This window comes from Danio rerio, chromosome 20 (assembly GCF_052040795.2).
Source record: "Danio rerio strain M-AB ecotype USA chromosome 20, GRCz13ab, whole genome shotgun sequence".
In the NCBI taxonomy this organism is placed as follows: Eukaryota; Metazoa; Chordata; class Actinopteri; order Cypriniformes; family Danionidae; genus Danio; species Danio rerio.
In genome coordinates, this window is record NC_141040.1 from 51083953 (window position 1) to 51156041 (window position 72089).

Consider the following 72089-nt stretch of genomic DNA (forward strand, 5'->3'; position numbering starts at 1 on the left):
TATGCCTGTTTAAATAAATGCTGTAGTGACGCAACATATGACACACTGACCTCAAACTTTGTAAGAGTATTGTGGAAAAAAAAAACACTTGTTTGCCTCTGGAACACAAAACCAGTTATAAGTGGTAATTTTTTTTGGAAATGGAGATAAAACATTCATTCATTTTCCTTCAGCTTAGTTCCTGATTATCAGGGGTCGCCACAGTGGAATGAACCACCAACTTATCCAGCATATGTTTTACACACTGGATGCCTTTCCAGCCTTAACCTATCACTGGGAAATGAGATCGAACATTCATTCATTCCTTTTCCTTCAGCCTAATACATTTTTTCATCATGGGTCACCAGAGCGGAAGGAACCGCCAACTTATCCAGCACGTTTTACACAGCGACTGCCCTTCTGGCTGCAACTCAGTACTGGGAAACACCCATAGCTGCAACTCACATTCACACTGATGCACTACGGCCAATTCAGTTTATTCAATTCACCAATAGCGTATGTCTTTGAACTGTGGGTGAAACCGGAGCACCCAGAGGAAACTCACATCAACACGGGGAGAACATGCAAACTCCACAAAGAAATCCCAGCCGCGACTAGAACCAGCGACCTTCTTGCTGTGAGGGGACAGTGCTAACAACTGAGCCTCCTTGCCACCCGAGATTAAATAAGACTGAATAAATCAATTGTCCATTGATGTATACTTTGTTAGGATAAGACATTATTTGGAGATACAATATTTGAAATTTTGGTATCTGAGAGAAAAACACTGAACAGTGTTTGAATTCAAAATACTTTAATAGTGTTTAAATTTAAAGGAATTAAGTTCTTAGCAATGCATTTTACTAATCATGCATATTTACGCTAGGGGATTTACAAAATGTCTTCGTAGAAGATTATATTGTTTGATATTTGTTTATTGGCATAAAAGAAAAATCATTTGTAATGCTGTATAACAGTGTTTTTTTCCACTGGTTTCAACTGGTTTGAATAAAAAACAGACTACTTTTGTGGTCCAGCGTCACATATGTAATTTAACCTGTTATCCCATTTTTCCATCTGTTCTCTTGTCCCATCACTCCCCTCTGTGTGTGTTTCAGTTTTCGGGGTTCAGTCCTGTGTGTTCCGTGCTGGAGTTTGTCTTTTGCCGCATGTTTCATTTCGTTGCTTCTTCAGTTCGTAGCACTAGTTTCTAAGTCCTTCTTAATGCATGAAAGTCCAGCATGTCTTCGATTCCTACTGAGTTCATTTAATAGTTTTTCATTTTTTAAGCATTACACCTCTGCGCATGTCCCTCACAGGCCACCGTAGAGAGACTTACGAAGGAAAAGATGCCTAGAAACCGAGGAAGATGGTGGTTTTCATGGCGAGGAAGAACAAGCAGTTCCAAGCAGGTACTTAAACTTGTTCACATCATCATAACGTTGGTTTTAAATTACGCACTGGATGATTTTTGACCGTGAGGTTTTCTAATTTAAAGTTCATTCTGTTTGCAGGATTCAAGCTCAGGAGGGTCAGCCTGTGCTGCAGGAGACGAGAACATCAAAAATAGGTTCAGATCTCAATTATGTATCATTTATTTTCCTACAGCTTAGTCCCTTTATTCATCAGAGGTTGCCACAGCGGAATGAGTCGCTAACTATTCCAGCATATGTTTTACACAATGAATGCTCTTCTAGCTGCAACCCAGCACTGGAAAACATCCATACACACTCATTCACTCTCAAACCCTACAGCCAATTAAGTTTATTCAATACACCTATAGCGCATGTGTTTGGACTGTAGGGGAAACCGAAACCCGGAGGAAACCCATGCTAAATCGCGGAGAACATGCAAACTCCACACAGAAATGCTAACTGACCCAGCCGAAACTTGAACCAGCAACCTTTTTGCTGTGAGGCAACAGTGCTAACCACTGAGCCACCGTGTTGTCCCAATTATGCATTAAATTATTGTAAATTATAGTCTGTAATCCTTCTTAACTTTGACTGAATGCTTGTTTACAGGAGAAAAGAAGAGTCCTCCTCTAGTGATGAAGATTTATCTGCTAAACAAACACCTGCCCCTGTGACCATAGACTCCGCCCCTTTAGGAGGCGGCGTGACCTATCAGAAAACTCTCCGCCTCTCTTCTGAACAACTTGTGAGTGTACTGATTTTAAAAAAAACCTTAAACTAACATTATAAATAGACCTCAGGTGAAAAATGTGACCCTGGGCCACAAAACCATTTTTATGTTGCACGGGTATAGTTTTGACAATAGCCAATAACCAACTGTAAATATATCAAACCTTTATTTCTGATTATTAATATACACTGCACTTTTACATTTTTTTAAACTCTCAGATTTTTGAATAGTGATATCTAAATAAACACACATACATTCACCGGTCACTTTATTAGGTACACCTAGTACCGGTTTGGACCCCCTTTTGCCTTCAGAACTGCCTTAATTCTTCATGGCATAGATTCAACAAGATACTGGAAATATTACTCAGAGATTATGATCTATATTGACATGATAACATCATGCAGTTGCTGCAGATTTGTCAGCTGCACATCCATGATGCGAATCTCTCATTCCACCACATCCCAAAGGTGCTCTATTGGATTTAGATCTGGTGACTGTGGAGGCCATTTGAGTACAGTGAATATCGTCATGTTGAAGAAACCAGTCTGAGATGATTCACGCTTTATGACATGGTGTGTTATCCTGCTTGAGGTAGCAATCAGATGATGGGTACTCTGTGGCGATAAAAGGATGGACATGGTCAACAACAACACTCAGGCTGTGACGTTGATGCGATGCTCAATTGGTACTAATGGGACCAAAATGTGCCAAGAAAATTTCAGCAGTTTCTGAAATACTCAGACCAGCCCGTCTGGCACCAACAACCAGGCCACGTACAAAGTGACTTAAATCAACTTTCTTCCCCATTCTGATGCTCGGTTTAAACTGCAGCAGATCGTCTTGATCATACATGCCTAAATGCATTGAGTTGCTGCCGTTTGATTGGCTGATTAGAAATTTGCGTTAACAAGCAGTTGGACAGGTGTTTTTTAAGAGCCTAGTATTTAGGTGGCTCAAACATAGGCATAAAACATATACAATCATATTTATCACGTTCAGCAGTATGTTACGTAATTTCAAAGGTTTTTCTGTTCAGTGACACTTTCTGTTTAATGAGTTTTATGCCACTGTATGGAGATATGGGGAGACTTAAAAATTAATTAGGCAGAAATTATATAAAATAACAGTATTACACCTCCCTTCTGCTGGTGTAGAATAACTCTGGCATAGATTAGGAGTCAAATGTCTTTTTTTCTTTGTTTGCTGACATAAAAACAAACACGATTGTCTACAGGGGGCTGAAGCACACAGGGTTATACACTTCCAAAATTGCATTTATAAAAAAAAAACATCAAAAAACACCACTTTTTTAGTGACTGACTTCATTAGAACACAGACAACTTTTAAAACAAACTTGTGAAATGATATCAGTTGATTTTGGAGTTACACCTCTGTATATGTATATGGGAAGCTTTTCAATTTGGGTAGGAAAATCCAGGCGGAAACCCCCAAAATAGCTGCAGAGTATTAAGCGAATTGCGTTGCCACACATTTCAAATGACTGTAAGCCTTGCATCTACAGTTGAAACCAGAAGTTTACAAACACAGCATGAAAAAGCACATAACCATTTTTAAAAAAGCCAGACGTTAATGTGACTAAACTTTTTCTCTTTTAGGTAAGTTAGGATTAACAGATGTGTTTCTGTTCTGCTTAATAGCAAAATAATGAGAGAGATATTTTTAGAGAAATTGCAATAACTTGAAAGTCAAGTTTACATAAAATAAGATTATTCTTATTAGATTAGATCAGACACCATCTGAGCTGAAAAAGCTCAGATGGTGTCAAGGTTTTAGAAGCTTCTGATTGGCTAATTGACAACATTTGAGTTAACTGGAGGCACAACTTTGGAAAAGTATTTAAGGAAAACCTCAAACACACTGCTTCCTTTTGTGACAACATGGGAAAATCAACAAGGCAGAATCAACAAAAAAGCCAGATTACAATTTGCTAAATTGCACTGGGAAAAAGACAAATTTTTGGAGACATGTCCTGTGGTCTGATGGAACTAAGATTGAACTGTTTGGCCATAATGACCAGTGTTACATTTGGAGAACAAAGGGGAAAGCTTACAAGACTAGGAACACCATCCCAACTGTGAAGTATGGGGGCGGCAGCATCATGTTGTAGGGCTGTTATGCTGCAGGTGGAACTGGTCCACTTCACAGCATAGATGGCATCATGAAGAAAGAATATTCTGTAGAAATACTGAAGCAACATCTCAAGATATCGGCCCGGAAAATTAAAACTTGGCCACAAATGGATCTTTTAAACAGACCATGACCCTAAGCATACTGCCAAAAAAGTAAAATGTGCTATAAGAACAACAGAGTGAAGATTTTGGAGTGGCCATCACAAAGCCCTGATCTCAATCCTACTGAAAATTTGTGGGGAGAGTTGAAAAAGCTTGTGCGTGCAAGACAGCCAACAAATCTGACTCGGTTACACCAATTCTGTCAGGAGGAATGGGCCAAAATTCCTTCAAACTATTGTGAGAAGCTTGTGGAAGGACACCCAAAACATTTGACCAAAGTTAAACAGTTTAAAAGCAAAGCTAAAAAAATACCAAGAAAATGTGTGTAAACTTTGGACTGTCTAGAAATTATGAAAAATTCTCTAAAAAGATTCTCTTATTATTCTGGCATTTAGCAAATATAAATAATTCAGGTAATCCTAACGGACCTAAAATAGTAAACGTTTAGTATGATCAGTGGCGCAAAAAGGGGGTATGCAGTGTATGCGGTGCATAGGGGCGCCACACATGGGGGGGCGCCATTGTGCCAAAACTATTTTTGAAATTATGCATGTTATTATACATATTAAACAAAATAAATACATATTTTTTGTTGAAAAAAATGTTTATCCTGCATTTTATATGAATATACAATTGTATTTAATTGAATACAAAATTATACCACTCCTCCCTCTTCGTTGACCTTTTGATTGATCCGTTGCTCGGTTACAGTCACATGTTCAAAACGGAGAGAAGAGTAAAGAGACGTGGAGCGCAAAATAGAAAACAAAAAGAGAACAAACAATGCCTTAAAATGAAAACTGCCATGACAAAATGGATGATAAGGGATTGGTAAGCTTAACCCACACTATTATTACCATACTTTTAATCAACTTCTAATGTTTTTGGGAGTGACGGGCTGCCATATAATAAATTATTCATTATCCCCACTCAGTCTCTGCATGGGCTTTTACTTAACATAAATGCAATGACAATTAGTTTTGTTTATGCTAATTTAACATAATATTAGTTGTATTTAAAACAAACAAAACATGTTTACATATTATTAAGTGTGTTTGTCTGTTCACACACTCGAATCTCAAAGTATGCGCTTTCACGCATCTTCAAATCGCGTGTAAAGAAGCCGTCTTTATCACTATGGAGCGCGTCCGTCACTCAGCACCGTTATACTGATTCAGAGGCTGCATAAGGGCGGCAATAGACGCATAAAGCTTTACTGGAAAAGACGTGAATGCGGCCGTTTTTACATCAATTTCATCGTGCTGTCAATCCAAAATAATGTGAAAGCTTAATTCTCTTAAACAGTTCTTGCAATTATATCACATGAGATCGACTCTGTGTAGCTGCTACTTTCACTTTTCATAGAAACATTACAAATGTGGGAGAAATACGGGAAATACACACACAGAAGAGCAGATAGAATGGTAAAATATGGTAGAATTCCTTTTGCAAAAACGGGAGGGTTTATTGGTATGAATTGCATTCGTTGGCACACACGTTTTAATTCAAATTAATTTAAAACAATAACATGCAGTCACACATTTAAAGTAAAGTTAAAGTTTGTGTAAAAGTTTTATCAAAATAAACTGTCAAATCATACTTACAGTTGAGCTCAAAAGTTATAAGAGTAACTTAGAGTAATATAATTATAAAAGTAATAACAAAATGTGTGTTTAAAAAATATTATGGCCAGACAGAATCTGCTAAAATATTTTTGCTATTTCTGCTGGGACTTTTGTAAAAAATCTGCGGAATGACTTTAGGATTATCATAACTAAAAACAGATAAAAACTATATATATATATATATATATATATATATATATATATATATATATATATATATATATATATATATATATATATATGGAATAAAAATTATATCTTCAATTTTATTTAATATTTACAATGCAAATCAAATTAGATCCACTTATTTGGTAAACAAAGCAAGTCTCTCATATATCTTTTAGTGTTTCTACTAAAAGGCAGAAAATACTACTTTACCAACTGTAAATAAATCATATGAACATTTTAATATTACTATTATTATATTACAATAATATTAGTGAAATGAATTTAAAAACTGAGTAAATATAAATGTACACACATTTACACAATTAAATACATAGACTCAATGATGGGCTAAAAATCTGTAGAAAACTGCTGATTTCTGCGCACGCAGATTCCGTGTGGGCCTACTGAATATGTTTCAGACAAAATAGAAAAATAATATTTTGATTAAAAAATTCCCCTATATAAATTTTATATATTTGATTATAATGATTCTTAACCCTGGTTTAAACTGACACATGAACAAATATTCAGAATTTTCACATTTTTTGGAACTGAGATGTTTACTAATCCTATAAAGATCCATTTTTATACCATATACATGTTTTTATAAATGTATTAAATATCATATTGATACATTAGGCATTTTGGTAACCTTTTGGATTTGCAGTTTCAGTCAATTGTTCATGCGAAGACAGACCTTACACCCCTCACATATGCATGTGAGAAGTGATTACATTTTAAGTTTTTTAGCCTCCTAAATCTATCATTTTGTTTTGACAAATGTACAAAAAGTACAAAAACAAGACATGTCAAGGTGCTATAATCATTTGGTGCGGAAAACAGAACTAAGAAGAAATTTGGGTTGGGATGAGATGTAATTCTTTGTGACTTTACATTAGTGTAATTATACTTTTACTATTTCATATAATTTCAGTTGCATTCAGAACTTTGACATGTTGATGATAAAAAAAAAAGGGGGGGGGGGGGTTAAGGGGGGCGCAAAACTTGAAATCGCATACCCCTCAGTAAATGTGCAGTTGCGCCGCTGAGTATGATTTACCATCAGACATTTTTTTTAAAAAAATGGTTATGTTCCTTTTTTAAGAGTATATGTAAACTTCTGGTTTCAACTATATTTAACAAAGTGAAGTTTAATTTATTAAACTAATTTTGAGAGGAGTACGTACTCATGATTAAACCAGCTCATATTAGTTAATCACGATCCTTCAATCAAGGATCCCTAGTTCCTATATACTGTATATCTCCTTCTTTTCCACTTACAACTATCTTCGTCTTGAAGAATCCCCCCTCTTCCACCTTTATCCAAAATAGGTAGCTCGGCGGCCCAGCAGCAATACCAATAGCTCCGGCTCCCTACTGAGCTTCTGGTATCTCTGCTTGGCGCTAGCACGCAGAAAAAAAAAGAAAAATAATAAATAAATAAATAAATAAATAAATAATTTTTCTCTTCATCATAGACCTCTTAAACCTAAGTCTCTTTTCCTAGTCATCTCACTCTCAGGAAATTCCCCTCGGCTAGCTGCGGGGGAGTTTTAAAATCGCCCTGAGCTTAATCTCCCTTCGCCCCACAAAGGGAGGGAGCCCTGGACTCGAGGATTGCCTTGAGCTCAGGGCGCTCTCCCGGGACAGCATGCCAAATGAGCTTTCGAAAGTCATGAGCTAAGTGTGAACTCTTGAAAAGCACAGTTTGTATCAGTGTGTTCTGTGTCTGATTGTGTGTTATTGTGTGCTGTAGGTCAGTCTGCAACTAAAGGACGGTGCTAATGACGTGGTGTTTAGCGTGACGACTCAGTATCAGGGCACATGCCGCTGTGAGGGAACCATCTACCTGTGGAACTGGGATGACAAAATCATCATATCAGACATCGACGGCACAATCACCAGGTGCATAAGAGTAAACATAATCAGACACTTAAAGTCCACCTGAAGTCAAATTGAAAGTTTTCATGGTGTTCACATCAGTATACAAGTCTTAAAGGGATAGTTCACCCAAAAAGGAACATTCTGTCATATGTATAACATTAATGTTCTTCTATTGCAGGTCAGATAAACTGGGCCACATTCTGCCCACACTGGGTAAAGACTGGACCCATCAGGGCATCGCACATCTGTATCATAACGTCAGCCAGTAAGAGTGGACACATGCATTTTCTCTGATTCTCTGATCCGTAAGGAGGATGAAGAGTGGACTGCTATGTTTGTGTTTCACAGGAATGGCTATAAGTTTCTGTACTGTTCTGCGAGGGCTATCGGTATGGCAGACATGACTCGAGGTTATCTGCACTGGGTCAATGAGAGAGGAACCATGTTACCACAGGGACCTGTTTTACTGAGTCCCAGCAGCCTGTTTTCAGCACTGCACAGGTGAATAAACAGATAAATATGCTGAAAAACAAATCGGTTCACTCTGAAATGACTATTGCAAGTAATAAATATTTACAAAGAAATAGGAAATTAAACATGACATGTTGGGCGACATGGTGGCTCAGTTTTTAGCGCTGTTTTTTTGCAGGGAGGTGATTGAGAAGAGGCCAGAGAAGTTTAAGGTGGCATGTTTGACAGACATTAGGAATCTGTTCCTCCCAAACACTGAGCCCTTTTACGCAGCGTTCGGGAACAGAGACACCGTAAGTGAACACTCAGAGAATATCATTATTAGTCAGTAAAAATAAAAACCAGCTAACTAATCAGTCATAATAGTTTGCATAGATAATGAAGATGCCTGTGTGGTTTTGTAATCTGACTGTTTGGTGTGTCTGTAGGATGTGTTTTCCTATAAGGAGGTTGGTGTCCCCTTAAACAGAATCTTCACTGTCAATCCCAAAGGAGAACTGATCCAGGAACATGCCAAGACCAACATCTCATCGTGAGTTTTTAAACTACTGACCAGTAGGAAGTTGTGAACAGGGGATGGTGCTCTGGGCTAGTTTTGAACAGCAGATATTGCTCTAAGCGAGTCTTGAACAGCTTATGCCGCTCTAGTCTAGTCTTAAACAGATAACGGAACTCCAGGCTAGTTTTGAACATCAGACAGTGCTTTTAGCTAGTTTTGAACAGCAGATGGAGCTCTAGGCTAGTCTTGAACAGCAGACGGTGCTCTAGACTAGTTTTGAACATCAGACGATGCTTTGAGCTAGTTTTGAACAGCAGATGGAGCTCTAGGCTAGTTTTGAACAGCAGACTGTGCTCTAGGCTAGTTTTGAACAGCAGATAGAGCTCTAGGCTAGTCTTGAACAGCAGATGGAGCTCTAGGCTAGTTTTGATCAGCGGATTGTGCTCTAGGCTAGTTTTGAACAGCAGATTGTGCTCTAGGCTAGTTTTGAACATCAGACAGTGCTCTGGGCTAGTTTTGAACAACAGACAGTGCTCTAGGCTAGTCTTGAACAGTTGATGGAGCTCTAGGCTAGTTTTGAACAGCAGACAGTGCTCTAGGCTAGTCTTGAACAGTTGATGGAGCTCTAGGCTAGTTTTGAACATCACACAGTGCTCTAGGCTAGTTTTGAACAGCGGATGGTGCTCTAGGCTAGTTTTGAACAGCGGATGGTGCTCTAGGCTAGTTTTGAACATCAGACAGTGCTCTGGGCTAGTTTTGAACAGCAGATTGTGCTCTAGGCTAGTTTTGAACATCAGACAGTGCTCTGGGCTAGTTTTGAACAGCAGACAGTGCTCTAGGCTAGTCTTGAACAGTTGATGGAGCTCTAGGCTAGTTTTGAACAGCAGACAGTGCTCTAGGCTAGTCTTGAACAGTTGATGGAGCTCTAAGCTAGTTTTGAACATCACACAGTGCTCTAGGCTAGTTTTGAACAGCGGATGGTGCTCTAGGCTAGTTTTGAACAGCGGATGGTGCTCTAGGCTAGTTTTGAACAGCGGATGGTGCTCTAGGCTAGTTTTGAACAGCGGATGGTGCTCTAGGCTAGTTTTGAACACCAGACAGTGCTCTGGGCTAGTTTTGAACAGCAGATGGTGCTCTAGGCTAGTTTTGAACAGCGGATGGTGCTCTAGGCTAGTTTTGAACAGTGGATGGTGCTCTAGGCTAGTTTTGAACAGCGGATGGTGCTCTAGGCTAGTTTGGAACATCAGACAGTGCTCTGGGCTAGTTTTGAACAGCAGATGGAGCTCTAGGCTAGTCTTGAACAGCAGACGGTGCTCTAGGCTAGTTTTGAACAGCGGATGATGCTCTAGGCTAGTTTTGAACAGCGGATGGTGCTCTAGGCTAGTTTTGAACAGTGGATGGTGCTCTAGGCTAGTTTTGAACAGCGGATGGTGCTCTAGGCTAGTTTTGAACATCAGACAGTGCTCTGGGCTAGTTTTGAACAGCAGATGGAGCTCTAGGCTAGTCTTGAACAGCAAACGGTGCTCTAGGCTAGTTTTGAACAGCGGATGGTGCTCTAGGCTAGTTTGAACATCAGACGATGCTTTGAGCTAGTCTTGAACAGCAGATGGAGCTCTAGGCTAGTTTTGAACAGCGGATGGTGCTCTAGGCTAGTTTTGAACATCAGACGATGCTTTGAGCTAGTCTTGAACAGCAGATGGAGCTCTAGGATAGTTTTGAACAGCGGATGGTGCTCTAGGCTAGTTTTGAACAGCAGACGGTGCTCTGGGCTAGTTTTGAACAGCAGATGGTGTTTTAGGCTAGTTTTGAACAACAGATGGCACTCTAGGTTAGTCTTGAATAGCTAATGCTGTTCTAGGCTAGTTTTAAACAACTAATGCCCTCTAGGGCTAGGCTAGATTTGAATACCAGATGCGACTTTAGGGTAGTTTTGAACAGCAGAGGCTAGTTTTAACAGCTGATGGCATGTTTTATGCTAATTTTGAACAGCAGATGGCACTCTAGGATAGTTTTAAACAGCAGAAAGATCTCTAAGCTAGTTTTAAAAAGCAGATGGTGCTTTAAGCAAGGTTTGAACAGTTGATGGTGCCCTGGGCTAGTATTAAATTGACCTTGCAATATTTATAACAATGATTTTACACATCTAATTACAGTGCAGTTGTCCACGTCTTAAATTCTTCATGGTAAAACCTCTAGCCTTTAATGTTACAGTTTTTTTCTGGAATAGTTTACCTTGCACAGAAGGTGTGAAAACTTATTTTTGAAATGCTTAGTACAAATAAAACATTGAAACAATAAGACATTCTAATACTTCAGAATGAGTGAGAGCACTTAAGTGACACACAGTGACAAAGCATACTACATTCCTACTGTTAGCACACCTAGCGCTACCTCAGTTGAGTGTGAACTGAGTGTGTTTGTGTAAATAAATTCTCTTTAAGGCTGACCCTATATATGACAGTGTCCTCATTTGTTCACCTGTACAGGTATGTGCGTCTGGGTGAGGTTGTGGATCACGTGTTCCCGCTCCTGAAGCGCAGCAGCTCATCTGATTTCCCCTGCAGCGACACCTTCAGCCAGTTCACCTTCTGGAGAGAACAGCTCCCTCTGCTGGACGGGCAGATAGCAAACACCATCAACAACACTTGATAGACACTGAAAGACAATGGGGTATATGCACACAGACTTTTAGTTTTCAGTCAGCCAGCCTAAGCATTTACTTTTATGCCAAAGCGCCACACTTAAGATATGATTTCTTTACAACTTAATGATTTTCACTGCCTGATTGATATATGATATAAAGTGGGTCTCAGACCAGACAAGAAGCACAGCATTACATTCCATTTTTCCATGCCATGTCTTTAAAATACTGACATTTAGTTTACCCCAGTATTTTAAATGGAGTTTCTGCGTTCAAGCTACTGACGGTGCAAACAGTCTTTCGTCTCGTTTTGCGCTTGAACAACTAACAGAATGCTTGAGTCTATTTAACTGATTGTATTTTGAATACATTACAACATCAATGCTGTAAAAGCAAGCTTATGAAATTGAAAACCGTTACATAAACCTTTCACCTTAGGTTTATCACTGGCTGAAAACACTAGCTGTGCATATACCCGAATAGTCAGAAAAAGTGAACATCCTGAAATCAGTCCAGATATATACGGAAATGCACACATTTTTATGTGTGGCTCTGGACCTCAGAAATTACAGCACTTACTTTAATAGTATTAATAGACATTTTTGTTATTTATAGCATATTGTTAGTAGATTTGTACAAATTAGCTCATTAATAGTGGATATATTTTGAATTGCGGTGATCAACAAGCTTCTGTTAGTGTGAGGAAGTTTGTGGATCCATTTGCAATGCAAGTCAGAGGGACAATGTAACACTCACTGAAACGGATAACTGGCCTTTAAAGCAGGTGTTGTCAAACAGAGCAATGGTCAGGGCACACAGAGTTTTCATATATAAGAATCCAGGCGAGGGGCTGGCGATAGGGGCCTGGATGCAGACCTGGTGCAATGGAATCAAAGCTGCATCCAAAGCTTTTTAATGTGCTCACCTAACCCTACCCCTCACAGTGACATCACTAGCTCCATTGAGTGCACTGTGTCTGACATTGCATTAGTGAGAGATGCAATCTCAGCTTGCATTAAAATATACTACAGCAAAGAATCATACATGAGTACACAGGCTGGGTTTGAGGAAGACAGAGAACAATTACAATTGGCAAACAAGTCGGCAACCAGGAAAACAGTCTAGAGAGATATATATCAAACGCTCATATGTCTGCTTGGCAAAACAAGACTTCGCAAAGAACTGCGGTAGGAGTCTGTAGCTGCGTCCCAAATCGCATACTTATGCACTATTCTACGCCATTTTGTAGTATAAATAGTGTAAGTAGTGTGTTCACACTGAAAACTCTAAAAATAATAAGTGCACTTTAATTACCCGGATGATGCACTCATTCAGCCGCTAAAATGAAGTGTGTAATGATGGACACTTCACGCACTCAATGACCGCAGGTTTGCTTACGTAGCGGAAGGGGCGAAGCTATCGGAAGCACATATTGAATAACTTTTATTTATTTTGGATGGTGAAAGCAAAATTCTCCTATGAGAGTGATTATAACGCCTCCCGATGGTGAATGTGGCAATACTCACGGCAGGTATTATTTGATAATTCTGTCGTTTCTTTTACTGATTTGGCAACTGTCAAACGTCATCAGAGAAACGGTTTGAATTTCCGCTTAGTAAAAAAACATTAGGCTGCGTCCGAAACCGCATACTTCCATACTATATAGTACGCTAAAATCAGTATGCGAGCCGAGTAGTATGTCTTAGAATTCGAAAATCAGTAGGCGAGAAGTACCCGGATGACTTACTACTTCCGGCGAGATTCTGAAGTGCGCATCCCATGCACGCTGCGCTATCCCATAATGCCCCGTGAGAGAATTCATGAATGGAAGTGAGGCGACGCAACTGATGCAGGTAGGTCAGGTGACCATGACAAAATGGCGGATGTAGTACGTCCGAATTCCATTCATACTTTTCACATTCATACTGTATAGAACGTACTTTTCTAACGGCCGAGCTGTACCTTTAAATTCAAATGCAGTACCTACTGAGTAGTAGGCGGTTTCGGACGCAGCCTTAGTGTGCCATTTGGGACGCCACTACATACATATACTATCCTGTTGAGTGTGTAAGTGCATAAGTACATAGTGCATGAGTGCATAGTGGATAGTGTGCCATTTGGGACGCAGCCAGTGTATATATGTTGGTATCATATGCCATCAGGTGCTGGGCAATCAGCCCCAGAGCGGGATTGAAGATTTGGAGTTCAGTAAACGACTGGTGGTGATGACCTCTGCTGGTTGGTAAGGGGAATAGAAGGTACAGAGATGGTGACAGATAGTACTGTATACTAATTTACTGCAAAAACAATCCATTGTATCAAAATAGATAAATGCAAATGTATTTTTTCAATGTGATCTAAATGTTACATTACAGATTATTTGTCACGGCCAGGTCATATTTCACCTCAAAGTCAATGTTTTGCAAACAGAAGAGATGTTGTTTTTAATTGTGAATTTTTCCTACAGTCAAACACCTTTTTTTAATCTCATAAATATATATTTGCATTACAGAAGGTTAAAAACACAGTACATTTATAGTCCAAAAATCATGAATGGTTTTCGTTTTTGTGCATTAAATCATTATTTAGAGCAAGGGAGCCCAAACTCGGTCCTGGAGGGCCGGTCTCCTGCATATTTTAGCTCCAACCCTAATCAAACACACCTGAACCAGCTAATCAAGGTCTTACTAAGCTTTCTAGAAACATCCGTGCAGGTGTGTTGAGGAAAGTTGGAGCTAAAATCTGCAGGACACCGGCCCTCCAGGACCAAGTTTGAGCACCTCTGATTTAGAATAAGGCATTTATTTTGTGAGAAGTGCACAAACATGCAGGATTCCACACAATTCAATCATGTGTCCCCAAACACAAATCAGTTAATTTAAGTTGATTTAAGTAGATTGAACATGAAACTATTAAGTTTTCCCAAAACTAATCTCAAGAATTGTGTTGTTTCAGCTCATTCTAAAACAGTCTTATTTTTTTGAGTGTAGGTGAAAGTATAAATAATGGTACATTCCCAACAGGCACAGGACATCAAAATGGCGTCAGATCGTGGGGATGTAGAATTTTGGGTGAAAAGGAAAATCGGGTTGACATCAGACAGACGTTGGATTTTGGTCACTTTCCAACGCAACCTAAAAACAACCAATTATCAACGTCTAATGATGTTACAGCTTGATGTTGTGTGGACGTTACCACTATGTTCTTTATCAAACAGATTTTAATTGCCATACCTGATGAATAAATGTCAGTATTTGATGTCAATATGATGTTGGTTTAAGATGTTGGCTTGACGTTGGATTTTGGTCAATTTCCAACACAACCTAAAATCAACCAAATATCAACGTCTAATGATGTTACAGCTTGATGTTGTGTGGACGTTACCATTACGACGTCTATCAGACAAATTTTGGTTGTCATACCTAATGAATAAATGTCAGTATTTGAAATCAATATGATGTTGGTTTAAGATGTTGGCTTGATGTTCTGTGGACGTTATCACTATGACGTCTATCAGATGTTGGATTTTGGTCACTTTACAACATCTAATGATGTAACAGCTTGACGTTATGTGGACGTTACCACTCTGACATCTACTAGATGTTGGATTTTGGTTGCCATACCTGACAAATGTCAGTATTTGACGTCAGTATGATTTGGTTAAGACAATGGTTCTTAAAGTGGGGGTCAGGACCCCCTGGGGAGGTCACTTAGTAATTTTCAAAAATCTAATTAATTTTATTAAACTATTACAGCAGATTTATAATAGTTTATCCATAACCTACAGAAGAAGAAAAAATTGTAGTTCATAGTTACGCAAAAAAAAAAAAAAAGCCATCAGCCTTTCAATTTTTTTGCAACCCCTGGGGTGATTGTGTTTATTAAAGACACAGCACATTGATTTTTCGACACTGGGTTAAACTTTATGGCACTCACATACATAAAAAAAAAACACGGGTCACAACTGAACATGACGGATTGTCTCTGAGTGGCGGTCTACAAAATGAAACGTTGATTAGACTTGGGCCTATTTTTATGTGTGCGTCACTGTGTGCAAGGTTTGTATATTTATAACCACCTCAGAGAATATCGGGGGTCGCGAGTCAATGGTATTATTATTTGGGGGGGTCGTGAGCTGAAAAGCTTGGGAACCACTGGTTTAAGATGTTGGCTTGACGTTGGATTTTGGTCACTTTTCAACACAACCTAAAATTAACGTCATTATTGGACATCAAAATAATGTCATCCTCAGATGCTGGCTAGACATTGTATTTTGGTCACCTGACATCACGACTTAAATCTAACCTAATATTAACGTCTTCTGACACTGTGTGCCAGCTGGGTTGCTTTTGTTTTTAACAGTTGAATATTAGTGAACGCTTGTACTTTGTTTTTCAGTATAAGTAGCATTATTTGTTTCTGATTATTTAAAAGGTCACATCAAGCCTGATATTCCTGCCGTCATGTTTTTTGACCTGCACTTTATGTGTTACAGAAGAAAGATTTGCTATCATTGTTTGATAATCATAACTCTGTTTGGGGTTATTCTCAATTTGAATGAGCTTTGATGATTTACATGTCTGAGATAGACTCGGTTTAGCATTATGCAATTTTATTTAATATTATCTTTAGTCACTAGTTAAATAAATGTCTGAATTTTCTGATATTCTTTCAGTGAAAGAGCTGGTAGATCAGAATCATGTTTGAAAGGAAATCCTTGTGTTTTTCTGTTCAATAAACCTGTCAACAAACATACTGTGTCATTATGATCGGATGCTTCACTTCATCTTTTATACCTGTAATCAATGTTGGGTAAAAAAAAAAAAAAAGCATTATAAAAATTCCTAAATCTTAATCTTAAAAAAAAAAAAAGGGGGGGGGGGGGGGGGGATAACATAACAAATACTTTCACAATACTTTATTACTTAACTTCATTAAAGTGTAATAAAATAACACATTTAGTTACTTTTTTTAAGTGACTTAAAACTTTAATACATTACTTTTAGAAGTAACTTTGCCCAACAATGCCTGAAACTCAGACAGTAAGTCTGTATCACTATTGACATCTATGTTCTGCCACAAGTTATAGTTTTCATGCTCATCAATAATTAAGCACATCATCAATACTTTTTAGTTCGATACATTACCATCTGCTTATCATGTAAATTGTAATGTTTAACATAATATTGAGCAATCCACACTCTGCTTAAAAGCGATTGATAATCCTTGACACGGATTGCTTGAAGATGGGAGATTATTGGGGGTAACCGGTCACGCGACGGAGGCGTGCCCGCGGTGCGCGCGCTCATTGGTTCGCGCGCCTCTGTCCGTGTGTCGGTCGGTCGGTTCATTTTCTCGGACGTCACATTTGAGGAGGGGGAGAAGAAACACCTGCTTCTGCGTGGGACATGGAGCCGCTGGTATGAACATGATCTGTCTGTTGTTAAGTTAACTTATCTTTGATTATTTATTCGCGAGGTAGGCGCAATGTAGAATACTGTATCTGCAGATTATCAAAACACGACGCGACACAGTTATAAACTATGAAGTGTGTAATGCATTTTCGGGATTGACTTTATAATGAGCATCTAATCTTGAAGCTTTGTGGTATGAATTGTTACGAGAAGAGCTTTGTTTCACTTTTTGTTTCGCTTGCTTTGTTTGAAAAACACGGAAAATTAGCAACAAAACAGAAACAAACATCGAATTTATTGTTACTTTACCTAAGAATCACCTTTCTGTACTGAAATTATACCGTTTTATCATTCAGGTGAATCTGTTGCTGGTTATTTTAGAATTCCTATTGTAATTTGGTAGGAAGTTAAAGTAATTTATTTACCTATTAAGGTTTATACATTTTTGTTTGCTTTTTCAATATTTTCCAAATTTTCCATGTTTTACAGGACAAGGAATTTTTCACAGTATTTATATAATATATATTTTTTATTTTGGGGAAAGTCTTATTTGATTTATTTTGGCTAGAATAAAAGCAGATTTAAATTTTTTTAAAAACATTTTTAGTTTAATATTATTAGCCCCCCTAAGCAATATTTCATTTTGATTGTCTCCAAAACAAACCATCATTATACAATGACTTGTCTAATTACCCTAACTTGCCTAGATAACATAATTAACCTGGTTAAACCTGATTAAATGTCACTTTAAGCTGAATACTAGTATCTTGAAAAGCATCTAGTAAATTATTTTTTACTGTCATCATGCCAAAGATAAAAGAAATAAAATTGGGAACAAATAGTGGGACTAAAAGTTTAGGAGGGCTAATAATTCTGACTTCATTGTATATAAATGTCATTTAGGTAATCTCTAAAATAGGTAATCTCTAAAATATTTTTGGTTAAATAAAGTTTACTTTAAAAAAAAAGTTCATTGCAACTAAATATATATATATATATATATATATATATATATATATATATATATATATATATATATATATATATATATATATATGCCACACACACATATATATATATATATATATATATATATATATATATATATATGTGTGTGTGTGTGTGTGTGTATATATATAATGTGGCTGTATGTAGATTACCTTTTAATTAAAACTGTAATATTGTCTACATCAGAATGCTGATGCACCTGATGGCTTCTTTGACATTCTGGAGGAGAGGAGGCGGAGCAGTGACATATGCCACGCTCTTCGAACCTTCAACCCTCAGCCATATCGTGGAGCCACGCCCATTTCAGTTGCCACTCTCAACAGGACGGTGCTGGAGTCACAGTATCTGAACTACGTCATACAGGAGGTCTGAGGCTGAAAAACGCTCTATGGACCGTTTTCACATTCCCAAGTTTCTCCGTAGCAGAAAGCGTCATAGTTGGTAAACTTAGAGCGCAATGAATGGGAAACGACATCAAATATAAATATATATATATTTTTTTTACAATCCTATTTGCTTAAATAATTTGAGAAAAACTCCACGATGGGGTTATTAAGACTTTCAGAAAAAAGAAAAAAATAGTGTGAGACTGATTACGGCAGCCAGAAGAGAGAATAATGTCAAATTTACTGTCCTGCCTCCGTATTCGCTGAATTACAAACACCATACATAAACGATGATGCAATGTCATTTGATGCAAAGATGATATATACACTACTTATACAAGTTTTAGGAACAACAAATAATAACTTGACTTCTGGTTGACCATTTGGTTTCAGAAGTGGCTTATATGAAAGGCAAAATCCTCTAGATTACGCTTATTTTAACACAATAAAATATGATCATGCCTTGATTTTTAATGATTTAATTAGGACAGTAAGGTCTGACTTTGCTTAAACAAAAGTCTTGTCACTGAACAGAAATAATGTCCAGTATAGAATATAAAGTCAAGCTGCAGTGGAAACAGAATGAATATTGTGTCTGACTCCATCATGAGCTTGGAGGACTGCATCCACACATCTCTGACTCAAATCACTGATTAATAAAGTCATCTGGAATGGCAAAGAAAGCGTTCTTGCAGGACTCCCAGAGTTCATCAGGATTCTTTGGATTCATCTTCAATGCCTCCTCCTTCATTTTACGCCAGACATGCTCAATAATGTTCATGTCTGGTGACTGGGCTGGCCAATCCTGGAGCACCTTGACCTTTTTTGCTTTCGGGATCCTTGATGTGGAGGCTGAAGTACGAGAAGGAGCACTATCCTGCTGAAGAATTTGCCCTCTCCTGTGGTTTGTAATGTAATGGGCAGCACAAATGTCTCAGGCTGTTGATGTTGCCGTCCACTCTGCTGATCTCTCGCACGCCCCCATACTGTATATAACCCCAAACCACTAAACTTGACTGATTTCTGTGAGAATCTTGGGTCCATGCGGGTTCCAGTAGGTCTTCTGCAGTAGTTGTGATGATTTGGATGCAGTTCAGCAGATGATTCATCTGAAAAATCGACCTTCTGACACTTTTCTAAATAATCAACTAGAAGTCAAGTTATTATTTGTTGCTTTTACAGTTGAGATCGATGATAAGACTTTTATCAGGTAGTGTAGATAAAAAAAAAACTTCATACGTTTTTAAAAAAATCTAAATATTAAAAACTTTAGGGATTTACGATGGTAAACGCATCATAACTTGTGAAAAGGGTCCATATGGTTCATTTATTTAATGCTTTTCCAGAGGAAGATGTTATAAGAGTTATCACTCACTCATACACAGATCATGGTTGAGTGTGATGAACCGCGTGAGGCTCTTCTAGAGGAAGCGTCTGCATTATTAGACGAGATGAGTCAAAACCTTCAGCTGGGTTTCATCCGCCTGCTGGGCTTCGCGCTGAGCAAAGTTTTCAAGAGACTGTTCAGCGCTATACATGTGAACGAGGATGGACTCGCATGGGTAAGTTAGTGCTTTCATTTATTCTCATTCAAAGTCTGTGTGTGAAATCAAATCTTACGATGCTTATTTTGCATACTATGACTACATTTACATGGACATCATCAGTAGTCTAATTATTTGTCTTAATCTGAATAGTAATAAGATTAAATTGTTTGCGTGGAGCAATGCGGTGGCGCAGTGGGTGGCACATTTGCCTCACAGCAAGAAGGTCATTGGTTTGAGCCTCGGCTGGGTCAGTTGGCATTTCTGTGTGGAGTTTGGTGGAGTTTGCATGTTCTCCCTGTGTTCGCGTGTGTTCCGGGTGCGCCGGATTACCCCACAGTCCAAACGCATGCGATATAGGTGAATTGGGTAAACTAAATTGTCCGTAGTGTATGAGTGTGAATGAGTGTGTATGGATGTTTCCCAGAGATGAGTTGCAGCTGGAAGGGCATCCGCTGTGTACAACATATGCTGGATAAGTTGGCAGTTTATTCCGCTGTGGCGACCCCGGATTAATAAAGGGACTAAGTTGAGAAGAAAATGAATGAATGAATGAATATTCGGCTCACACACTGTGTGTTTAGCACACTATACAGTAGTGAAGTATGCAATTTCAGAAGCAACCTTAGTAAGAACAAAAAATACAATAGAAGTCAATGGTTACAGGTTTCTTACATTCTTCAGAATATCTTACTTTGGGTTCAACAAAGGAATGAAAGTCAGGTATCGCTTTATTTTGATGGTCCCTTTAAGGCACACTCACACTATGTACAATTGCCTCGAACCAGGCCAAAGCACGCTTGTTCCCCCTCCCGTCTCCCCCGACGGCCCACATTTACTTCACAATCAGGCTTTGGCTTTTTGACTCACACACAAGCGTACTGCATCAAAGCCCAAGTGAGCCCGATTCAGCGCACTCACACTTCTCAAATGATCCGGGAAATGGGCATGGGTACGGTACGCATAGCATAGTGTGAGTACGCCCATAATGTATTTCTAGACTTTTGGTCTCGTTTGCCCAGTTAGTGCAGTTTGTTTGGCATATATGAATAAAGTAATTGCGCTTGGATCCACGCTAAATCAATCGGTCTGAGATCGCCTGACTGAGGTGGTCTCGGCTCAATTGAAACGAACTCAGGAGCTGATCGATTATAGTGAGAAAGCGATATGATCCGAGCCCGGCTGTATCACAGTGTATCATGGATATGTCATAGGCATATACTGTATATGAAGAAAGAATTATGAGTAGGTCTGGAGGTCATTCTACCGGTAAATGTGCGTTTCATGTAAAAGCCTATAATGCATAAGCCAACTGTAATGTATGAGGAAGTCTTACCTCTGATTTACACTTGGTGACGATGTCTGTGGCAAGGTTAATATAGTTTTAGATTTTTCATTAGTTTTAGTTTCTATTTCATTTTGACTTTTTGATTTCAAATTCAGTTCATTTTAATTAGTTTTTAGAGGCAGATTTACTAGTTTTTATTAGTTTCTATATTTTGAAATGACTTAGTTTTAGTTTAGTTGATGATTCAGTTCGATTTGGTGAACTAGTTCAACCGGTTCACTTAGAAGATCCAATTAAAAAGATTTGTTCGCGATCGCGATACAGAAATAAAACCCAATATTGGGCACATAATATGTGTTAAACTAATAGTTTTAAGTGTCTGTATTTAATGCTCACCGTGCTGCTGTCATGTCACTTGTTGTTTTTGTCGCGGGAGCAACAGTGAGGATGACGGGAGGAGAACCGGCTCGATCTGGCCAATGGCAGCAGCAGGACTACAGACTCAGCGGTGCGGTGCAAAAGGGTCAAACACTTGCAGCGCGAATTATATTTACTTCTAAACGGCTTACAGTAAGATTATGTATTAAATACATTTACAAATACGAAAACGAAGGAGGTTTTTGCTTTAATTTTAGTTAGTTTCAGTTAGTTTTGTATGTACACAATACAGTTTAAGTTCAATTTTTTTTTAAACTCTTGTTTTATTTTATTTTTTTCAGTTAACGACAATTATTTAACAATTTAGTTTGCACTTTTTCGTTCGTTTTCCTTAACTATAATAACCTTGGTCTGTGGGTGTCACCATTCAAAATGAAAATGCAGCTTTTCGCTTATTTCTTTATTGCTCATCATCATAAATTAAAATAAAGACGCATGACAGCTGAGCGGGACTCTGCAAAATAAACCCTGAAACGCTGACCAATGTGAGGAGAGTTTACTTGCACTTGTCTTGTTTTAGCTCTTTTTGTCCATTCAGAAACTTTGCCGTTTGAAAGCAAACTACACCAAGAACAAAGAGCAACATTGTAACAATTTTAATCCCTGTTTTGAAACAAAAGAATCGATCCACAGGTGTGAAAGCAGCCTAAGTTACATTGCATCTACATGCCAACTAATTCTCATTAGATTATAAGTAGACTGTTAGGTTGGGGTTAGTGTAAGTTGACATGTACTTGCAAAGTTTCTTCTATTCAGTTAAAAGTCTGTTAAAGGAGCATATCAGCAGATATTAAGCAGACAGCCTACTAATACTCAAATGAGAAGTAATTGGCATGTAGTTGCAATGCAACTTTTAGTCAACAAAATGTGCAATAGGGACCATCAAAATAAAGTGTTGCCGAAAGTCAAACCAGTTTGGAACAAGTGGAGTGTATAAGTAAATGATGCAAGGATTTTAATTTTTGCTTTAACTACCCCTATAAAACAAAATTGAAATTGTGTTCATTATTTAGCTCCAGCAGGCCATTCAGGAGTATCCCGTCATCCTGATGCCCAATCACAGGAGCTACGTGGACTTCCTGGTTCTGTCCTACATCATGTTCACCTATGACCTCTCCATCCCGGTCATTGCAGCTGGAATTCGCAAGTATCTAAAGTCATCAATCCCAGTCACGTCATGTGCTTTTTCATTTTGAAAGTGTATCAAATAATCACAATGAACAAAGGTTATTATACTGCATTTTTGTATTTTTATTTATTTCGCTTTTATTAAATGTCACTTTGAATGCTTTAATAAAATTTATTTAGTTCTCTTCTTATTTGATGGTTTTGTTTTAGGTTAGCTTATATTATTTAGTTTACTTTTTTGTGACCACATTTCTATCCTGTTTTTACATATTCAGTTTCAGTTTTAGATCCAGTAATTCTAGTTTAGCAGAATCAACAGAACACTTCCAGCGTAGGCCTAAGAAAACAATCATATTTGCACAGATTACATTAAAGGGCACCTATGATGGAAATCAACTTTTGGACACTGTTTGGACGGAACTGTGTGTAGGTATAGTGTGTCCACAGTCATATTTCAGTGATATAAACCCAACAACTCTCTTTTTTAAAAATTTCCTGACGTTAAAATAGGACTCAAATCCCAGTGATTTAAAGGCCCACTGAAACGTGACGGAGTGCAGTCTTCTCTGCTCACTGAATTGATTGACAGGCACCATGTTTCTATAATAACATATATACACATGTCCACAGAACATTTTTTGCAAATAAACTGGGATTCGATTGTCTGTTCCAACTTGCTGTGGTTTTTATAGGTTTAAAATGTTTTAAAAACAGAGCATGTATGTAGAAAAGACAGTAAAATCTAGGGTTGGGCATCTAAGCTATAATGCCGATCCGATACGCATCTCGATTCAAAGAATACGATCCGATATATTAGCGATACATTTGTGACATATTGCGATGCAACACGATACGATTCACAACCATATCACGATACGATGCGATATTTCAGCACTAACTAATTAGATCAAGTTTATGAGATGATGTGAAAGAGGATGCTGTGCCATTGAATGAGTTTGATTATTTATTAACCAAGCAAAACCAAGACTTTTTTTACAAACTGGCTCTTCTCTCAGAGCCAGAGTGTCAGTTTACAGTAGAGGGCCATTTTAGAACATATAGCACATATTATTTAAGTATTTTCAAGATAAACAGAATGTATAAGTGCAATATATATTAAAGTATGTATATATTTGCACTCTTTCAACATAAATAAATTTAGCATTGCACAACAAGAATTGTGATTTAACTTTTCAACTATGAAAACAAGTTTTACAAAGATATATTGTGCCACTGATTATTCAAAACTTAAGGTGGTGAACTAGCAGTGTTATGCTGCTTTGAAACATCACTGTCACTGTAAACAACAGGCTAATAAAAATATAACAAACCAGCAATCTTCTTGCTGTGAGGTGGTCAAACTACCCACTGTGCCACCGTGACACCCATTATTTTTATCATTATTATTATTAATATTATTATTATTATTATTAAATAAAAATTAACAGGAGGAGGTGTTTAAAACCTTCGTTCTCCGTGACACTAGGCTGAATATCTTTGCAGATGAACAATGCAATAGCATTCGTTATTGGCGTAGAGCGAGCAGAACTGTTGCGCATGGAAAAAAAACTTGCAATGCTTTTCTCACCACTTTTGGAGCTGGTTGAAGCAGTACGAAAGCCGGGGATGCAGAAACACTGGAAGATGCTTTCACAACAACACCGTGGCGCCGCTTCAAGTGAGATATCAGATTAGTCAAACTGCCCGCGTATTTTACAGATGCGCGGCACATTTTGCAAATTGCATCTGTCCTGTCATGTCGTCCATCCTTATATCCATAATGTTGCCATACTTTAGATTTAAAACTCAGTGGGGAATAAAATGTTTGTTTTGCTTCTCGCGCTTTCTGAGGGCGCTCCACTAGCTTCATCCGCACACCTGATACACTGAGTTGTAGTGTGTGCACATCCGCAAATCCGTTGCTAAGGCTTACTTTATGTAGGTCGATTAAATTATGCGACAAAAACAGGTTGACAACACTTGTTAATAAATAAAAAATACATTCTATATTAAAAATATAAGCTGTATCTCGGAAAAATCGATGCATCTCGCAAAAACCGATGCATCTCGATTTGCTTCCAAAATTTCATTCATCCTCTGCTGCTCAACCGATGCACTCGCATCGTGCACGCGCATGACCGTGTATCGATACATATCGGTTAATCTTCCCATCCCTAGTAAAATCGCTATGTAATTCTTAACTGCTATAATCACCACAGCCGCAAGGTGTAAGTAATAGCCATACCTGTCAAAAATGGGATGCGAAAAGAATGGATATGCCCATCATAATAAGGGATATCCCCCCATATCCCCCCAATTATTATTAATTATGTGTCTGTTTAACATGCACCCAAAACCCATGTGTACCAGCGTGTACAAAATCCGTTTGGGAAACAGCGTCAATTTATCAGTATTGAGGTTGTTATCTGACAGTCATGCACCGCTATATGACTGTTTGGAAGATTGCATACGAGGGCCGACAGCACCTGTAATGAAAGGGAATCCCGCTGTTTTTATATTAGTTTCAAAGTGTTTTCATGCCTTAATAAAATGAAAGCACAGAACAGACTCACATTTAAGAGCATTGTGCGGCCCCGGGTGGTTCGGTGGTATGGGTTTCATATAGGAAGGTTTGCCTCTTTAATGTTTACTGCCATTATTCTTAGAAAGACTGAACATACGAGAGAAATACGGGAAAATCTTTTTACGGGATGATAGCGGGATAGAATTGTAAAATACGGGTGAATCCCAGGGAGGGTTGACAGGTATGGTGTGTCTGTGCACTGCAAACGACATTTGTGTGTGATTCATCATTTCAGAAAGTTACACAGGTTACAGCTACACTGTAATCAGACACCAAAATGGGCAGATTCTGGAGGCTATAATAAATAATCTGATGGGTACTTTGAGCTGAAACTTTACAGACACATTTTGGAGACACCAACGGCTTATCTTACATCTTGTAAAAGGGTTAAAATAGATGCCCTTAAAATCTTAGCTTTAGTAATAAAACCACAGACTTTATGGATGACATCCCATCATTGTGTCATATCAAAACAGATATACAGTATATTTGCTTTGTGCACAAATAAACATGGATTGTAAACCTTAATTCAGGCTGTGGTTGTAAATCGTATCTTTACTCACCTCTTTCCAAATCTGTTCATCTTTATTTCTTCTACAGCTCTGATGGGGATGAAGCTGATTGGTGAGATCTTTCGGCGGTCGGGAGCTTTCTTCATACGCCGGGCCATCGGCTCTGATAAGCTGTACTGGGCAGTGCTGTCTGAATATGTCAGAACCATTGTGCGGGTAAGAATTTAGTGCATGATTTATTATTAGAAATTATTTTCCTATAAAATAACTATTCAAAGAATGCCGTTTGCAAAATATATACAGAGTTTAAGTCAAAATGATTGACTTAAAATTTGAAATTGTCACCCCCACCCCCCAAGCATTTCCCAATAGCTGTTTCACAGATACATTTTTTAACACACTTATAAACAGTGTCTTGATGACAGTACATAATATTTAACTAGTTATTTTACAATATGCTTATATCCAGCTTAAAGTGTAATTTAAAGGCGTAACTAGGTTAATTAAGCAAGTGGTTTGAAAACAGTGGTTTGTTCTGTAGCCAATCAAAAGAAATAATCTCTTAGGCCCCGTTTACACTAATACGTTTTAGTTGTGTCACACAGAGGCGTTTTTAGGGTGTGTGTGAAACAAGAAAAAAATAAATGATGGCTCAGTCGACGTAGCACTATGGTGCAAGGTGCGTTTATTTACAGTGCAAAAGTGTCCAATCCAAAAATCCCAAAAATAAAGTAGACAAAAAAATAAATAAATTTTATATATATATATATATATATATACAAAAATACACAAACAACAAAACAAACAAATAAAGACAATAAAGTAACCAAATAATTATATACAAAATATTTTCTATCCAGAATTATCAAACCAACCATTCGCCACTACTCACACCTTCTATCTCCTACGACTCCCACCCTGAACTGAGCACAAGTGACTCTATTTATAGTGAGTGACTCCGCCCAGTTTGGATTAAACTATATTGAAGGTAAGTATAAGGTAAGTATGGACATAAACAATCTTTCAGGTAAGCATTTCAAAAGCATAAGTTTTGCTACAGTTACGCCCTCCGTCCACACTGCCCCGAAGATTTCGAGCCCTGAAAACGAAGCGTTGTGGAAATGTTGAAGAGGATTTGGTTTTAAAACACTGCTGCTCTGTGTCAGTGTGGATGGGGGAAAATAGAGACATCTGAAAACAGAGGCCTGGCTGCAGACATTCACCTCTCTGATTTATTTATTTTTTTCTCAATAGTAAGTGCACAAAGTTCAGTCTTGCACCTTTTCCCTAAGTTTAGACTTCGCAAGTTTGATATGGAAAACAAACTCCCAAGGACACGTCGGGTACAATCAGTGTACTGTATAACAACATTTGCATCACCCTGGCTACTATCTAAACAATAAAATGAAAACATGATATAAGAAACTGCCCATTTTCATTTTGATATTAATTTAACAGACAGCAGAAATGTTGAGGCGTCGTGTAGCTACATATTTATTTGAGCTTCATCTTCACTGTATGCATATTTATAACAAAATGGAGTCTACAACATCACTGCCTCCTTTTATTTAATTTTTTGGAAAAATATGAAACACACCCGTTCTCCTTTGCTGAAAATCAGTTTAATAATCAATAATGGCCATTATAAAAGTATAACGCACAATAAGTTTATACAATATACAAAATAAAGGCACGTAATCAGTCAATATGCAGAATAGTGTCCGGGGTTACATAAAGTAATATATATATATATATATATATATATTTAACTTTTCTTTGCGCTCAGCCAAAACACGTTACCTGAGAACAAGTAATTGATTCAAAAGACCATTAGATAGAGATGAGATTAATTAAATTATTAAATTAAACACGTTTGACACAGTATATCCTATAATATTGTTGTATTTCTTATTTTAGTTTGGCTGGAATAAAAGCAGTTTTTATTTTTATTTTTTAATAATATGTAAGCGCAATATTATTAGCCCCCTCAAGGTCCTGTTTCATTTGAGATGCAATCCAGTGGATCCTTGATGAACTGTGAAACAGGACCTTAAGAGGCTAATAATATTAAGCTTACATATTATTAAAAAAAATTTAAAACGGCTTTTATTCCAGCCAAACTAAAGTAAGGAATTAAATAAATTATAGGAAATACTGTGTAAAATGTTCTTGCTCTGTTACATTACTTAGGAAATATTTGAATAAGAATAAAAATATAATATTTTGCTTTCAGCTTCTGCTCACCAAGGCTGAATTTATTTGTTTAAAAGTACTGTGAAGCAGCAGTATGGTGAAATATTATTTCTGTTTAATACTGCTGTTTTCTGTTGAGCATATTTTAAAAAGCCATTTAATCCTATGATGCAAAGGCGAGGCTGCAGACCTGGGTGGGGTTGCACTAGCTATTCGTAAAGTCCACACTAGAAGCTTAGTAAGTACTAGCTAGTTTGTAATTAAATGTGTTCTCACTTCGGTTGCATCGCATGTTCTTAGTGCAAACCGTAGTTAGTAGGTCGTAAGCTCTCTGTAAAGTCATGCGTAGTTGCATTAAACAACGTAATATCCAGTAAAAAGCATTTAAATCGTTAAACTGCTTTAAAATTCTCCAACTAATGCATCTATAACTGTCCTATGAAAATGAAATTATAATTTACATCTTTATAGTACATTAAATTACAGTCAGTCTCTAATAACAGACGACGCACACATCTGCATCGCGAGCTGTGAATAAACACAAAGTTATCAAAACATTAAACTTGAATTTTTTTTATATCCTACTCATTAAAGAGAAGAAATTCTTGTATTAATTGATGGATACAATAAACACAGAAAGATGTGCGATGTGTGTTTGTCTGAATAACACAGCTTAACCGGGTTAGTAGCTGTGCTGTGGTGTTAGTAACTGTGAGAGTAAGAATTTAGTGCAGGCTTTATTATTTTTAGTGCACGCTGTGATCGGACACTATACCAAAGTTGCTGACCGGGGGTGTTACAGACTGTACCAATAAGCTGAGGACTGGGTCGGGGTGAAATTACGGAAGTTTTCCTGGAGAAATGACAAAACGGGAGGATGGCGGGAGATGGGTCTGAAATGCAGGAGATACCTGGGGAAAATGGGAGTGTTTTAATTCATCATGTCTTAATCACATACTATATGGCCCTAACCCACCCCTACTTCTAAACCCAGTCGTCACAGGAAACATGGAAAACTTTGAAAGTCAAAACATATTGTTCAGTATTAATTTCCAGCTCCAGTGTTAACTTCGCATTTTATTCAAATGTATTATTTGGCTGTATATTTGTCTCCCCCTACTGGACACACCAGGAACAACACAAGTGTAAACCTGTCCTTTGAAACTGCCTGGAGAAGGGTATAAATGGAGGTGGGATTCAGCTCCGAATAGGCTGGTCAGCTCCAAGTGGGTGGGAGTTGTGCTCCAAGTGGGCTGTACAAACCTGCTGGAGTTTTCATTTCCTTTAATGTCTTGTACATGACACTACGTCCAACCTATTGAGTTTTATGAATGTCTACACCTACCCCAAACTTAAACCCTACCTCATAGTAACCTGTTGTGTTTTATTAATGTCTACATACACCAACCCTTAAACCAATCCTACGTGTGATGATGTAATCCCTCCAACTTGAAGGTCTCCAGGCTGCATTGATACCTACTTGGCCTAAGCCTTACATCTGTCTGGCTCCAGGTCTGCAGCCTCCTCATATAGGAATGTTCAGCATCATCTCTCCAGTCTGTCACATGATCCTTCAATAATCATTCTAATGAACTGATTTACTTCTCAAGAAGTATTTATTGTTATTATCAATGTTATAATTGGTTTTGCTGTGTAATATATTATCTTTGTTCAATGTAATGCATCTGATAGAGATAAAGTCTGAAGTCAAAGTGGATTATGTCCTTATGCAAAATATTTTTATTTTTTTTACTAAAAACCTCAAAAAAAAAACATAAAATTGAAGCTCTTAATGTTATATTCCTTAAAACATAGCAAATAAAAAAATACAAATACAGCGCTGATACTCACCGTTTGGTGTTTTTATGCAGACGGGTTATGCTCCGTTAGAGTTTTACGTTGAAGGATTACGAAGTAGAACGCTGAAATCTCTCACACCAAAACTAGGTAAGATTTTTTTTTAAATTATGTACGGAAATGCTTAGTTCTGCATGCGCTCTGTCCTCAGATGGTGTCTGTATCCTAACAGGAATGATGCACATGGTGTTGGAGCCGTTTTTTAAAGGAGAGGTGTTTGACATCAGCCTGGTTCCCATCAGCATCAGCTATGAGCGTGTGCTGGAGGAGTCCCTTCTGGCTCATGAGCTGCTCGGGGTGCCCAAACCCAGAGAGACCACAGGGGTACAGGCTGATAAAACCAAGTGTTTGAGCGTGTGAAGCAGTAAACCTTGTGCTGAGCTCTTGCTGTGGATCTGCAGGGTTTGCTGAAGGCCAGGACGGTGCTGAATGACGATTACGGCTGCATGCATGTGTGTTTCGGCCAGCCGCTGTCTGTGAGAGATCTGCTGAAAGGAAAGATAAACCTCAGACAGTACAATCTAGTACCCAGGTAACACACATACATACACACACATGTTTGTTTTTGTGAAAAGTGGGTACATTACATAGGTTTCCATTCATTTTATACTGTCCAAACCATATATTATATTTCCCTCACCCCACCCCACCCCTAAACCCAACCATCACAGGAGACTGTGTGCAGCTTTACTCTCTGATTAAACTTTCTGTAGGATTTATAAGCTTTTTAAGAAACGAGGACGTCACCAATGTCCTCATATTTCACCTCTTTTTTGTAATACCTGTGTCATACACATGTCATTATGCAGATTTGTGTCTTGATATGTCACAAAAACACGTGTACACACACACACACAGAATTGTTTTTATACTTTTTTAAAAAAAAATATTTCCCAAATGATGTTTAACAAAGCAAAAAAATTTTCACAGTATTTCCTGTAATATTTTTTTCTTATTTTCTTATTAAATAAAGTCTTATTTGGTTTATTTCGGCTAGAATAAAAGCAGCTTTTCACGTGATGAATGAACGACTCAAACCCGATGGAAGACTCTAAAAAGGAACTAATCCCTGAAAGGACTCATCTTTCCGAGTCACATAAAAGATTTGATCAAAATGAACAAATCATTCAACAGGGTTTCCGCGGGGTCTTAAAAAGTCTGAATTTTAAAAATTGAAATTTAAGGCCTAAAAAAAGCTTTAAAATCGCTGTTCGATGTCTTAAATATTTTGCACAGGTCTTATTTTTCCGATGTCCATGTAACACTACACCTTATGCTCATTTTAGATGTTTTCGTGGGGTTGTAGTTCTTTATTTCACTGGTCCAATTGTAATGTATGGTATTACAACTACAAACAAGACCGGCATGCACTAGCCTGAGTGCGCGCGTGACATCTTTGCTGTGTTTGCGGAGGTTCGCTTTGATTTCGGCTGGCGGAGCTCATGATATGTTTTGAGACTCAAGTGAACAGTTCGTGCCGCGTTTGATTTGAGTTAAATATGAAACACTTTGAAGAGTTTTTGTCTGAAACAGGTGCGACTGTACAGACATATTAACGATTCGTCCATGCGTGATCATAGGGAGTACCAGATGACTAATAAATCTTGGCTAGAAATTGCAACAGCAGTAGGAAAGGAAGAAGGTTTTTGCAAAGGTTTGGAAAAACCTGAGGGAAATGTTTGTTAAAACTTTCAATTCAATTCAATTCAGCTTTATTTGTATAGCGCTTTTACAATGTAGATTGTGTCAAAGCAGCTTCACATAAATGGTCATAGTAACTGGAACAGTGTGGTTCAGGTTTTAGTGTTTTATGTTCAGTTCAGTTCAGTTTAGCTCAGTTCAGTGTGATTTAATCATTACTGAGAGTTCAAACACTGAAGAGCAAATTCATCGATGCGTAGCTCTACCAATCCTGAACCATGCGAGGCAGTGGTGACAGCGGAGAGGGAAAAAAACTTCACCTGATGGGAGTGAAGAAAAAAAACCTTGAGGGAACCAGACTCAGTTGGGCACGACCATTTTAATTTCTCCGCTGGCCAAAAGTCTTGTGCAGAGCAACAACAAACAAACAAAAAAAAACCACCATGGCAAAAGTGGAGTCCCAGGTGACATCTAACCTGTCTTTAGTACTGTTCAATTTGAATACAATTATTTTACCACTAATTTTGTGATTTAGCATTTTGTCTCTATGTGTATGCGTGTTTTTGATATTGTGATATAGGTCATAAATTTAATACTTAATGGTCTTAAAAGGGTCTTAAAAAGTCTTAAATTTGACATTATGATATCTGCAAAAACCCTGATTCAAGAACAACCCATCACTAGCTCGTATTACAGCAGACTCTTTCTGATTGTGTCTCACTAACAGAGATCTTCCCATGAAGCCCAATAAGGAGACGCAGGACCTTGTGTCCGGTCTTGCCCACATGATCATCCGTTTGCAGGAGAGAAACGCGATGCTGAGCATCTGGAACCTGATGGCTGTGATCCTCCTCCAGAACCTCCAGGGCATTGATTTGGATCTGCTGACCCAGAAAACCCTGTGGCTGAGGAGAATCTCCCTGCGGTTTGGAGCCCGTGTCAGATGGCCCAGTAAGAGCGCATGCAGATATGCCTTTCCATAAATAAGCCCTGTATCAGATTACATAATGCTACATATAATATGACTAGTTTAGTGCAGGATATACAGTTGAAGTCAGAATTATTAGCCCCCCTGTGTATTTTTTCTCTAATTTCTGTTTAAGATTTTTTCCTACATGCTTCTAAACATAATAGTTTGTTTGTTGTCTAAGCCTTGAAATTGTTTATTCATTCATTTATACTTCTTCAGCTTAGTCCCTTATTTATCAGGGGTCGCCACAGCGGAATGAACCGCCAACTATTCTGGCATATGTTTTACACAGCGGATGCCCTTCCAGCTGCAACCCAGTAAGGGAAACACCCATACACTCTCATTCACTACGACCAATTTAGGCCCCGTTTACACTAATACATTTTAGTTTTAAAACGGCGTTGAATGATCTGCCTCCACATTAGTGTTTCTGAACAACTCGGCGTCTACATTACACTGCTGAAAACGCACATCACGTGACCACACACACACACTGGCATGACCTGCAGTGTGCTTTGAGCACATCTACCCATATGAGAGCTGTGCACGTCAGACTGTTCATCAAGGATCTATCGCTGGATCTAATCTCACTATATTTATTAAACGTGAATTTATTTATCTCGTCTATAACTAACAACATATTCCCGACTTTGGTCTTTTGAATCTATTACTTGCTCTCAGGTAACCTGTTTTGTCTGAGCGCAAAGATAAGTTAATAATTAATTAACGTAACCGCGGACACTGATTCTGCACTTTGACTGATTGCTCGCCTTTATTTCCCATATTGCATAAACTTAATGTACGTTATGTCACGGTCGGTGAGGGGAAAAAAAAAGAGCGAAGACCCAATTGCAGAAAAATGTAGGATTATTTATTATAAAATACAAATAAAAATAAAAGGCAAAAAAAACTACCCCGAAGGGGAAAACATGAATAAAAAGGCAGAAACAAACTTGACAGGACTGGCAGGACAAGACAGGGCTGGACACAACAGGACAGGGAACTATCGTCGACGAACTGGCACAGGACTAAAAACATAAGGGGATTATAAAGCAAAAGTAAATTGACACACAGGTGAACATGACAAACTAATAATGAGTTAACAAGGAGGGTGGGACTAGACAATAGACGGGAGAGCGCATGACACAGAGAGACAACACAAGCCATGCGCTCACATAAAACAGGACAAGAACATGCAGCCAATGAGAGAACTCATTAACCGCATGTTCATGACAAGACAAGCACAACACTGAAGCACACGACAAAAGCATGTGACCACAATGTAAACACCGAGCCACGTGCTTTGACAACAGACGCAAAACATGAGCACACGATGAATGAAAACACTCACCGTGCGCTCACACACGCAGCGTGCATGCTTCATCCCAGCGCCGACCAAAACCGAAATCAACTAGACTGAGACAATGGGAATGAAACACCACGCTGCTGACAGACGAAAACACAAACACGAGTACAAGAGCGCGCGCGTCTGAGGGACACAGAGCGCGCGCGGCCGCATCAAGCGGGAGCGCGCACAAGCGGTATCGTCTGTGTACACCCACGATGGCGCGCGCGCACAGAGACAGAAACAGGACCAGACATGGGTAGTGTCCGAGCTCTGCCACCAAAACAAGAATTTACAAGACCAGAGTGGCAGAACCCTGACACGTTATACTTTTATAATGGCAATTATTGATTATTAAAACTGATATTCAGCAAGAGAGAGGGTATGTTTTTTTAATATTTTCAATGATAATGAAAGGAGGCAGTGATGTTATAGGCTGCGATTTGTTATAAATATGCATACAGTGAAGACATTCATTCATTCATTCATTCATTTTCTTGTCGGCTTAGTGGCTTTATTAATCCGGGGTTGCCACAGCTGAATGAACCGCCAACTTATCCAGCAAGTTTTTATGCAGCGGATGCCCTTCCAGCCGCAACCCATCTCTGGGAAACATCCACACACACACATTCTCACACACACTCATACACTATGGACCAGGGTTTTTCAAAGTCTAAGACAGTGGGCCTCCCTTTTGACACAACTTATCTATTAGCGCCCCCTCCACACACACACACACACACACACACACACACACACACACACACACACACACACATATATATATATATATATATATATATATATATATATATATATATATATATATATATATATATACAGTATATATAAAGACACAGACAGATGTCAAACTGTTAACTCACTTTTATCATTATTTGCATGAAAGTGCAATTATTTACAGAGTAATAACAAGTATTTTAATATTACGTTTTTAAAACTAGGATGATTGTTCAATATGAATAGAACAGATCCAGGAACTGTCCATCCCAGTCAAAACAGTCGAAGTTTAGCAGGTCTCATGCTGTCATTAGCCAAAATATCTTGACAAACCACACATAAAGGTCGTGGTTCATCAGCTGGTCCTGTCCACGTAAATCCTAAACTCAAATAGTGATCATCATATCGTCGTCTTTTGGGTTTAAGCCCTGAACTTGAAGGCTTTAAATCGGGGGTCTCAGAAACTGATCCATTGTATTAGCAGGCATATACCTGTATTGGCGGACTTGCCAAACAGAAGCGAATTCACAGCTATGGCCTTTTGGGTAAAAAAGGTTTTCTTATTTTTTAAGTATTATTTTTTTTAGCTTTGTTTAATTAAAACGTTTAAATATAATAAAAATACATATAATAATTAAACTTAATAATTATGTTTTTATTATATAATATATTTTTCCCGCGCCTCCCCTGACATGCTCTGGCGCCCCCCAGGGGAGGCGCGCCTCACACTTTGAAAACCCCTGTTACGGACAATTTAGCCTACCCAATTAACCTGTACCGCATGTCTTTGGACTGTGGGGCAAACCAGAGGACCCGGAGGAAACCCACGCGAAAGCAGGGAGAACATGCAAACTCCACACAGAAACGCCAACTGAGCCGAGGTTCGAACCAGCGACCCAGCGACCTACTTGCTGTGAGGCGACAGCACTACCTACTGCGCCACTGCCTCGCCCCAGTGAAGACAACGCTTAAATAAATATGCAGCTACACGACGCCTCAACATTTCTGCTGTCTGTTAAGTTAATTTCAAAATGAAAATAGGCAGTTCCTTATATCATGTCTTGGTTTTACTGTTGAGAAAGTGAAACAGCGTAGCCAGGGTGATGCGAATGAGGTTATAAAGTACACTGTCTCCTTTGAAGATTTACCCGACATATCCTCAAGAGTTTGAAGTCTCGAAGTCTGAACTTGCAAGGAGAGGATGCAAGACAGAACTGTGTGTAGGCTACTTAATATTGAGAAAAACCCCCAATCAGAATGTCTGTAGCCCCGTCTCCGTTTTCCCCCATCCACACTTACATGGAGCAGCAGCGTTTTAGAATGAAAACAACCTCTTCAGTGTTCCCAAAACGCTCCGTTTTTGGGGCTCGAAAACTCCGGCGTAGTGTGGACAGATGGCGGAACCATAGAAAAACGTATGTGTTTTAAAACGAAAACGTGTTAATGTAAACGGGACCCAAGTTTATTTAATTAACTTATTAGCTCATGTCTTTTGACCCACGCGAACACGGGGAGAACATGCAAACTCCACACAGAAATGCCGACTGACCCAACCCAGACTAAAACCAGCGACCTTCTTGCTGTTGGGTGACAGTGTTAACCACCGTACCACCCCAGTGCATTACTTAATAATTAATAATTGTCTATAAGTGCATTACTGCAGACACAGTTAATTCCTGGCTTTACAAACTGAAGGATGAGTCCAATTATTTTCCACCACAAACTCTAGATCAGATGCAGTCCACAGAGAAAACACTAACACAATAGTTTGAGCTGAGTACTTCTGCACAGATAGAATATTTATGAGCTCTTTTCAAGGCTCTTTAAATCTGATTGCCATCCACTTGTGAAGTTTTGTTTAATTCTAGGAATGAATCCAAACATGTGAAAGGGATCAGGGGGACTGAACACAACAAAACCCCTCATTCAGGGCTGTTCCCATGACAACCACACAGACCGACTGTTGAATATGGGCCAAACAGTGGACTTTCTTAAACCTGTGTCCTGAATTTAAAAGGTTCAAGACAACCTCGAGTACTTTTTTTTGAGATGTTAACAGATTTGTGTGTTGAGCATTAGTTAAGACAACTTTAGCACCTGTGTGCATTAATTGTGGGGAAAACTGGATAATTTTGTGCTTTTCCCTACTGAAAAAAACAGCTTAAACCAGCCTAGGCTGGTTGTCTGGTTTTTAGCTGGTCGACCAGCCTGGTTTTAGAGGGGTTTTGGCCATTTCCAGGCTAGTTTCCAGCCTTTTCCAGCCTGGTCAGGCTGGAAGATGACCAGCTAAAACCAGATTGACCAACCTAGCCAGGCTGGAAGCCCAGCCAAAACTAGCTGCGTCGAGCTTAAACCAGGCTGGTCAAGCTGGTTTTAGCTGGTTATTTTCCAGCCTGACCAGCTAAGACCACGCTGGAAATGGCTGGAAACCAGCCTGGAAATGGCCAAAACCTGTCTAAAACCAGGCTGGTCGACCAGCTAAAACCAGCCAACCAGCCTTCAGCAAGGTTGTCAGTTAATTTCAGCTTACAGGTTTAAAATAATTTTTGGAGCAGGATCAATATGGTGACGTATCGCTAATCTGCTAGCGGAGTGATGAGGCATCGGTTTCTCATTATTATTCATAGCAAAGTTTTCTTATCGTATGAGAAGAGCCTGCTTCTTAATTATTCACGAGAGCACGTGCTTTCTGAAGGCAAGGCAGACCAGCCATGCTGTGAGACTGTGAGAATGACTGGGTGAGACCGCGTTCGCATGCGGCACGCAGTATTTAGCCATTTATGAAGGGTTGCTTGTGTTTGTTTCCATGATCCATGGGGTTTGTTGCATGTTTTTCCCCACGATGCTGTCAGGGCCGATACAGCAAAGCTATTTGTGTGCAGCAAGCATTTTTGTCGAGAGACCTGTACGAAGTTGGAGACTTTGAGTTCGTTCCCATTTAGACACATCACCTATATCTGTGCTACAGTGTTCGCCTATGTTTAAAGTCTCCAGATTACCAGCAGGGCTAATGGTTGGAATAGACCGGGCAAGAGACCTGCTGCACTGCTATCCTTATAATGATATAAGTTGTGGATGTGTATATGAAAACTGTTACTGTTTATTTCTTAGCATTTTAACTTTGTAAACTATTAAATCATGCGTCCCCTCATGGTGTGTCTCATTTTGTGAACAGACTGACAACAGTTGTTCACTGTCCTCTTTCGCCACGCCCACTCCTCTCTCTTTCTTAGCAGCGCTCCACGCCCATAATGAAGCATTTTTTGAAAAAATTCTGAGGTAGACTTGAACCAAAAGAGGGGGGTTTCATGACCCTTTAATGAATAAATAAAGCTATAATTTACAGTATTTTTATTTGAAATTTTGAACAAATGTTATCAGAAATTTTAAAAATAAAACAAATTATTATTAGTTTAATTATTATTAATTAATTATTTTTTTGTTATTAGGCCCCCATATATTTTTTCACAATTTCTGTTTAACTGAAATATTTTTTCAACCCATTTCTAAGCATAATAGTTTTAATAACTCATTAACTAAGAACTGATTTATTTAATCTTTACGATGATTGACCATACATAATATTTGACTGGAAATTTTTAAGATACTAGTATTCAGCTTAAAGTGACATTTAAAGGCTTAACCACACTCTAAAATATTTTATCTTAAATTTACAGTAAATTACTGGCTAATAATTGCATTACTTTCACTGTAAGGTACTGTATGTCAATTCACAGTAAATTACTGTGAGGTACTTCATAAAAACAATAATTCTGTAAAGATTTCTAAATATCAAAAAACTGCCTGTACAAGGCAAGTTTATTTATATAGCACATTTCATACACAATGGCATATCAAAGTGCTTTACATAAACAAGAATAAAAGAAACAAGTAAAATAAAAATAAAAACAAATAATAAAAATGCGTCAAAACAAAACATAAAAACAGGTAAAATGTGATATAAAAGAATGAAGAAGAAGAGAAAAACATGATCAATCTGTCGTGCAATCTGTCGGATGCAGCACAGTGCTCATTCAGTAAAGGCACAGCTAAACAGATGTGTTTTTTACTAGCATAAAAGTTATTGTGTATTGATGTATATGTTGAATAAAGTATTAATGGTGTTTCAATTCTTATAACTAAGGTGCAAAAGATATAGCCATGTTTACAGTAATTTGCTGTAATCATGATGCCAGCCTTACTTATTTCACAATATAATTCTGAATACGTAAAATTTAACAGTTAAATCCTGTAAAGTGTCAGTAATGTAATTTACTGTCTAAAATTAAAGCAATGTTGTGAAATTTTGGGAATTTATTACAGTGTAGGTGAATTAGGCAAGTTAGGGTAATTAGGCAAGTCATTGTATAACGATGGTTTGTTCTATAGACAATTATAATAATAATATTGCTTAACGGGACTAATAATATTGCCTTAAAATGTTTTTTAAAAAATTAAAAACGGTTTTAATTCTTGCTAAAATAAAACAAATAGGACTTTCTCCAGAAGAAAAAATATTATAAGAAATACTGTGAAAAACTCATTAGTCTTAAACATTATTTGGGAAATATCCGAAAAAGAAACAAAAATTTACAGGAGGGAGAATCATTTTGACTTCAACTGTATATACATACACATGCAAACATACATGAATATAATAAGTCGACATATAAAAACTTACCATCCTCTGCTTTGCTTTTTAAGAGCACTTGTCGGATTCTGAAGTGATGTCATCAAGCTTGACCCTGCACTACTCAGTAGTGCGCTGTGAGAGGGGGCGTGTCTTCTTAGTGGAGGAGGTGGGTCCAGGTCCTGTCACTCAAGAGGAGAGCGTGTTCAGACGTGCTGCTGCTGTGCTCATGTGCGCCTCCTACAGGAATCAAGCAGTACATGTGTTCACACTGCCAGCCATGGTAGCAGTCGCTATGGCAAAAGCTGTAAGCAACAGGACAGGTGAGAATCATGAGAGCATGACAGGAAGTCAACTACAGTGATTTTTCTTAAAATGTGCAGTATGTAAGTTTGACACCCAGTGGTTGAACTAGGTGTTGCATTCATGGACCAAAACAAATGCAAACACAGGTTGCCAGATTCAGGATCAACAGGAGCGAGTCTGACGATCAACCCTAAAGGCTTATATAAATTGTGTTCTAAATTAAAGCAATGGCATATTAAAAGGAGTTTTTGTCCAAACCAACACCTCAAACAAATATATTAGAAATGGCTTTTATTTCTCACAGGTGAACAAAAAGAAAATGGTCACCTCAGGTACACTTTATTCTGTGTTAAATGCTAATAATGTGAGTTTAAATGCCATTTTACATGATGTTTATTGTCATACTACTGAAAGCAGCAGCAGATAGTTCACCTCAGATCTTGAAATTAAACCATTTGAAATTGAACTTCAGAACTGTGACCCAGTGTAAACCTTCACACACACCAGTGATCCAGCATCCACATTTAATAATGTTAAAGTTTAAAATGTATTTATTAGATTACAAACTTTACCATTTCGTGAGTGCACGTATATTCTGTGCTTCTGAATGGCTGTATTTAAATGTTTCTGTCGTATTTCTTCTGGTGCAAAACAGCCAAATTGATTATCACTGCAAATCTCGTCACGTAGCATGTTGTTAAGACACGGGGTTACAATGTAACCTGCTCACCAGTGTTGGGGATGTACTTTGGAAGTGTAATAGATTACAGATTACAAATTACCCTAGTAGTTTACCTTTTCAATTACTTCATAAAAGTAAGGTAACTGATTACATCTGATCTAATGCTTTCAGCGGCAGAGAGGATTAACATAACTGGTAAACATGGTGCGCCGCAATCAAAACGTAAAACCAATTAAAAGCTTCAGAAAAGCACCGATTTAATGGCCTAAGCAGAAGGCATCGTGCATATCAAAAACAGGCAAAGCAACAGATTATTCAACATTTTTATGTGTAACCCCATTTGTAATCTTTAACATTTTCGTAAGTAACTAATTTAGTTACACATTTTTTCTCAGTAACTGTAAAAAATACTGTTACTTTTATTTTTTAATTAAATTACACAACTCTGTTACATGTAACTAGTTACTTCCCAACACTGCTACTCACCTAATGTTTATGTCCGTAAGATTTATATTATTTGCTAATTAGTAACCACCTCATGTGGAACTCTGAATCTGCGTCTCATTTCGCAGTCTGCTCCTGTCCACCAGAGGTCACATTTTGGTTACTGACATGCTTTGAGAGCCTTACTGAATGATTGAATTAAATTTGCGGTTTTCCACCTAGGCAACCAGGGGTGCTGTAATATAATTGGCTAAAATGGCAGTGGGCTGGTTATAGAGACCAAAACAAGGAACGTTTCGGCACGTAACTCACATTTTCAAAGCAGAATATCTGACTTCAGCATTTTTTTTTTTCAGATTGATTGACATTCTGCCTTTCTATGTGTCATCAGAGGGGGGAAAGCCCCGCCCATTAGTGATGATCTCATTAGCATTAACAGCCCTGAGTGAGAAGCATCCATCAGCCATCAGAGTTTTCACCTGTTAAAGATAATATCTGCAACTAGTGTTTTGGAAAAAATATTCTGGTCTGCAAAATATTTTAAGTCTCTAAGTCAAACTTTTCAAAAAATGACAAAGTCTGAGATCTCCGAAGTCTTTAGGCGAAGCAGTTTATTGTTGCAGCATCAGTAACAACAAAGACAGGTAGTTCGAGTGTCTGCCGAACATAGGTTTGCACACAGTTTAAATGTATTTCTGTGTCTTAATACTCCACCCAAACTTACACATAACACACCTCCATCAGCTTGTCCGCTAATGGGATCTTAAATCTCTCAGGTGACCGCCACCAATAAAGTCTCAGGGTCTTTCAGGAGTCTTACCCATGTCCAATTAAGGTCTTTCCTTCCTGTTTCTAAAGCGATGACTCAGCCAAAAAACAATATATCTTGTCCACTTTCCACTGAGCTGTCAACTGTAAGTTTAGCTGAAGTTCATGGGTACTCATATTTTTTTAGAAGTCATTACAAATGAGTGTGGGCGTACATGCAGGTGTGCCTTATCATGAGTTACAAAACAGAATGCAAGTGTCCTTATGGCCTTGCTTCCATAAATCTACCCTCATTGTGACATTAATGCTGCTCTTCTAATTTACCTTCTCATCTCTGACTGCATTTACACAAAATTAATTTTTTATTTACCAAATCACACATACCTGATAATAATGCCACAGGTATGGGTAATAATACAATAGATAATAATAATAAAATCACTCAAATACGCATATAAATGAGAGTAATACATTCACCAGAAATTCATCAAGACACAATAAATTCCCCAACACTAGGTGGGATCATAAATGTGGAGTTTTAAGATTTAAAAATAAACGCTGCCTTCTTCTGAGACACTTCACATTTTTAGTTTTCCACAGTGATAACATTACAGTCCTGTTTTGAATCTGCCACTATACTGACACGTAAGCGTTTGTAGCTCCGCCCTCTTTTGAAACAGAGCACAATCTCATTTGAATTTAAAGCAACATTCACCAAAATGTCAGAGTTTTGATCAAAGCATGAAAGGGTCAGTTTCAAGGAGTTTTAAAACAATGTTTGTGTGGTATTTTAAGCTGAAACGTCACATACACACTCTAGGAACATCAGACTTATGTTACGTTTTTGTGCTAAGAGGGGCACAATAGGTCCCCTTTGCATGATACTTTTAGCAAGACTGTGCCTTTAAACATTAAAATGTAGATTTCTTTATTTGGCAGATGATGTCTTCCATCATTTTAAGTTTCTCCTGGAGCTTTTTTCTAATGAGTTTGTCTTCATTCCTGGTCAAGCTGTTCAGGTGAGTCAGACTACATACAGTACGCAAAGCTGCTGAACACAAGACATCAGTCTGTAACAATGTGTGTTTCTGTCTCAGGACTTTGAGGAGGGCTGTGGTTTGCTACAGCAGTGTGGTGTGATCGATCGTTCTGATGCAGAGATCCGAGTGAGAGACGGCAGTCAGGAAACTATCGTCTTCCTCAGAGCCATTCTGCAGCCTTTCATTGAGGGTTACCAGGTGATTGTAGGCTCATACACAAAATTCATAATTTCAGTTTGCTACAATATCGACGTGATTGTGCCTCAGCGATCCTACAGGTGGGCCACGAGATAGCTTAAAATTAACTCTCAATATAATACTATAATTTTTGGATTTCATTATTATTATGCTGTATTAAAATGAACGAAGTAATGCACTTTCTCCAGTTCTGTGATGGATTACTTCAAACTAGGCACAAAAACAGCCTCATGATCGCGTCTGCAACTAGTAGGCAACATCTAAGTCGGTTCATTCACAAACTATGCGTGAAGTGAAAGTCTCTCTTTGTGTATTATTGTGTGAACTATTTAATATATCTGCATAGTTGTTCAAATTATAGTCCCGTGAGTGATTTATAACAGATGCACGCCCATACAGGAGAATCTAGTGAAGGTAAATGATGTTTCTGTCATAGAATGTAAAATAAAGTTGCATATGAGTTTCAGACGCCATTTGGCAGAGCTGTTCACTGTTCCTGTCAGCGATCTCCCAATAATATTCAGCTGCAAACTCAACAGCCATCAGATAGACGCATTTCAACAGATTTAGGGTGTTTTACTGTATTTCACATTTGTTTGTATATTTTTGAAGTAGATATTTAATAGTAGATAATCAGTCAGTTCAGCTTAAAGCAGAAGCTGCTCTTTTGCAATCTCCCTGTTGAGCTGCGGATCTCTTTGAATTTGTGTAAAAAATAAAAAATAATCAAAAAATTAACTATATATATATATATATATATATATATATATATATATATATATATATATATATATATATAAATTATACATATATTTATGTAGGGAGTTTGACACCCCTGATCTAAACTATAAACTGTTATTACTTCAGAGTAATTTGACTGTTTGAAACTTCATAACTAACTCAAAAGACTAAAGACAGAATCATTTTTTGATTTCTGCGTTTATAGATTTGAATGCAGCGATTCGAAGGATTAATAAACATAAGCAAATCACCATCATTATAATTTATGTTGCGTGGGTGTTGAGATCCTGATCTTTTAATGGTTAATCGCGCAGCTTACACTGAATGCATTAATGCAGGTAAACAAGTAGTGACAGAAAACAACTTTAATAACCTAAGAAACCCACCACATCCTTATTACCCAACCACAACTTCTTCCGTCGTCATTATATTTTACAGGAAAGCCTAAATCCTTTCATACATGTGATTTAAATGACACAAAAGGCGATCTCTCTGCAATCGTTACAAATTTAGGATTAATATACAAATAAAAAAAATGTATTAATCCACAAGTCATGTGTGTTCCAAACAGTAGATATGAATCACAGATCTGTACAAATTATAGATCAACCGTGATCCATTACATCCCTACTGGTTCCCACCTCTTTCCTACTTGAATGTATGCGAGTTGAGCTACGTAGAAGTCACTAATATGTGTGTGTGTGTGTGTGTTTAGGTGGTGTTCAGATACCTGTGTGAAGGGAGCTCACAGACATTCAGGGAGAAGATGTTTTCCTCCGGCATTCGCAGTTTCATCATGAAGCTGCTTATTTCAGGTCTGCTGATTTGTCTTGAAGTACTGCTTCTGTAAAGCAACTCTAAACGCAGTAATTAAACCAGATTCATCTTCAATCTCAGGTGACATTCAGTCGTATGAGTGTTTATCCTCTGACCTGCAGAAGAACATTCTGGCAGCCTTGCTCAGGATGTCTGCTCTCACCAAAACTAAAGTGTAAAAACAGCTACAACATCTACGAAATAAAACTTGCAACAAAAGATGCATCACTATATCCAATTATAACATGTACATCCTTCTCTCTAACTTCCAGTGATGACCAGAACGAGTTCAGAGTGAATAAATCTGCAGTCAAGAGAATATGGGACATGCTGAGTGAGTTTTTATTTTTCGTTTTTTTACAACAAACCAAACAGTATGAGTTACTCTATGCTGTAGTGTAATGTGTTATATGTTGTCGTCCTCATCACAGATAATGGATGGACGCCTCAGATCAGCATAGACGCCAGACTGTGATGAGCAGAATGACAGCAACTCCTGATTCTCTTAATGTAGATGTGGTAATGTAGCTGGGTTTCCATCATAACATGAAGAAATTATTTTAAAAAATTGCCATAAAAAAGGAAAGAAACAAATCCCAAATGTGAATTAGCTGCATTTCCATCAAGTGGTTAGAGCAGCTCAATGTAGTTTTAGTAACCTACAGTGAACAAGGCAAGCATAATCACAAAGACTTTAGAATACACAACACATCACTGTGTGTATACTATATATATATATATATATATATGTACACACACACACACACACACATATACACATACATACACTCACCGTCCATTAACTCTTCGTGGCAGCAACTCAATGCATTTAGGTATGTAGACGTGGTCAAGATGATCTTCTGCAGTTCAAACCAAGCATCAGAATAAGGAGGAAAGGTGATTTATGAGACTTTGAATGTGGCATGGTTGTTGGTGCCAGACATGCTGGTCTGAGTATTTCAGAAACTGCTGATCTACTGGGATTTTCACGCACAACCATCTCTAGGGTTAACCGAGAATGGTCAGAAACAGAGAATATATCCAGTGAGCGTCAGTTCTGTGTTCGCAAATGCCTTGTTAATGCCAGAGGTCAGGGGAGAATGGCCAGACTGGTTCCAGCTGATAGAAAGCCAACAGTAACTCAAATAAGCACTCATTACAACAGAGGTCTGCAGAAGAGCATCTCTAAATGCACAGCACGTCCAACTTTGAGGCGTGAGGATGGGCTACAGCTGCAGAAGACCACACTGGCTGCCACTCCTGTCAGCTAAGAACAGGAAACTGAGGCTACAACTTACACAGACTCACCAAAATTGGAAAATAGAAGATTGGAAAGACGTTGCCTGCTCTGATGAGTCTTGATTTCTGCTGCGACTTTCGGATGGTAGGGTCAGAATTTGATGTCAACAACATGAAAGCATGGATCCATCCTGCCTTGTATCAACAATTCAGGCTGGATGTGGTGTAATGGTGTGGGGGATATTTTCTTGGCACACTTTGGGCTCATTAGTACCAACTATGCTTCATGTCAACACCACAGCCTACCTGAGTATTGCTGCTGAGCATGTCCTTTTCTTTATGACCACAGTGTACCCATCTTCTGATGGTTACTTCCAGCAGGATAACGCTCCAGGTCATAAAGCATGAATCATCTCAGACTTGTTCACTGTATTCAAACGGCCTCCACAGTCACCAGACTCAATCCAATAGAGCATCTCTAGGATGTGGTGGAACGGGAAATTTGCATCATGGATGTGCAGCTGATAAATCTGCAGCAACTGCGTGATGCTATCATGTAATTATGGAGCAAAATCTCTGAGGAATATTTCCAGTATTAAAGCAGTTCTGAAGGCAAAAGGAGGTCCAATCCGGTACTAGTCAGGTGTACCTAATAAAGTGGCCAGTGAGTGTATATACTGTACATATAGTGTAAACAAGTGCTTGGACAGAGAATGTGCTTTCAGAGTGAGTTTATTCAACTAATGTGTTTTCATCTCCCATTATTCGCATTGAACGTTTTTCTGCAAAAAAATCAATTTACAATTTTAAGGATTTTTATTCAAAATGTGGCATTCCCATCACTCATGTGGTACTTCAAATGCACATTAATGATGGAGACCCAGCTTGTGAACAAGTGCCGAACTGTATGTGTTGTAATCTCTCCGAGAAAAAACATATAGCATCTGCTATACTGTAGATGTAGAACATCATGTATTATTGACGGTTAATGCAGTATCGATTTAATTTCATAGATCATGGGAAATTGGCAGATTTTGAACATGAAATAAATCACATCAGAGGAATTGTTTATCTTTTACTGTATTCAACTAACAATGAATGTTTGATTAATGTTTGATAGTTACATTGTCAATAATTTTCTAAAAATGCTGTAGATATTTATTTTTGTATGATAATTTGAATAAAAACTTGATTTGTGCTATATTTTAGTGTTTGGATTTTTTAACACATTTCTTTTGCTTACTAAAAACAGTTTTATAAACAATGTAATCATTTGCTTTCAGTTGAATGAAACTAATAAAGAAATTTGGTTTTTGAATCTCAAATATCTCAAATAAATAATTGAAAGTGCACAAAAAAGCCAGCACTATGTAAACAGTTGAATACAAAATTAGCCTTCCCGCGAGATTAAAATTTTTGTTTAAAAATTTTAAACAACAAAGTATTATTATGTACTTTCATCATGACAATGACAAAAGAAAAGTTTTTAAAACTATTATATTTTAAATTGCATCACTAACAATGATGTCTTTAATCTTGTAGACAAACACACACAGACATACATATAGATTGAGTTTTGAATCTATACATTTTTTATTCTACTAAATTGAGTAATAAAATCTGTATTCACAATACTTCACACAGATAACACTTTCTAAACAAAACAACTACACAGAAAACGAAACCAAAAAAATGTTATACACATAATCAAATTACAAAGAAACAAAACCACCTTCAGAAACAAAACACAAAGCTCCATTACTGCACCAAATCATTTCATAATTAATCAAGTCTTCCACAGATTAACAAAATCAAAAATCAACCCACTCTTGATTTGTCCTGCATTAAAAACACCCTTTAGAAACATTAGAAACATCTATTTTATGGCTAATATACTCTAAATTTCCATTTTACTTATCCCTGGCCTTTGTGAAATTAAGCTACTGACAAACATCTTTTGTTGGCGGCTAATATATCAGGGGTTCGGGGACCTTTTTTCAGCAAAGAGACATTTCTGATTTTTTTTTTTTAGCAAATGCATTTTTATAGAGCCATTTGAGTATTCCTACAATAAATAATACAGGTTTAAACAAAATCTTTATTTTTGTCCATGGACAAATAAAAAAAAAATAAAGAAGCAACAAATGTTGAGCAAGTCCATGAATGAAGAAAGGAAAAACTTGAGAACTTTTCACCCCTCATGAATGTTGTGTGAATTTATGTGCGCAAGGTTACCATAAAAACGTAAGTTGTTTGCCCTTTATCACAATTCAAGTTTATCCACAGGGCACATTGGTCGAAACGTTCTTTTAATGTTAAATGAGTTGTTGTTCATTTTACTGTAAAATAAAATTCAAAAAATACAATAAAAATTTTATTTTAATTGTATTTTCAATAGGAAACCGATTTCTAGTGATGTTATCATTTAAACCAGAAAATAATATTGAAGGGAGACAGCTGGAGAGCCACATATTTTTGGTCAAAGAGCCACATGTGGCTCCCGAGCCATAGGTTCCCTACCACTGTTATATATAATATATGTTGTCAGAGGAAGTATTGATTATGCTCAGGGTGTGAGTTATACATTGACGATTGGGGCAGGGGTCAATGTAATGTTAGGTTTTGTAAAACATGCTTCAGTTAATCAAAATTGTGTACATCTGATTTATTAGTAAACTGTATTTAGGTTTGCAGTTTTCCCTACTGAAAAAAACAGCTTAAACCAGCCTATGCTGGTTAGCTGGTCGACCAGGCTGGTTTTAAAGGGGTTTTAGCCATTTCCAAGCTGGTTTCCGGCCATTTCCAGCCTGGTATTAGCTGGTCAGGCTGGGAGATGACCAGCTAAAACCAGCTTAGCAAGGCTGGAAGCCCAGTGAAAACCAGCTATGTCCAGCTTTAACCAGGCTGGTCAAGCTGGTTTTAGCTGGTCATTTTCCATGGCTGGAAAACAGCCTGGAAATGGCCAAAACACCTCTAAAACCAGCCTGGTCGACCAGCTGAAACCAGCCAAACAGCCTAGGCTGGTTTAAACTGGATTTTCAGCAGGGTTTTGAGGGCTATTTAGAGTATTCTGACCAACTGTCTCATAAGCTATTTTTAAGATTACTGTAGGTCCAACTATACAAATGAGTTTGATTTTACTTTTAGGCTCATTGTTGATACCCTGCTAAAAACAGCTTAAACCAACCCAAGCTGGTTGGCTGGTTTTAGCTGGTCAACCAGCCTGGTTTTAAGAGGGGTTTTCGCCATTTCAAGGCTGGTCTTAGCTGGTAAGACTGGAAAATGATCAGCTAAAATAACCAGTTTGCCCAGCCTGGATTAAGCTGGTCATAGCTGGCCTCTCAGCCTGGCCAAGATAGTTTTAGCTGGTCATTTCTCAGCTAAGACCAGGCTGAAAATGGCCAAAACCCCTCTACCAGACAACCAGCATAGCCAGCCTGTTTTTTCAGCAGGGACAAACAACTATTTTATGATAAGTGCATTGTTGACAGACACTTACGAAGTCTATCTGCCTGTTTCACACTGTTGAACGTATTTTCTAGCAATGGCGATCTGATTGGCGTCATTTTGCGTTCACAATGGTATGAACCATTCTGTGTGTGTGTGTGTGGGGGGGTGTATTTATTTTATATATTATGTGTATTTATATTTTTGGTTATTTTAATTGTTAACATCGTTAAAAATACAGATCAAACTACTTCTCACTATTAAAAGGCTGGCCCTGTATCATCTTGTTTTGACGTCCTTCAGGATGGATCAAGCGTTATTAAGGTGTCAATCCCCCGCAACCCCCCTGTAATTGGCAGGCAGCCTGATTATGCTCTTGTCTTTTCGCGCAAAAATAAAAGATCAGAATTGTTGATGTATTTCTCCACATGACTTATTTGCTCCTGTATTATTTTTGTCTCCTTCTTCTGCTGTTTCTCCCACTCCTCCAGTTCGAGTTTATCATGAAGCAGTATGGTTTGCATCCAGCGCACAGTGGAAATACTGAGAAACAGCGCCGCCTGCAGGACGAGCCGCACAGCCACAAACACAGAAGAAACCACCGCCAAACACTGACAGAGACACTCCATAAACAAACACGCCGACTCCAGCAAACACACGGCGGCTTTTCTCCAACACGCCCTGAAATAATCTTTTGGTATTGCTGTATAGAAACTCAAGTCACACTCAGGGTAATCGAGCTGTTTTAAAAAACCGTCAGCAGTAAAAAAGTGTTTTGCGGCATGACGCAGGTATAAGAGCGCCAGGTAAAGCTGACACACCGCTGTCCTCACCGTTTGAAGAACCAGACCACACTGGCTAACAGTTTTCCCTGTAAATGAGAAATAATTGCACACTGAGCAGACAAACAAATGTTAATGTTAGGTTAATGTCGATACTTGGTATGATAATGCCTCAGAAGAAAAAAACAAGACGAATTGCGAGAGAGCCTAAAGAAATAGTCACAACAATGAGATCTAACATTATAGCATACCAATTTTAAAGTGAATATACTTGTAAAATAGTATGCTATATGAAGTGTATTTATCGCAATAGTGTGAGAAATTCTTATTAGCCTAATTAAATTATTATTGCTATTTTCTCTTCATGACGGTTGTTATTCAAATCCTTTGTCACTGATATAGTAATGTTCATATTTACCGTCCACCGCAAAAATAATCCAGATGACCAAGATCCATAAGAGGAGAATCCACATTTTGAAGACGATTGTGATGCTCGTACAGCACAGGTGAATGTGTAATGATCACCTGTTCCTAAGAAACGAAACTCATACTGTAAATTCTCCTCCCACACAATGTTAGTCTGAGGAATAGACGCCATTAATATTGTTTTGCGAAACAGTCATACCTTTGATTGATAGACTTCTTTACACTTCAAAAAGTTTTTACAAGTAAAAACAATTAAGTTAAAGCACTATTAAAGCCAAACGTATAAAGAGTATCGTAATAAAAATAATATTTAAGTAAATATCCTTTATTTAAACCTACATTTTACAGAGGCCTTTCAACAAAAATGCAGGCCAAATTTGTGCCTGATCTCTCTATGTTTGCAGAGATAATCATAGTTCTGTGACGTGAAAGGGAGAGAGGGGATGGATGCAGTATGGAAAGGTTGCAACAATATTCCTCCATGCAGGATCTAGAGCATTGGTGGGCCAACTTTTTAGACCCGTGGGCCACATCAAGTTCTGCAAACCAACCCTGCTGAAAAATCCAGCTTAAACCAGCCTAGGCTGGTTGGCGTGTTTTAGCTGGTCGACCAGGCTGGTTTTAGAGGGGTTTTGGCCACTTCCAGGCTGGTTTCCAGCCATTTCCAGCCTGGTCTTAGCTGGTCAGGCTGGGAGATGACCAGCTAAAACCAGCTTGACCAGTCTAGCCAAGCTGGGAGTCCAGTGAAACCAGCTATGTCCAGCTTAAACCAGGCTGGTCAAGCTGGTTTTAGCTGGATTTGGCTGGTCATTTTCCAGCCTGACCAGCTAAGACCAGGCTGCAAATGGCTGGAGACCAGCCTGGAAATGGCCAAAACCCCTCTAAAACCAGGCTGGTCGACCAGCTAAAACCAGCCAACCAGCCTAGGCTGGTTTAAGCTGGATTTTTCAGCAGGGAAGTGAAGGGCCCCATGTCAAATCCTTAAGAAAATAACTTATTAATATTAGCAGTACGCATGGAGCATGTAATATTGGACAGTGTCACATTTAACACACATTTTTTTAATAGTTATTTTTAATAGTCAAATTAATTAGCACTGCTAATATTTACTTATCAATCATCATAAAACAATAAAATATTCCCTTATAAAATAATAATAATGTAATAATTTTTGCAGTGGAAAATAGAAAAGATATTGTTTGATAGAAAAAAAATCTCATAATAACATGTAATATATATATATATATATATTTTTTTTTCTTTTTGCCTGATTCATTTTCAGTCATTAAAGGTCGAGTGCATATTAATATTCGAGTGTGTGTTCTAATTCTAGTGGTAGCACTAACTGTACTGTGTGCAATACTGCCGTCAAGTGGCATTCACTTGTATTGTATCATTAATTTACTAATTCTGAAACCCAACAAGTACTCAGAAGCAGCATTTTAAAAACTCCCTCATGGGCCGGATGAAAGTGTTTAGCGGGCCGCATATGGCCCAGGGGCCATAGTTTGCCCACCTCTGATCTAGAGTGGTGATCAGGACCAGATGGAATCTACGGAAGTTTTTTGCTATTTCTGCAGAGAATTTTGGTAAAAATCAGCGGATTTCTGCGGAACTATTTTGGAAGTATCCAGCGGAGTATCATAACTAAAACCTTAATATATGAAATAAAAAGTAGTAAATTTCTGAATAAAAACGAAATAAATTCAGATTTACACATTTACTCGAGTAAATAAACAGAATTAATGATGGGCTAATAATCTGCACGCGCAGATTCCGTGTGGGCCTACTGATGATACATATTCTCAGTTAGACCCTCCTTCAATCAGAGAAAAATCAGAGACACATGATCAATCCTTCAGTGTAAAACGCATTTTGAAAAAAAAAAAAAAAGGTAATTTCTTTAATGTTTTTAAAATTTCTCATACCGTTTCATCTGCAACATTATTCATTTGTATAATTTAAATGACTGTTTTCTTAATTTTAAATGGATAAGTGTTAAAGGGCACCTATGGTGAAAAATCTACCTTTCAAGCTGTTGTATCACATCCTGTAGTGGATTGGTTGTCGTGAGAAAGTTGGGGCCCCAAGGTCCCCCGATTCGACCCCCAACACAATGGGCAGCACATCGAACACATTTTATAAGTGGTCAGAAACTTGTAAATAACTCATGAAAGAATAAAGTTATGTTAAAACCAAGCACATCATTGTTTTTCTTGTGAAATTCCCAATAAGTTGATGTGTCAAATGACCCTCTTCCTATTGAAAAAACAAAAGTTAGATCCAAGATGGCCGACTTTAAAATGGCCACCATGGTCACCACCCATCTTGAAAAGTTTGGCCCCTCACATATACTAATGTGCCACAAACAGGACGTTAATATCCCCAAACATTCCCATTTCATTAAGGTGTATCCATATAAATGGCCCACCCTGTATAATCATATATACAAATATTATAGTAATGGGGGTGGGTGTCAAACAGATGTGGGTTTAACATATAAAAATTTTGGGTTTCCACCAAAAAACAAAAAAAAAAACTGTCCGAAAAAGAGCACAAAAAGTGTTGCATCTGTCCTCACTCTCACACTAATAATGAAATCCTTTGTCCTAATAATGAAATCCTTTGAAGTTGCCAACAAATAAATGAAAACATTATTGAAATGCTTCAAAACAATGTTCCTTAAAGAAAGAGGACGACATTTGGATATTTTTCCTTCAACAGTGCAGAACATAATAAAAAGATTCAAGGAATCTGGACAACTTTCAGTGGGTAAAAGACACGAGCGCAAGCCTAAGCTGAACTGTAAACTCCAATCCCTCAGGTGGCACTGCATCAAGAATCCTCATTCATCTATAAGTGATATCAACACATGGGAAAACCTTAGTCAGGTACTACAATACATAATTACATCCACCAATGTCAGTTAAAACTGTACTGTGCCAAAAGGAAGCCCTATGTTAACAGTGTCCAGAAGAGCCGTCAACTTCTCTGTCTCAGAGGCATCTAAGTTGGACCACAGTGGAAACCTACTGTGGTCAGATGAATCAGTATTTCAGGTATTTTTTGTGGGAGATTTGGACACTGTGGGCTCCAGCACAAAGAAGAAAAGGATCATCCAGTTACCAGCAACAAGTCCAAAAACTAGGGTCTGTCATGGTCAAGTGCACCTAGCACAGGTAATTTCATTAATACTAAAAAAGTACATTGAGGTTTTGGAGCACAATATGCTGCCTTCTTTTGCAGGGACACCCATGCATGTTTCAACAAGACAATGCAAAAGGAAGGAACAAGATACAGGTATTTGGCTGGCCTTTCCGCAGTCCGGACCTGTCTCCAAAAAAGAATGTGTGGTGCATTTTTAAGCGCAAAATGTGACGAGGCCCGCACTGTTTCCCACCTTAGGACTTCTTTGCAGGAAAATGGGACAAAATGACAGCCGAAACACTTCATCACTTGGTGTCTTCAGTCCCTAAACATCTTTAAGTGAAGTTTCCCAAACTAATTTCGAGAGGAGCACGTGATGGAATTGACTACAGCTGATCCTTATCACTAATCACTAACTAGCCAATCGGATCACTCTAAATTTAATATAAATATCCAGCCTAAAATTCATTCCTCATCTTCGTTTTTGGAAACCCCCCCCATCCTTCGGTGGCTCGGTGGCTAGCACTGTTGCCCCACAGCAAGGAGGTCATTGGTTCAACACTAGCTGAGCCAACCGATACTCTCTGTGTGGAGTTTGCATGTTCTCCCTGTGTTCGCATGGGTTTTCCCCGGGCACTCCGGTTTCCTCCCACACCCAAAAAACCATGCAAAGTTAAAGTCACAAGCACATACTACAAATTAGCGCCAATAGTGATTTATTTTTGGAGCTATCGAGAACTACCTGATGTTATATCCCTCCAAATGCTTATTGACCAGGCGGAAGCCTTGGGCTCATCTATCACCGAGCTCAGGGTTCTTTCCCGGGACAGCATGCCAAACTAGCTTAAATAGTCAAGCAGTATCTAAGTGTGAACTCTTTAAAGTGTTGTGAAAAGGAATGTCAACATCACAAAGTGGTAAAAGCTTTACTGTTTTTTTTATCTGCAATGAAATACAAGTCAAAGTAAATTTAGAAATCACTTCTTTTTCTTTAAAATTAGCATTTTCCATACTGTACCAACTGTTTCTGATTTGGGGTTGTAGTTCAGTATCTTCTGTGTCAGGTCAGGGTGCACATTTACTACTATAAATATTCCTATTTTAAATAGAAACCTTGTATGTTGCGCTATTGACTCTAATGGCAATACGTCATCCTGCCCATAGTACGTGTACACCCTCATGACGACATGGAATAAAATACATACATATATTTTAACAGTACAAAATAAAAGTCATTAAATATCCTTTTACCTCTTCACCATAAGAAAGACACAGAGACGCAGCTTTTAGCACAAAAACAGTACATTTAATTCAAGTGTTCCCCAGTACAAGTGCACAGTAAAGCAGCAAATGTGTTCAGCTGCTTTAACTGCGTACAGAGAGAATCATGGAAGGATGAACTGCTACTATAACACTCCAAAGACCATCGAAATACAACAGAACTACAGCCACACTGAGAGTGAGAGAAGAGGATATACGTGTGTTACCAAAGAAAGAGACTTGCGGACTGTTCAGATGGACGAGGCTGTACGCCAATAAATACTGAGGCAACAACAATCAAATATAAAATAAAAAAACACAGTCTGACTGTAGCAAGAGTACACGGAGGGAGGTTGTAGAAAGGAATGTTGGGTAATGCAGTTTTGCCATCACTTTCAAGCAGTTACGTAACAGTGTACAGTAATGCCGCCTTCAAGTCCTGCGTGGAAACTACGACTTACGAGTTCGAAAGCTGACGTGAAGGAATCAAATTTTTTGTATTTACTTCGTGACAAACGCTAGACGTTTTTTTAATTTGATCTGCAGAAACGAAGAGTAGATGCGCATGAAGTGTCTTTCAATTGTCACTACTGCAAGGAATGATGGTAAATGTGGTTTTGTGTCCTCATAAACTGCCTAGTTTGACATTTACTATGCAATGAAAACCAAATTATGACCAATTAACTGCTTCGAAACCCAAAAACGTTAATGTGCGCTCGACTCGTAAATGCAACGATTCCGACGTGACCTGAAGGCAGCATGTGGATACAGTATGTATGAATGTTTCTTACCGAGAGGCACATACTACAGTAATGTCTAGGCTAAAACACATGAATCTGTACAATTTTATTTATCTTTTTGACTTTTACATTTTCATCCAGTACAAAGTTAAAATGCCTTTTTGTTAATATATTCGTAAAAGAGTAAAATAATAGTCTCGCTTCAAGAAAACACAACATAAAAACAGTCATTGTCAAGACGGTCACTTCTTAACGATATAGTTTTTACCTCATTCTTCTCTAGTTGTTTAAGAATAAATTGTATAGCACCTTTTTGAAATGACCTTCGTAATCTCTCAGATTCTAAACATTATTCCTAAAATAACCTCGCGCAAGACCCCGCCTCCTTTTAAAGCAGAGAACAGGCTATTGATGGACATCACCTGTCAATCATCTTCATAAATACAAAAAGTATGTTCGTTGCATTCGTTTGACACGCCCACAACTGGCTCACAGCTCCGCCTTCAGCCCCACCCACTTTTATTTTAACAGCCATGCATATAATCATACACTACCCAATAATCACAGCAGAATTTAAAAACACCCATCACAGAAAATTTATTAAACGTCTTTAAAAAAAAAAAAAGGAGGCAAACTTATCTATTTACAATTCGTTAATCACTGAAGTCTCGACTAACAACAATCAAATCCCACGTTGCGTTACGAGATTCACCAGCCTTCACCAAACAAACACAAACAGACTCTAAGGCTACGAGCGGTTCGACCACAACCATCCCGCTAAACGAGTCGCGTCCTACCACGCAAACCTTTAAAAGGAGAGCATCCTGCATTTCAGACGTGATCTGGATTCGATAGCCAATCTAAATAAATTTTGAGAAAAATAAATGGTGATGTTTTTCTTTAGAACCAAACATGCTGGTCATGGAAGTGCATGTTCATCTGAGAGAAAATCTTTTCAGACAAGACAGTCACAATACTCACAATATTATCGCAAGATTTTGTGGTCGGTAATGACATATCACAATATCACGATTCTGCGATATATCGACACAGCTTAACTCATGATACAATATTATCGAGATATTTTGCCCCGATAATCAATAGATTTTGCAATATTTTGTCCCTGGTAATGATATATCACAATATCATGGTTCTGCGAAATATCAATACAGCTTAACTCAAGATCCAATATCGCAATATTTTGTCCCCTGTAATGATATATTACTTTATCACAATTCTGCGATGTGTCTATATAGCTTAACCTATGATACCATATTATCGCAATATTTTGTTCCCGATAATTGATGCGATATTGCAATATTTTGTCCACCATAATGATATATCACGATTTTGCGATATATCAAGACAGCTTAACTCATAATACCATAATCGCTATATTTAGAACCCGGTAATAATTTCTCACGATATTCCGATTCTGCAATATATCTATACAGCTTAACTCATGATACAATATTATCGCGATATTTTGTCCCACATAGATTTAAGTCATCCAGCGGCTAATTTATGATCCGCCATGAAATCTCAGTTTTTTAAAATTTGGAGGTCCACATATGGCTTTAATTTTACAGGAAATTCTTTAAAATACAATCACTGCATTGGACAAAATCAAAGGATAAAAAAAGAGCGTCTCTTTTAAAAAGACACGCCTTTTCCAAACTATTCTTGATTTATAATCATTAAAGTGCATTTTCACATCGGTGTTTAAAATGGGCCTGTGACAGATAACAGGTTCAAAATAAAGCTTCTGTATTGGAATCCATTGTTCTGTCTGTCCATTGTTCTTGTTAAACCATCGGAACCCATAAAAAATACTTTATAATTTTATAATGTCCTCCAAGAAATAATGGCTCTTTCTTAAAATTTTCATTACAGAGCCAAAAACATAAAATAAATTCATCAGGGACCTTTATTTTGATGCGTCTAGATGGTAAAGATCTGTTTACACTATGAGTTAAAAATATACTACATAAATATCCACTCCAATGCACAATAATATATATATATATATATATATATATATATATATATATATATATATATATATATATATATATATATATATATATATCACAATATTTTGTCCACTGTAATGATAAATCACTATATCATGATTCTGTGATATATCTATACAGCTAAACCGATGATACGATATTATCGCGATATCCCGATAATCGATACGATATTGTAATATTTTGTCCACCGTAATGATTTATCACAATATCACGATTCTGCAATATATAGATACTAAGCTGTATGGTATTCACCATACCATATCGCTATATACTACATAAATATCCACTCAAATGCACAATTATATATATATATATATATATATATATATATATATATATATATATATATATATATATATATATATATTGTGCAGTTTTAAATTGACCTCTGTTACACTCACCCGCCCAAACCTCACTCCCATCCCGGACGAGCCCCCAATTGGTAACCCACCACTTTTCTAGCTGTGTCTGTTACAATAGCAATCTAAATATTCTTAAAAGACTCCAACATTTTAAATAATAAATAATTATTCATGGTATATTGAAGTTCCCACGATATCAATATTGTGCATGTTCATTATCAGGATGTTACTGAATATCGCCATAGGTCTACACTCAACAGAAACCAAAAGTTTTGAATAAGGTTTTCTCAAATTCTGAAACCAATATTCCAATCTGCTAAACATCGAAATGCAGGATGTTTTCCTTTAAGGATAGTTTCTGAGCATGAGCTAAAGCAGAGGTTTCATTCTCTTTAAATAAATAATTATTCACGGTATTCTGAAGCGCCCACGATATTAATATTGTGCATGTTCATTATCAGGATATTATTGAATATCGCCATAGGTCTACACTCAATAGCAACCAAACCTTTTCAATAACGTTCTCAAATTATCTAAGCAATTTTTAAATTAGCTAAACATCGAAACGGCAGGATGTTTTCCTTTAAGGTTTGTTTGTGAGCATGAGCTAAAGCAGAGATTTGCTATAACCTACGTCCGCAAGCGTATACATCAACATCAACCTTGATAAAAACCATTCAGATTGGAAGCTGTAAATAAAACTACCGTTCACATAATGAGGCGGTTGACCAGCCAAGCCAAGAAGATAGCAGAAATGAGCAACCCTTAAATAAGTAGTCATCCAATGTGCTAGTTTCCTTAGAGAGAAACTCTCTAATTGTAATGTGATCTGTAGAATCTCTACCCTTCAGCGAGGGTTAAGCAAATTGGTACAAAAATCCTTGATTTTTCAAAGCACATCTCTGAGCACCAGAGTCCTGTTTATTTGAGATGTGAAACAGGGTTATAAAACAGCACGTGTATTTGTATAGTAATCCGGTTTGCACGTGAACCAAGTGTGAACTCTCCGAATGCACTACAAGAAGACTCTGGATTCTGGGAGCACCACGTGACCAGCTTTTAGGATATCACACGGATAGGCCACTTTCCCAGAATCCTGAGCGAAGTAGCACTGAATATGTTAGACTATCAAAAGCCAGAAGAAGCACAATGCTAGTCAGCCTTTAGATTAGCACGCAGGCTGATCTGTGTACATTTCAGGACAAGAGAAAAGCTGCGTTTACACCACATAATATTTGTCAGTTAAATTTGACATTTCTAAATTTGTCATGTTACTTTACAGAAATGCATACGTTTGATTCCCAGATTTTTAGGAAACAACTAATTTAGGAATCAAAATGATTTAATTAATTTAAACATACTTATTTACTGTACTTAACTAAGTTTTTCTTCATAGGGTAATATTATTTATTTATTTTTTAATTATAGCAATTTTCATTTGCGTTTTTAATGCAGCCTTGCTTAATAAAATGATACAGATTGTGGTTGAAATTTTAAATGGTGCAATGCATGTTTAGAAATTGCATTAGAGGTGCTGTATGTAAGATTTTGACTCTTCTAAATCTTTAACATATTTGTTTGTTTGAAAAACATGCTAAAGTCAGTTATTCTCCTTTGAAAAATGTGCGTTCCGTGTTTGAATGTCCGTCTTTGTTTTGGTCTCTATAACAAGCCCACTGCCACTTTACCCAAATATATTTCAGCACTTTGGGTTGCCTGGGTGGAAAACGGCATATTTCATTTCAGGCTTGAAGGCCACTACAGAAACATATACAATAGCATTTCAGATCACAATATAAGGCTTCAGGCATGCCAACGATCTGGTGGCAATCGGGAAACCCGTGTGTGAATCATGTTGAGTAGGAGGGACCGGATAAAATAAACCCTCTCAGATGTTTTAAATTTTTACCGCAGTACCTAGTTTAACCAATAGGTGTCAATCCTACATACAGCACGTTTAAATCAAATCAAGTCACATTGCAAAAAAAGAATGTCCATACTCTAATGCCGCTGAAAGATCCCAGGAACATCCCAGGTTACGACTGAGATGTTGCGACAAGTATCAACGCTATGGGTACACTTTCTATTCGAGGAAGTCCTGAAGCACGTGTAAATGTAATTGGAGGGACGTCAGACAAGATAGTTCAGAAAGCTTGTGCTTGCTCAATACAGCTTCAACTTCAACTAACATGCAATCCAGGCATGTAGGGAGTGTGGCAAAGAAAAGCTGCATCTCATTCCCCCAGGGAGCCATGACTAAAGTCGTAACTTTCAGGGAACTTTAATGCTGTGCAAAGCAAATTAAGCCTTTCCTGGTCTAATGATGTGAACAGACGTGGATTAAAGGCCTGCAGCACTATAAGATTAGCCGCAATAGTGGGAAACTTAGGTATGTACCGCGACCTGACCATTCCAGGAGCAAAGTCCAAGTTTGAAGGGTCCACAGATGGGGCCTGTAGGTCTTCCACTCTTTTGAGGTGGACAAGATTTGAATTGAATTCTGTATCACTTCTCAGTTTTGAGCAGGGCCCACTGTGAGACATTCTGCAGACACTTGCAAGACTAGCCTCTGGATGTTAGAGCAGGAAACTGCCGAATTAACAGACCGAGACGGCGTAAGACCTCCAGCGGTCCTACAACACTTGGAAGGGGATTGCCAAAGGCAGCTGCGCCCTCAAGCACAGAAGGTGGCAGGATAAGTGGAGGTCACGGAGGTTACAGGGGAGGTGCAAGTGCTACATACTGTTGTTGACACTGCCTAACGCCAGAGGGGACTGCCCTCATAGTCCTGACTCTGCTTGTGCACTGCTCTATACTGGTTCGAGGAGCTGGTAGACAGCTGTAACTGCTCCCATCTGGCAGTCTCAGAGGCCTTCCATTGCGGGGGAAAGGAACCTCCCATAGGAGCTTGACATTAAAGGAAGATTTTCCTATCCTAGGTCTCATCGTAATTACCATAGCCGCCATAGAGCAGCCAAGAGATCTAGCTATTTCCTTAGTAGCACAGAGAGCAAGATCTGATGCTCGATATAGTTTACTCAGATTATCTCTCAGATTGATGCGGCCTGGTCACACATGACAACTATGCATTTTTACGCGTGCTTCAAGACTTCCTCAACTTAAAAGTGTACCCATAGCATCAATATTTGACGCAGCGTCGATGTTCCCTGAAGGGAAAGTGTGACTTTTACTTGGCCATCAGATGGAGTTGTGGTGTGAACATAGCTTAGCTGAACCTGAAGCAAAAAGAAAGTCCGAACCAGAGAGAGAAATTCCGAAGCACCATGAAGCTGCACCATGGAGAATCTGCGGCACCATTAAGCTCCCTTCACCGTCAGTAAAAACACCTGATACCTGACTGAAACACACACACAAACACAAAATATAGTGGTGTCGAGTAAAAACAGCAGAATCGGATGCCAGTGATTCCAGCTGTTTCAGCATGCGGAAGGTCTGTGTGTGTTTCTGCTGGCAGATATATTGCATCAGACGACAACAAACCATAAAGTAAATCAACATCTCTCATAAAAGACCAGTTCAGCCAAAAATGTCCCGTCTGTTACCAGTCAGTGCGTTTAAATGGACAACAGTTTTCTGATATTAGCATGATTAAAATGTATCATGCAAACTGAGATTTCTGATAACCTTAAATCTGCTTGATCTGAATTAAGATGTGTGGAGTATTCCTATTTTAATGCAGTATATTCACATTTAAGTTTGCATAAAATCAACATTTACAATGTTTCCTTTGCTAGCACACAATGCTAAACTCAGGGGCATCGCCAGCAATTATAGGGTGGGCCATGTTAGCAATCTCGTAAATGAACAGTGGTGGGAGTTGGGGGCGGGGGGTGGTGGGGTTATCCCTGGGCCCCTAAATTGCCAGGGCTCTATGAACTCTGTGATACTTTTCCCCTTCTACGCCCCTGGCTATACTTTAGTTGAACAATTAATCAGTGCAACTAATCCACTCAAAAGGTTGTTTTGGTAATCTTCAATCAAAGTTTGAACATTCGCTTCTGATTTTGGAGTGGCGGTACTTCTCTGATGTCAGTTTGATGGCTTCTGACACAACGCCCCTCCCCTTCTTAACCACGCACCGCTTACTGTTAGTTTGCTATGAAGGAATATTCACAAAAATAATGCCCCGCCCCCTACTCAATATTCCGTTTCAGTTGGAAGTACATCAACAAAGTGACTTTATTTACACTATTGCCGTCGATTAGGTAATTTAGCAACAGGATTCACATACAGCGGTGTTTAACGACTTTGAACAAGAATGTTTGCACGTATAGCACGGCAAATAACTATCTGCACTTGAAGCTTTCGCAATAGTAAAAATTAACTGTATTTAGTACAATAACGGACACAAATTGTATGTTTATATAAAAAATTCCATAGTACACATTGGATGGTGACACATAAAAAAAACAAATTTCGAATATAAAAATCTACCAATTCCCACAATAGAGCTAAAGGGTTAACGCATTTGCAGATTAAACTATGCCCTATGAAAACATTTTGTGGGTCTCATGGACTAAACCGCGTTGGGATGTTGTCGTGGATGAAAGTAAAGAGAGGGGGATGTTGCTGCAGAAGACATTGAACAGCGGGGGGAGGGGGAGGGGTTGTTGCAGACAAAATTGAAGAGCGCAGGGGGAGGGGGAATGTTGTGTCGTATAAAAGTGAAGAGAGGGAGATTGTTGTCGTGGATGAAAGTAAGCAGCGCAGGAGGAAGTGGCTGCAGACAAAATTGAATAGAACGGGGAGGGGTGGATGTTGTCAAAGATGAAAGAGGGGGGGGGCCTCGTCGCGGACAAAAGTGAACAGAGCAAGGGAGGTTGTCGTAGACGAAATTGAAGAGCGTGAGGGAGGGGGGGGGATGTTGTTGCAGACGAAAGTTGGGGGGGGGGGGGGGTGTTGTCACGGGAAAAAGTGAAGAGCAGGGGGGAGGGGGGGTTGTCGTAGAGGAAAGTGAACAGCTGGGGGTGGGGGGTCAGAGATGTTGTGTTGTCGTGGACAAAAAAGACAGGAGGTTGGGGGGTGATTTGTGGTCTGATGTTGCGGACGATAGTAGTTGGGTGTCGAGGGGTAAGGGGTAAGGAGTGTTGTCGTGGACGTTTGGGGTCCCTAATAGTATCCCTGGGGGCCCCAAAATAGTGTGGGCCCCTAGAATAGTCCCAACTCCAGCCCCCCTCCCCCTGGCAGCGCCCCTGACCACATGACTCCATTATGTTTGTCTTGTTTACTGTTGGTTGCTAGGTTACCAATACAGCAGTTAGCTGCTCTAACATCTTGATAGAAACATACATATTTTGTGCTTAGGATTTTAATATTTTCTTTGCCCAAACTATGAGGAGAATCTCTTCACATTAGGTTGAATACCTGACTTGTGTACTATACTGTAAACAAAATGGGAACAGAAAATTAATAAAGCATACCCAAAACATGCATCTTAAAGTGATAGTTCTCCCCCCAAAATAACATTTACTCACCCTAAAGTGGGTTTATGAGCTTTATGAGCTTTTTTCCTGTTGAAAACAAAAGAAGATACTTTGAAAAATGTGAAAACCAGTAACCATTGATATCTATAGTAGGAAAATTGTGAATGACTGCTGGTTTTCAGCATTCAACAGAATATAGAAACTCATAAAAGCCTGGTACAAATGAAGGATAAGTAAATAACAACACTTCATTTTAGGGTGAACTATCCCTTTAATATCGTCTTTTCAGAACAAGATAACTAATATAATTACTGATGTCCATGTAAACGTACCCACGCCCACTGACTTCAATAGTAAAGAGACCAAAAATACTATGGAAGTCAATGGCAGCCTAATTGGTTCGGCTCCAACATTTTTCAAGATATCTCTTTTTGTATTGCACAGAAGACATGGAGTTAATCAGAATGTAATTTTGATCAGATTAATAAATAATTAAACTGCTGATGTCCATGTTTGAAACGTACCCACACCCACTCACTTCCATAGTAGGGAGATCAAAAAATACTATGGAAGTCAATGGGAGCCAAAATGGTTGGGGTCTAACATTCTTCAAGTTATCTCTTTTTGTATTGCAAAGAATACAAAATTAATCAGTATGCTAATTTTGATTGGATTGATAAATAATTACATTTCCAATGTCCATGTAATCGTACCCACACCCACTCACTTCCATAGTAATTAGACTAATACTATGGAAGTCAATGGTTCGGATTTAACATTCTTGGAGAGATCTTGTTTTGTGTTGCACAGAAGACATTACGTTATTCAGAATGTACATTTTTGGGTGAACTGTCCAGTCGAGGTGCATGAGTGTGTAACACATCTCTCAGCCAGAGTGTGTGTGTGTGTGTTTCTCACTGTATGTGCCCTCTATAGGCTCCATCAGAAAGGCATCATACGAAAATTTGAGAATTTGTATTGCTGAGAGACTGAAAGACAAGGAGAGAAAAGAGCACCATAGTAGAGTTGTGTGTGAACAGTTATTGTTGTATACTGTAGCTGTACCCTCTGACGAGTGTATATCAACTGTAAACAGTGTATTGTTGGTTTTTCGAGCACCTTTTCTCTCTCACAGGAAACGTGTGTGTGGAAATGATGTGAAGATGTTACAGATACATTTTCTAAGCAGGCTAGTGTACAACAGCATGTTAATCTGACACTTTCACCTAATAAATCCAATTTTACTTGATTTTTCTTAAAGTAATTGTAGAAATAATGGGAACTTATGCTTAATTAATCACATGACATTATGTCGGGAGTAATAAATAAAAATTAAAGCCAATTTTTTCTCCCAAGAGCTGCTTAACAGAGAAAATATTTTTAAGCACACCTTTAAACATAATAATTTAACAACTTATTTATAATAACTGATTTCTTTTATCATTGTCATGATGACAGATATATAATATTTGACTGGATATTTTTCTAAATACTAGTATTCAGTTTAAAGTGACATTTAAAGGCTTAACTAGGTTAATTAGGCAAGTTATGGTAATTATACATTGTATAACGATGGTTTGTTCTGTAGACAATCAAAAATTATTATTGCTTAAAGGGGCTAATAATTTTGACCTTAAAATAGCTTTTAAAAAATTGTAAAGCTGCTTTTATTCTAGCCGAAATAAAACAAATAAGACTTTCTCCAGAAGAAAAAATATTATAGGAAATACTGTGAAAAATTTCTTGCTCTGTTTAACATCATTTGGGAAATATTTGAAAAACTATTTAGCAGATGATAAAGCAACACAAGTATGCTTTCAAATAAATATGTGAAGTGTCCTGTGGTTGAATGGTCATATTAAGATAGCACCAGCTGTTCAGAGGCCACAAGCAACAATGAAGAACACAGGAAGGTTGGAGTTGATGATGTCATCGTGCACTGGCGGGCGGGGCTTCATTAACAGGCAAAGTATTCCTTCAGTGGAGCAAAGAGGTGGCGAATGACGGGGACGCTCCATGATCTACCCAGCAGCCTCTGTCTGGCCAGACGACTCATGTTGGACACGTCAGTGTAATGGACGGGAAAGCCGAAAACTCTGAAAGACGCATGAAGAAGGGGTTTTTAAACACATGCAAATACAAAGTGGTGAGTCTAATGAAGTCAAAAGTTAAAAAGAGAAAAAACATTAATATAATTAGACATTTTTTGCACGGTGTTATTTAGATGATATAAATAAAAGCTTATAGAGAGTTTATATATATATATATACCATAGTTCGGTCTGGTTCTCGAATCTGATTGGCTGATGGCTGTGCGATATTCTGCAATAAAAGCACTCGTACAGCTTCTTTCCCCATGTGTATTACTCCGCCCACATAGAGTGACAGCAGATCAATAGACTCACTACAGTTTGACGAATATTGCAGCTGTTGGACAACATAATGTACTTTTAAGGCTTTTTAGGTGAGAATGTAGTTGTTTAGATTGAAACTGCAGTTTATTTATAAGGATAGAGCCTATTATAAAATACTTATAATTTCAGAGCTTCAACCATCAGCGGCCATCAGTCTGACATACAAAGATGGTTGCTCCACAAGATGACGACAGAGACCGCATAATAAATCCTCAGAGAAGAAAAGACGTATTTGTATTTCAAACTACAGCTGATCAAATTATTATAAAACAGGTAAGTGACAATCTAAGTCGATCTTTCTCTTTTGTATGTTGCAGTGCTGTATTTATACCACAGTAATCTGCTAGTGTTTGCTTTGCTTTGGCTTTTTCGGGTTAAATTATTGTGATCTGATTGCAACAGAAATACTGGGAAATCTGTAGACTGATGGTATTTCATGCTGTTCAGTCTTAAAATCTTAAAATGTCAGCAAAATCACCTGTTTTGTCATCACTTTAGACATTACGCTAGAGAATCATTCAGATACTAGCTCTAAAGTGACATGTTTTTAAGGAACGGGTTCTTAACATTTATATATTGGATTCATACATCCTCTGTATGAATCTCTCATTTAAGTTAATATTTTCTATAGGAAACTATACAATATTATATTGCATATACCTGTACATTAGATTAGTCGGAACTGAAGACACATCTGGAGCTAATCTAACAAAATAACTTATGATAACAGTGCAAAAATGAGTAGCTCAAATGTATATGTTAGGGGAAAATATTACATAAATAAAAAACTTAAGAGTAAAGATCAAGAGAAACATAATATACAAAATTTTGTAATTTGTATTTTTTTTGCAATATTTAGCATGAATTTAAATGTATTAGCTTTCTATATTTAAAGATGTTCAGTGACTAAAATATTATTTGAATAAATATATCCGTTTTGTTCAAACGCACCAAAATATACAACGTATAATCATCATTATAAAAACATAAAATATGCAGCATACTCATTAATATGACTATCATCATCAATGTTTTGTTCTGTTTTCATTACAAAAATATTAAATTAGTCAAATTACCAAAACTTCTACAGTTATTAAAATATACAATACAATTGAACATTTCCCATTATTCTCAACAATGTCTATATTCACACATTTAATTATTAACCTCAACACGTAAAAATAACACCGAACAATACTAAAAAAATTTCTATTTTACAGTTTAAGTAATTTTATTAAGTAGTGGCAATTTAAAATTTAAATATGCATAAGTATATAAAATATCCCCCAAAAGAAACAACCTTCCTCTAGTTTTTCTTTAGATTTTGGGATAAATAGAGCCTCACCTCTCCATCTCTGTGCACCACAGGATATCCTCTTTATTGTTCATGTACACAGGGTAGTGCTGGTCTTTGCCTTGTTTTATGGAGTTTGAGCGAGTTGTGATGGTTCGCACTTTATTGAACTGAAAAACAAACCCAGTACAAAAAAACAAAACCTACTGTGAAGCAGCAAGTCTTCTGATTATGGTCAAAAAACAAAAAAAAAGCACACAAAAAACCTTATCATCTGTCTGAAAAGTCACTGACGATACAAGATGTAATACAAGTCTCTGGTGCCCTAGCACAAATACAGCACAGATCAAAGGACCTTTTTCACAAGACTGTTATGACGGGTTTAACTGTCATCAAAATATTTAATCCTTGAAAGTTTTGATTATTTTAATAAAAAAACATGTGCAAATGTTTGTGTATGTATATCATCTTTGCATCAAATTACAAAAGACAAATTAGCGCTTGCGTTTGTAATGCAGAGTCTATTGGAGCAGGACAGTAAATTTGAGATCGACCTGAGCTCAATCTCCCCTCGAAAGCGAGGGAGCCCTGGGCCCAAAGATCCCTTAAGCTCAGGGCTCTCCCTTGAAACAACATGCCAAACAAGCTATGCATAAATCATGAGCTAAGTGTGAATTCTTGAAATACATCTATTCAGAAGTACAGAATATGCACTGACTTGTGAAATGGTAAGGGTTATAACCTAATTAATACATATTAAAGCTCTTTAACATTATTAAATGTACATGCTGAATCACTGATATGTGTTGGTTTGCACTGAGTCACAGTTCAATGTGTTCAATGTGTTTTGATCCAGGAGTGCAATACCTAGTTCTACCATTGGGTGTTAAACTTACATACTGCACCTTTAATAATGAACACACATACAAACACAAACACACACCTTAGCTGTGCGTCCATGTTCCAGACAGTCTTGCAGATCGAGTTTGTCATTCACCATAGCAGTCAGTGGCCTGAAAAGAGAAACACAAAGGGCTCTATTTAAAAGGTCCCGCGAAGTGCTTTAAAATGTGCGCTTTTTATTTGATGTTTGATGTAATCTCAACAGAAAAATGAACTGAGGGCGGGGCATAGAGTAGCTCCTGCCTATTAAAAACAGCCAATAGCGTTTCATTTTTAATCACAGCTCTGCCATTGAGGGTGGTTGAGATCAAGCACATCAAATGAAAAGCAATTGAGAAGAAACTGTTTTATTCATTAGTTTTTCTAATCTGTTGATCATTTTGATGTCTATTGCACATGTGTTTCGAACGCTAGTAAAATAGCAGCCACTCTCAGACACAAGCAGTCTTACCGATTCATCCCAGGAAGGTTCCCCCAGAAGTATCGAGCTCTGTGTGCGGCTGACACCTCCTTAGCATCGATCATGACTGGATTACACTGGACACAAACGAGTAAACAATAAATGAGATATTTCAGAAGAAATTCAAGGTTCATTAAATGACTTCAGTTTGAATCAACGTTATTATAGCTGAGGAAAACAGACGGAAAAACAAAAACTACAATTTTAAATGGAAATAAAAATAAAAACTAGAACTAACTGAAACTGTATCATGTACTCACAAAACTAATTGAAACTAACTAGAATTATAGCAAAAACCTCCTTCGTTTTCATCTTTGTAAATGTATTTAATACATAAGTCTACTGTAAGCCTTATATGGCCCGTTTCCACTGAGTGGTACAGTTCGGTTCGGTTTGGTACGCTTTTATGGCCGTTTCCACTGTCAAAAGGCGTACTGAACCAAACCGTACCACTTTTTCGGCACCCTTTCGAAAGGGTCCCAAACACGAGAAAGGTTACCAAAAGGTGGAGCTAGATGCGCAGCTGAACGCTATTGGTTTACAGAGATACTTCATTCGCTTGCACAACAAGCCAGATTGTAAACAAAGGACCCGCCATGTTTGAAATACACAGCGAGAGATTACAGCGGAATTATATATACATATGCAGCCATGGTCGATCCGGGCTCAAACAAACCATGTCGTCGTCATGATAAACAGCCACAAAGCCATGGAGAAGAGCAGATTCACCCTGTGCCTCGTAGTTTTTTACGAGCCAGTCTGAAGCCAGAGTGGTTTCGCTTTCTTCCTTGCGCTCGCCGCGCATTTCTATCTGAAATAACAAACTTCTTGAGCTGATGATAATAACATGTGCTTGATTATTGACGTGCTTTGGAAACCCGATCCAGTGAGAAGCTGACAAACACGAGAGTGACACATTCAGAAAGAAAAGGACAAACGCGAAAGTGGATCGCTGAAAAAAAGGGGAAGCCAATGAGCACGTTATTTCTTCAGCAAACGTGAACAAACTGCTTTGTTTTCAATTTAATTATCACCTTTTGGACTTATATGAACTGGGAATGATGGAATGACTCTCTAACAGAGGCTTCATGTGCTGCTGAAGATTACAGACACAGATGAGAGGTTTTCACGGACTGTAGGCTATACTTTGTGTTGTTTTGAACCTAATTAAGGACGAAATGTCTGTTTAGTGTAGTTCTTCTGTAGTTGGTAGCATATGGGAGACTGTAAGGGTCTGTATGTGTTCATATGTTCATTTATTTATTTATTTAATATAATTACAGACGTTACAGTAGGCTATTTTGCACTGTCATTGATCTGCAGTTATAATCAACTCCTGTTCATAGAAAAGTTAGTAATAAACATTTATACATAAGTATTTGTGTGTGTAAAGCATCTGTTTTGTGAGAAGTGCTTTTCATATGGTATGTGAGTGACTTGTGCAGCTTTATTGTAGACATTTTCTCAAGTGAGCATGACGTCGACTGAAACTTTGTCATACACCACGCCCACCAAAAGGGTACCCTTGCTAGTGGAAACGCAAGCCTGATAAAGGTGACCTGTACCACCCCGAACCGTACCGTACTGTACCAGTCAGTGGAAACGAGCCATTAGAAGTAAATTTATTTACTTCATGCTGCCAGGTGTTTGATCCGTACGGCACCTCAGAGTCTGTGATGCCATTGGCCAGATCAAGCCAGTTCTCTTCCATTCGATCCTTGCTGTTGCTCCCACGACAACAACAACGAGTGAACATGACAGCAGCATGGTGACAGCATTAAATACAGAGACTTAAAATGATTGATCTAACACATTTGTGCCCAATAATGGGTTTTATTTCTGTTTTAGTGAGTGCGAACGAATAATTCGTTTTATCCACATCTTCTAAGTCAGTGGTTCTCAAACTGTGGTACATGAACCACAAGTGGTACCCAGACTTCCTTTTAGTGGTACGCGGAGGAATCGCTGAATAATTCAAGTAAAACAATGAACACACTTTTAACCATTTTTTTGCAAACAATAACTATGATGCAGGCCTGGATTGGCTAATCGGGAGGACTGGGAGAATTCTCGGTGGGCCGGTCCGTTTTTTGGCCACGAGGGCCGGTGTCCCTAGCTCCAGAATCTGTTGCTCTTAGCAGTCACTGTTTTTAAATTAATTTATTTATTTACTTGACCACAGTCTTCTTTTAAATTAGGTTATGACGCTGCCGACCCGGGTTTGATCCTCGTCTGAGTAATTTATTTATTTCATTTTTATTGTTAAGACATATAATACTGTTAGGGTTGTTGAACATTTGAAGTTCTAATGCTGCGTTCACACCAGACGCGGCACGCGCGTCAAGCGCGAGTGATTTACATGTTAAGTCAATGCAAACGTGCGAATAGACATCCTGCAACGCGATACGCCCGAATGGCACGGCGCGAATTAAGCGTTTTGTGCGTTTGACGCGCTTAATGAGCGTTTTGCGCGAATCTCTCGAATTCGAAAATCTGAACTTCAGCGTACATTCGCGCCGCGTTAACCAATCAGAAGCTTGCTCTTGTGGGGGCGTGATTGTGACGTAGAACCTGTTGTTGGTGTTCCGAGGGAAATCCTCCAGCCTTCACTGACAACAGTTCATCAAACTCTGCTTGGCTCAGTCAGAAGCACCGGTGAAGCCTCCGTCATCCAGGTTCAGTTTCTGGAGGAGTTTATGAGCTCACAGAGCTGGATGCACCTCTGAAAGAATGTAATGGACTCAGACACGACCCTAAACGTATCGACGCTGTTTTTCAGTCTTCATAAAGCACATAAACACTGTTATTTTCTTTATAAAATCCATGTTAGCCATTTAGCTATGAAGCTAGAGTCTTCGGGCAGACAGAAGCCCTGCCCATCACGCGAATCCGTGTCTGTTCTGAAGTGTATTTGACACGCGAATGAAGCGGGGTTTGACGCGCGAATGAAGCGAGTAAACTCAAATGTTCACGCGGCTATTTACGCGCAAATAGCGTGATTTATCTGCACGTTCCGCGTCTGGTGTGAACACAGCATAAAGCAGCAGTTTTCTCAAAAAAAGACGTGATAGTGTAATAAGAAACTGAATTGGAAATGACCTTATTTTAATATAGTCAGTCGTGAACTGAGGTGGGCCGGTCTGAGGTTTGAAACTCTAGGGCTGAAAAGGAGTCCCACTCCGGCCCTGCTATGATGTGATCAGGAAATTGATTTTAATAGGCTAAACTTTTTAATTTTATTTTCATGTTTTTATTATTTGTTATGCATCCTATCATTTGAGGTTATTTTCCTCCCCATTCTTGACATGGTTGTTGGGGCCATATCTCATATATTTTATCTCCCAATGTTGACAGGTATAGTTTAATCACTTGCTTCTCTGACACACATAGCCTACTCTAACATGCAGTAAGCAGATCTAATTTGTAATTTAAATATGTAAATCCAAATCATAGATTTAAAATACAAGTTAAAAAAAGATATACAAATAAGTCATATATACATGCAACATATATACATGCAACAGAGTTATATATGAACTGTTTGACATATGGTATAACCTATATTTTTGAGGTCCAAGAAACATTTGCAGGTTTTGATGAATAGGCTCTGGATACACGTTTCAAAAAATGTATCTTTGGTTGAAATTTTATTATAAAATATTTATTCTGACAATTTTGAATCTCGCACCTAACAAGTATCCTTATTTGGAAAAAAAAAACTAATAGTAAAACTACTACAAATTAAACAAAAACTAAGCAATTTCAAAATTTAAAAACGAATAAAACTAGCAGATCTACCCA

At 38.1% G+C, this 72089-nt stretch overlaps 3 protein-coding genes and 1 long non-coding RNA gene across 23 annotated transcripts in view; 2 read left to right on the plus strand and 2 right to left on the minus strand.

Moving 5' to 3' along the window:
* Positions 1 to 16420, plus strand: part of lpin1b (lipin 1b) — a 67086-nt gene extending 50666 nt beyond the window's left edge. For 2 of the 8 annotated variants that reach the window (XR_015518917.1, XR_015518918.1), the window contains exons 12-21: positions 1299 to 1391; positions 1494 to 1549; positions 2004 to 2139; positions 7929 to 8077; positions 8235 to 8321; positions 8405 to 8557; positions 8706 to 8820; positions 8956 to 9059; positions 11513 to 13055; positions 13681 to 16420. Coding sequence is in view for 3 of the 8 variants with exons in the window: in XM_087298742.1 (XP_087154868.1) it covers positions 1299 to 1391; positions 1494 to 1549; positions 2004 to 2139; positions 7929 to 8077; positions 8235 to 8321; positions 8405 to 8557; positions 8706 to 8820; positions 8956 to 9059; positions 11513 to 11565; positions 13681 to 13730 (996 nt within the window). In the remaining 5 variants the exon portion in view is untranslated. Of the gene's footprint in view, positions 1 to 1298; positions 1392 to 1493; positions 1550 to 2003; positions 2140 to 7928; positions 8078 to 8234; positions 8322 to 8404; positions 8558 to 8705; positions 8821 to 8955; positions 9064 to 11512; positions 13056 to 13680 lie in introns of those variants that run through there. The other 6 variants (XR_015518919.1, XM_087298742.1, XR_015518920.1 and 3 more) reach the window with 6 other exon arrangements.
* Positions 16421 to 17031: 611 nt separating this feature from the next.
* On the plus strand, positions 17032 to 46780 carry gnpat2 (glyceronephosphate O-acyltransferase 2). Of its 3 annotated transcripts, none has more exons than XM_087298810.1 (16): positions 17032 to 17087; positions 18276 to 18455; positions 19861 to 20037; positions 22759 to 23608; positions 25052 to 26185; positions 30034 to 30109; positions 30192 to 30343; positions 30421 to 30551; positions 32388 to 32611; positions 39418 to 39666; positions 42483 to 42562; positions 42641 to 42781; positions 44238 to 44337; positions 44420 to 44513; positions 44611 to 44672; positions 44770 to 46780. In XM_087298810.1, exons 5-16 carry the CDS (start codon positions 26063 to 26065, stop codon positions 44811 to 44813), a joined length of 1476 nt encoding a protein of 491 aa, XP_087154936.1. In that variant the 5' UTR covers positions 17032 to 17087; positions 18276 to 18455; positions 19861 to 20037; positions 22759 to 23608; positions 25052 to 26062; the 3' UTR covers positions 44814 to 46780. The 3 variants fall into 3 exon arrangements, with proteins under 3 accessions (XP_087154936.1, XP_087154935.1, XP_087154934.1); XM_087298809.1 differs by having other exon boundaries at positions 22759 to 22892; positions 26058 to 26185; XM_087298808.1 differs by having other exon boundaries at positions 22759 to 22888; positions 26058 to 26185.
* A 366-nt stretch (positions 46781 to 47146) lies between these two features.
* On the minus strand, positions 47147 to 50325 carry LOC141379461 (uncharacterized). Its single transcript, XR_015519086.1, has 3 exons — positions 50225 to 50325; positions 48797 to 49895; positions 47147 to 48667 (listed from the first exon to the last, which is right to left on the minus strand). It is a non-coding gene; the product is annotated as an uncharacterized LOC141379461 (long non-coding RNA).
* Positions 50326 to 64831: 14506 nt separating this feature from the next.
* The window catches only part of dnmt3aa (DNA (cytosine-5-)-methyltransferase 3 alpha a), a 133848-nt gene continuing 126590 nt past the window's right edge, over positions 64832 to 72089 (minus strand). For 10 of the 11 annotated variants that reach the window (XM_087296806.1, XM_087296804.1, XM_087296802.1 and 7 more), the window contains 4 exons: positions 68280 to 68365; positions 67869 to 67938; positions 66977 to 67095; positions 64953 to 65314 (listed from right to left, as the gene is read on the minus strand). In XM_087296806.1, the coding sequence (XP_087152932.1) occupies positions 65176 to 65314; positions 66977 to 67095; positions 67869 to 67938; positions 68280 to 68365 (414 nt within the window). In that variant the 3' untranslated portion in view covers positions 64953 to 65175. 11 annotated transcript variants of the gene reach the window in all.

Bases quoted from the DNA above. Each gene is read 5' to 3' on its own strand.
- gnpat2 (XM_087298808.1), top strand. The intron at 20,038-22,758 runs GTAAGTTAGTGC...TTCATTATTTAG, and splicing joins ACGAGGATGGACTCGCATGG to CTCCAGCAGGCCATTCAGGA. The intron at 30,344-30,420 runs GTACAGGCTGAT...GTGGATCTGCAG, and splicing joins AACCCAGAGAGACCACAGGG to GGTTTGCTGAAGGCCAGGAC.